Source organism: Hibiscus syriacus, unplaced genomic scaffold (genome assembly GCF_006381635.1).
Source record: "Hibiscus syriacus cultivar Baekdansim isolate YM2019G1 unplaced genomic scaffold, ASM638163v2 tig00111164_pilon, whole genome shotgun sequence".
NCBI lineage: Eukaryota > Viridiplantae > Streptophyta > Magnoliopsida > Malvales > Malvaceae > Hibiscus > Hibiscus syriacus.
In genome coordinates, this window is record NW_024063007.1 from 204,651 (window position 1) to 275,201 (window position 70,551).

The following is a 70,551-nucleotide window of genomic DNA, read 5'->3' on the forward strand; positions in this document are numbered from 1 at the left end:
CGTCGTATTACACCATGGACTGAAAAAAAGATAACGAAACGTGTTGTGAAGTCAACGTCCTGGAGAGTTGAACCATGTTCAAACACATTTTTTGAAGTATTGGATAATAATTTAAATGGGCTTGTCGATCTAAATGCAAAGACGTGTAGTTGTAAGAAACGGCAAACATCTGGTTATCCGTGTGACCATATTATAAAAGTTGCTATTCATCTAAACCAAGATGATTCAAGCGCATACGCTATGGATTGCTACACTACAGAAGTATATCGACAGACTTATGTCGAGATTGTCTACCCATGTCCATATCCTTCTGAGTGGGACATACCAAATGACTTACAAAGAGTTTTGCCACCAGTCATGGACAGCAGGCTACTTGGCCGACCAAAAAATCACGATCGTATACCGTCTAAGGGTGAAGAGAAGAGGATATCGACATGTAGTCGGTGCAAGGAGAGTGGTCATACAAGGTTGACATGTGGATCACCAGTGCCATCACAATCATCTTTTCCTCTACCAAAAAATGGATCCTCATCAAAATCCAAAGCTCATATGGTGCCAAGCAAAAGGAAATCAAAATCGTAATCAAAATCAAAATCCCAATCACAACCGGCTTCACATTTTGGGACTTATTAACTTAGGTGATTTTAAAATGCAAACGTTGTATTATATGTATTTTATGTGTGAATGCATACATTTTCAGTTAGACATTCATTAGTAACTTGAGTTTGAACATTGATATGATATGTTCAGTTGTTATCATGTTGGGATTTTCTCGTGTTTGATTGCTTGGATAGTTGTTCTCTTGCTTCTTCAAGTGTCCTTAGCTTGTATTTATAGCTTCGAATGTGTTTGATGTTGTATATACCTTGAAGTTGTATGTTGCGATCAAAGCGAAAGTCAAATTCGCAATGCGAAATAAGCGTTGCAAATTTGACTATCGCGTTGCGAATTTACCTTAAACATGTCTTTTTTACCTTCAACATAATTCAGATTGAAAATTAAACAACAAATCAATTAAACATTGTTGTGGGTACATCATTTGAACATTGTTATGGGTACATTATTTGGAAAAATAATGTTCCAGACTTTTAGAAATAACCCTTTTTCATCGGATTAATTTCATTTTTGTGGGTACATTATTTGAACATTGTTATGTATAAATTTGTTGTGTATGTATGTTTTGGTTTGATTATATTGTATGGATATTTTCATTCAGATGAGATGGGTTGTGTATAACAAAACAATCTATCTCTTCCATGTGAGTACTTTATTCCAACCATGTGACAAGTGTGACAACCCCATCAACTCACAACTCAGTTTTGAACTCAATCAATATTGTCTTTTAGCTTGATGGTTCATAAAGCATGTTACTTGAACAGTATAAATCAATTATATAATTTTCATGTTCAATTTAACACTGCATTTCAAATTCATTTCATATGTAATTGGAGTTTGAATTTAAATTTCAATTTGAGTTTGAATTTAAATATAAATTTCGGATCCACTATAAATATTAGCCCAAGCCAATATGCATGTTATCATTGATTATTCCTAATTTCTATTGTTTTTTTTCAACTTTAAATGCGAGGGAAATCCCAACCATCGTATTTTTTGGTCAACTTTAAAGCGTCAGAAACGTTTCGGGCATATGATCTGGGTGGTATACGAGAAATGCAACAAATGGCAACTAAAATCATAAGTCCGAAATGCTTCTGAGTACCACCCAAATCATAAGTCCGAAATGCTTCCGATGCTCATCAAAATCCAAAGCTCATATGGTGCCAAACAAAAGGAAATCAAAATCTAAATCTCATATGGTGCCAAGCAAAGGGAAATCAAAATCTACAACTTGAGTTTGAACATTGATATGATATGTTCAGTTGTTATCATGTTGGGATTTTCTCGTTTTTGATTGCTTGGATAGTTGTTCTCTTGCTTCTTCAAGTGTCTTTAGCTTGTAATTTATAGCTTGGAATGTGTTTGATGTTGTATATGTATATACCTTGATATTGTATGTTGCGATCAACGCGAAAGTCAAATTCGCAACGCGAAATAAGCGTTGCGATAGTCAAATTCGCAAACCGAAAATCGCGTTGCGAATTTGACTTTCGCATTGCGAATTTGTACCTTCAACAGGTCTTTTTTGCCTTCAAACATAATACAGATTGAAATTTTTAGAAACAGTAAATCAACTTTTACAAATCAATTAAACAAGCAAAAAAATAATTCTTATTTACAAATCAAATTAAACAAATCAACTTTTACAAATCAATTAATCAAAAAATAAATCTTATTTCCTCATCAATTGTAACAAATCAACTTTCAATGTAAAATTCAATTAAACAAAGAAAACAAGTGTACCCCAGACTGTTGTTTATGCACAAATACATTTCACGCAGCTCACTTCAGGATTAACCTGCAAAAACCAAACATTTGCTCAAACAACACTTTCTACACATCTAAAACCAACAAACAACAAATTACTGAATTATACGTACTTAACCAAATATTTTCAAACCAATTAAAGAGTATATATGTTAACAACACTTGCTCAAACTTACCAATTGTTTATGTACAACTTTCAGCATGCAGATGCAGGTAGGCAACGTCTCGAATATATCGATCTGGCCATATAATGCCAAAACCACAAGCCTACTGCAGCTCTATCTCTATCTGTGGGAGGTAGATATTGTATACTTCCTGTCGTCAAACGTTCCAAGCACAAGCATATGAGAGGACCATAATCCCCTCTGGCTCTCTTCGTTTGTTGTGGCGCAGTCTCATCTCTGATCATTGTAATTTTGAACTTCTTTGGCTTCTTGTTTCCAGATTTTGTCCAATAATCAATCGCATTCAAGAATTTAGCCAAATGATCGCTCCATCTCTTTGTAATAATATCTCTCAAATCAGATAATGGTATGTAATTCAACATGCTGTCATATACCACTGTCTTCAGGGATGGGAGCTGAAGCTCGACGAGAAGCCAATGACGCTTTTCTAAAACATGGATAAACACATGCAATCATAAATAATTGTGAAAAACCTTTAAAATATTTAAAAAAATAAATACTAACCTTATCGACCTCCCACCACGCAGGATAAAGTTTAGCTTTTCCATTAGCCAACTTATATGAAGCATCTCTCTGATCCTTCAAGTGAGCTGCGTGAAAAGACGTCGGCATAATAGCCCATCGAATACCTCTTTTCTTCAATTTCCTTATTATTAGAAGACGCGACACCCATACATCAATATGATATTTTATAAAATAAATAAATATATTAGTGAATTTATTAATAATTTAAAAAAAATAATCAAAATACAATATAAGAAGAATATAATACTTACCCCTTTTCGAGGTAGCCATTATCTTCAACCCCTAATAAAATACCCCATCAAGACCGATCAAGAAACAAATGAATAGCATCGTCGATTTGGCATAGTTCAAAATAACACCCCTTGCTCCGCTCATGTAGATAAAAATCAACTGCGGTCTTAGCCCAAAGGGTATTATCCGTAATTGTTTCCGGTAGTGTTTCCATCTCCTGCTGAGGAATGGTACTGGCCGGTAACTCATACGAAAGTCAACACACATCCATCATATCGGGCACAGAAGGTGGTTTATCAATATGTCAAAATATGACGCCAAATGAATCGGGCTCTTGAACGGCGGGCGAGACCACTTGAACGATGACAGTGGCCTCTTGAACGGTGAGAGGGGCTTCTTCGATGATGATAGGGGCCTCTTGAACGATATGAGGCGCCTCTTGAATGATGATAGGTGCATCGGGCTTATTCTTACAGAGTCTTGGCACTAGTGGGGTGAACGGAGACGTAATGACACGTGCACGACGTCTGATGCGTGAACCCCGTCGTACAAGAAAAACCCGACGTAAAACATCTACCTTAATGGGCTGCTGAAAATAAATTAATATATAAATCAGTAAAAAATAATGTCGAAAAAAAAATATTTGCATTTTTAGTATAGTATTAAACAAATTTACCTCATTGCGTAGAGTATTAACCTCATTCTGTAACAATGAAACAATCTCGCGTAGAGCGGAAACCTCATCACGTAAGGTAGATACCTCACCGCGTAGCGCACCATTGTCATCGCGTAAAAAATCCACCTCACCACGTAAAGATCGAACCTCATCATGCCATGCACCATTATCTTCACGTAAAGTACCGACCTCATGACGCAAAGCACCGACCTCATCACGTAATTCCCCTAACTTATTCCGTGGAGGTGGAGAACAGGGAGATGGAGATAGACGGAGCCTCTTTGCCGGTCGCCTATCATGAGGTGATGGTGGAGAAGAGGCTCGATGATGTGATGAAATATGTGATGGTGGAGGTGGAGAAGAGGCTCGACCAGGTGATGGCTCCGGGTGTCGAGCTATAGAATCGGCCCGATGGGGTGATGGCTCTCGAAGTGGGGGTGCTCATCATCCGTCCCATCAAAAAACCGCTTACTAGCTTGCCACCAATCAGTGGCAAGCTCAGCATCTGAGGGTGTCAGCCTCTGTAATGGGTAGTTGGCCTCCTAACAATATAAAAGCTCAAACAAAGTTAAACGTGTACTAGTAATAACTTGTTTATATATGGTAGTATTTGTGTGTTAACTTACATCATTAATCGTCGTATATGGGAGTAAGTCTTCCCAATCCAACATGTGTTTCCTCTTCCAGGTAATAGCCCTAGGAATATCATTTGATCTTTTTATCGCATATGTCCGCATACTGGGGAAAGCCTCAAATATCCAAATCTACAAACAATATAATACACAAACATTAGTAATTGTTAAATAATTAATTGTAATTTTGGAAACATTATATAGAAATTCTTACCTTAAAGGCCCAAGTAAAGCCTGTCAAAGTGTATTTAGAACCATTGCCCCGCAAACTTTTTCGGTCCTCGAAGGCAGATGACAACTTCTTCCAGGTAGCTTTCTATATATATGAACCCCACGGAAACAGGTTCCATGCATTTAGGTTCTCTACCAATAATATTAGGTCATCGGAGATTGGTTGTCTGCCCTCTTTGCCTAAAAAGTCAGCATGCAAAAGTAGTAAATGGCATACTCAAACAACATCAAGGTCATCCATCCGAGTAAAACCATCTTTATCAAATAATCTCTTCAAGTCATCGACATGTATACTCGGCTTCGACTTTGCCAGCTCAGGAAAAACCCGATATAACCATGATAGGCGAGCGATATGACTAGTGTACCGACCTACATCATCGTGTCTGAAGCATAGACCGGTGATTAAGCAAAACTCCTCCCGCCCAAAACAAGTATACGCCGGTGCCGGAGGAAAATGAAACCATATCTTTTCATCACCACGCTGTACCCCCTCGGGTAGATCGTTAGTCATGATCTGAAGAAACAAATGTGTCAACATAGCATCTCCACCCGGATGTTATACTTTCAGCCATGGCCCGAAGCAAGTATCCTCAAATAATTTTCTTTGTAGAGGTGTAAGCGTCGACGCAATTTTAGTGGCTATGCTTAATTTATTCCTTAAGGTCAATTGAGCCGAAATAAATTTCTACAAAAACAATAAACATACGAAGTTAGATATACCAAAAACTACAAATTATACACTACAAACAGACATGATATTAAACAGTGAAAATAAAGCTAAATATGTTTCAAACTAGCACGGTATTCACCCAAGTCATTATTCCATCATAGTTCACAAAATGCATCAGATAACATTCCAGAAGTAAGCACTTATATAAACATTTAAAAGGACAACATATAGGTTTAGTGCAGGTTCAAGGACAACATAAAGAGTAGTAGTTTATTCTTGAAACTTAAATTAGTAACACTGTGAAGTTAGTATTTGTCTTTGTTTTTTTGTTGAAGTAATACAATTCATTCAAGTTTCAATTTGGCGAATAAAAGAAATTTCTGAAACTTAAATTCGCAACGCGAAAATGAAAATCGCAACACGATTTTAGTTTCGCGTTGCGAATTTGGTGTTGCGATTTAGGGTTTATTCAACAAAAAGACAAAACAAAGACAAATACCAACTTCATATGGTTAAAGACTAAACAGTTTAGCAGTATTGGCAGCAACCGAATGAATTTAGCAATCTCAGTGAAATGGTTAATCTAGTAATAATACAAAAATTTCAAAATAAAAATAAGATATTAAAAAAACTAACCATCGGTGGTTGATTTTCTATTTCTGACTGTGAATGGTTGTGAGGGTTGATATGAGAGATGGAGATAGACGGATTTCGTCGAAAATGGAGACGGAATTCATCGGAGATGGAGACGGATTTCGTCGAAAATGGAGACGGAATTCATCGGAGATGGAGACGGATTTCGTCGGAGATGGGGACGGATGTCGCCGTAGAGAGTGAGAGATGGAGATGGGACTGAGTTGTACTTTAAGGTTTTAGGTTAGAGATGATTTGCGATAATATTGTTTACATTTGTGTTGCGAAATTAATATTGTGTTTCGCGTAAAAATATTTGACTATCGCGTTGCGAATTTGACTATCGCGTTGCGAATTTGGAATATCGCGTTGCGAATTTGGAAAATCGCAACGCGAATTTGAAAAATCACAATGCGATTTACATATTCGCGTTGCGAATTTGTTGGTCAGTTTGGCAAATCCAAAAAAAGTTGGTTAAATTCGTATATTATAAGACATTTTTTTGTCACTGAGGTTATTTTCTCTTATTATTATTATAATACATATTTCATTGATAAAGTATAGTTATATGAATTAAAATCATTAACTAAAACAAGTGAATAAAGAAAATATTTATAATTACTTCCAAATATATTTTAGTCACTTGATGACTTTTAAATCACATCCTTAATATTTTTATCTTTTATAAGTTTAAAAGATCTCACGTAATCTCCACCGTCCAACGTGAAGATCGCTGTCAAAATTGATTATCAGCCATCCGATTTAATAAGGAAGAATTGATGAGATTTGGTCCCACTTGATGAAAAATATATTTAGGGTTAGTGTTTTAGTATCTAATGAGTCATGGAGGAGCTGTGACTCTTTGTGAAAAGCAAAAGTTTGTTGAAAAAAATATATAAAAATATAAATAAACTTGAATTTTTTTCACTATAAATTCGGTCAAAATAAATAAGATTACAATAATAATTATTTTAAAAAATCAAGGTGAGCAAAATGGAGGGGCAAATGTAGCCTTTGGATAGGATGTGTTTGTTTTTCATGAAAAGATTTTGACACAAAACCAACTGACAATGAACTCAAAATTTCAAATCTAACGGCTGAAATTCAACAGCTTTTTTCAAAAATTAATTGAATATTGTATCCCTCAAAAAAGTAATTGAAAATTAATAAAAACATGTACTAAAAAGTTATATATAATAAATAAAATGTTATTTAGAAAATAAAAAGAATAATTAAATAATATTTATAGAAATAAAAAACAATAGTAAATGATTGAATGAAACATGTTGTAGCTGGTTTTAATCATTCAAAGCAATGCCAATATTTTTAGGATAAATTATATGTACAGTGACTAAATTATAGAGTAATTTTTTTAATAATTGAATTAAAAATTTTGTCAATTTGTAGTTGTTTTTTTAATTATTAAAACGGTTATTTAATTATTAAAATGTTATTAATTAAATCATTGAATATTAAATATGAATAGAAATATTGATGTGATAATTAAACAAATACATATAATTATATATTTAGTCCTTGTTATTTATGTATTCTATCAAATTGATCTTAATTTTAGTTTAATTCAATAACTTTAATTAGATGATGACAAATTGATCCTAATTTTAAGACTACTAATTGTTGGACTAAGTCTATCACTTGATTAAAGGTTGAGAACATGTTTTCTCAAAAGTTTATCTTATTGGTAAAAATTAAATAAAATAATAATGAAGATAAATGATTTGAATTTGAGTCTATTAAAGTAAAAGAATGGCTAATCATAAGTCTTTTTATTTTTCTAATGAAAATGGTGGATTTTTTTTTCCTGTTTTGTAGATTTTTTTAGGGTTGAATTTAATGTTGTCTCTCCCGCGAATATTTATTAGGTTATTTTATCGATTTACCTTTGTTTGAAATCTCACTCTGATTCTATTGTATTGATAGATATTCATAATCACCATGAATCGGTCGCGCTTAAATTGTGATAAAGTAGTTGTCAACATCTCGTCATCATTATATTTATTTTTATGTTAGCGTTGATAGTATTTATCATTTATCGTTGACAATAGTGATTGTTTGTATCTTATATTTTTTGAGTTTTGTAATTAAGAATTTTAACTTTTTTCATGCATGATCTTGTTTTTATTAGTCAGTGGTTAGTATGTGCTCTTCAACGGTTCCAGAAAAATGATCGATTAATGCACAGGTCCTCCGACTATAAGATATTGTTTTGTTAAGTCTCCCGATTATAGGAAGTTATTTGGTTGAGTCTTTCGATTATTAAAAGCTAGAAAATGATCACTTGACTATTCATTATGTTCCAAACTCGTCTTTTTCGTTAAAAAATTAACGGTCATCTGAGTTAGGCGTTAACATGCTGACTAAGATATGATAGTTGTTTGAGATTATGAGATCATATTTTAGTTAGTAAGTTAACGTCTAGCTCAAACTGTCATTAATTTTTTAACGGAAAATGACGAGTTTGGAATACAATGAATAGTAGGGTGACAATTTTGTAACTTTTAATAAAAGAGGGACTCAACAAAGTAACTCATATAGTCGGAGGATCATTTTGCAACTTTTTATAGTGGAAGGACTCGACAAAGCAATATCTTATAATTAGAGGATCATTTGTGTACTTTATTCCTTAATATATAATTCAAAAGAATTAGATGAAATTATATTCTCTTATTGCATTTATATTAATCCTTAACGGAAGTCAAAAAATAAAGATTTAAAATTCCTGGTTGACTGAAAAGTTTTGATCAATATTCAAAATCCAAATTGCATTTGGTTACCTCTCCTTCCCCAAGTTATATTCATACTAAACACTATTCTATAAGTTAATTTTAAAACTATTTTTGAAATTGATTACTTATTTCTAATAATTCAATTATATATTTTGAAATAAAATTGATTAAGATTCAAATCTCAATTAAGACCAATATTCACAAAACACCAGAAAATGAGACAATGGTAGAGGGCAGTTGGTGGGATCATTACTGGATTGTTCTGACCAAAATTATAAGTGAGAATCCTAGTTTTCTGCATCATAAATGTACAAAATGGTCTAGATTTTTGGGTAATGGAACATGGGGATTGTCTCCAATTTTTTTTTAGCCAGTAAAAAGTTAAAAACTATGTTTTAGTCTTTTAGATTCAAATTAATTATTAAGGGTAAACTACATATCTAGTCATCTAGTTATTCTCGTGGTTTTGTTTAGGTCACTTAACTATTTTTTTTAAATCATACCAATGTTACGTTTTGGTTCTATTTTAGTCACTCATTGTTAAAAAATTAACAGAACTGTTGATGTGATAATTTTTTCAATGATGACATTGTATTATCTTATGGTGACATGTCAACATCATCGTTAATCTGTTAACTATGGGTTACCAAAACGTAACGTTAGGTATGGTTTTAAAAAAAAATAGTTGGGTGACCAAAACGGAACCACGAGAATAGTTGAACGACTAAATATGTAGTTTACCCCAATTATAATCATCTACTAGTTAGCCAATTTAGATAAGATGGTAAGTCTTAAATAAGGTTAAGGGTTTAAATTTTGACGTTATAAATGAAATAAATTGGATTGAAAGAATCATGTTCATGATATACTTTTATAGTACTAGATCCAAATTAACTGACCGATAGATTAAATATCAATAATTATATATATATATATATATATAAGAAGTCATGAACATTGAAGTTCACTAAAAATTAATTGTAAATTATTGTTGAAAGGATTTAATTTTTGGTTACCAAAAACAATGATGGGGTGAATGGACAAAAAAAATCTTTGAATTATGTAGAAAAACTCTTTGGGTCAATGATTACTTGGTTCTTCATGAAAGGATGTCTCTTACCAATTCAAAACCATATGGTTAACTTTTTTGGGGGGTGGGGTGTGATGTCATATGTTTATGAAATAACAATGTTCGTGGACTATGCTTGAGCTTCAATGTCATTTCCTTTGGTGACGGTCCATCCAACCAAACTATTCTTTACTTGAAGAATCTTTGAAATTTGTACTGAAAATAATCAATAATTTCACCTTGGGGTTAATTGAAAAGGAAAACAAAAATAGTAAAACAATTTTTCACGTAAGCAAGGGGCAGTGGGCATCTACTGTCAAAGCAAATGATGGAATTGATGTAATTGTATTAATAAATACATGTGCCTAAAGCAAATGAACAAGTTCAAAATTGGCAAAAGACAAGATTAAGCCAACCAAACCACCAAACTAGGCCTTAATGGGTGTGATTAAAAAAAGTCAAGTAAGAGACACTTTGTTTATGTAAAAAATAATCCCAACAAAACATAGAGCATGGGGACCAAAGATGTCTTAGTTTAGACATAAAAGATATCCATAGATTTAAGCTTTAAGACGATGATTTAGTTTAGACATGGATTTGGGGTTTACTTGCCCCATTGGGATTCAACTTTTCTTGTAAACAATGAAAAGGAAAGGTTGTCCATAGTGCTAGAATTGAAAACAAAAGCCAAAACACCAAAGAAAAATTTGGAGACGGTAATGCCAACCCCGGAAGGTTTAGTAGATTCCCTTTGAAAATGGCCTTTAATAATCAAAATAGAACCATTTTTTAACATTTTTACGTGATAAATATGTATTATTAAAATATATTCAATGAACTATTTGAGTGTTTCCCCTAGAGAGATTCAAGTTCGAATAGGAACAGCTACATATGCAGAGTATATGTATTGTCAATAATTAAGAAAAACCCTGAATAGATACTACCTTGTAATCAAATAGAATCGGTGTAGGCTGGCCTTGAGGTTTGCATGATAATAATCATCAAATATATAAAATAAACGCCAGTGTTTATCGGCTAAATTTTCGTTCACTACTCAGTACCTATCCATCCAATGAGATCACCATTTATTAGTACAATATAAGCAAATAATAACTTTGTTAAATGACAAAACTCAGCCTTTAGACGGTTCGACTTTTCTCAGTAAGAGCCTTAATTTATTCAAACACCTCTCGAGTCGAACATACAACCCAACCCAAAGAGGGGAAACATAAAATATAAGCGTTCATGGAATCGATGTTGGTTAACTATCTCATTTGAGCATGTTGACTGCTGCTAAGAGTAGTAGCATCCTGGTTACTTTGGTTCACATCCTGTTGACATATGTTTGCCATTTTCTCGGCTTCCATTTTCTCAAGAAAGGCCTCTCTCTGCATTGTTGCCATCATCTGTTTCATTGTCTTCTCTTCTCCATCAAGCTGGATTTTCATTATCGTCTCAGCTTCCTTATCTATTGGTTTGAAGTACTCTTCGATGGCAGCTTCCTGAAAGTAAACAACAAATTTTTTTATGAAAGACAAAAAAAAATCATTCTGAAATAGGAACAGAAAGATGCCTTGGAATTCCCATCATGACTCGTGCCTTGAAAACGAAAAATGATTGTAAATGCAATTCGCTTATTTAGACAAAGTGACCATTAAACTTGTTATGGGAGGTTCCAATAGTTCGGGTCGATCAAAGTCTGAAAGCAGGTATCTGAACCTAGCAATGAAAGAGTACGTGAATAAGCAAGGAATTTGCCAATGATCGCACATAGTAACCTAATAAGTAATAACTTGATTCTTTTGTGAATTCCAACTTTGAATCAAAATCAACCAACATGGATAAACTCCTCAAAAACAGGACAAGACTTATCAGTGGATGTCTTCCCTTAAAAATTGTGCAAATATAAGACCACATAAGAGGACACTCTTTGGTTCATTTTTTCTCACGAATGAATCAAGGTTATAAATGACAGTGCCAACATTTAAAAACCAACTACATTAAAATATTAGGCAGCAAACGCTATAATTTCCAAGCACAAGTAAAAACTTACTGTTTCTTCAAGCCTTTTATTTAGAGCTTGCATATCCTCAACCATTCGGCGAACCTCTTGTAATACAGTCTGCTCAGGAATCTTTCTTAGGGCTGCTTTCCTTGCTTGCGCCTGAACAACCGAAGAATAGAGAAGGAAAACCAACATTAGGATTTTGGGGCAAGAAGTTCAACAGGTACTAAGATAATATAAACATATATAAGTTAAATTTTCCAAGTTGATATGCATATTAGAACATAACCTTTTCAACTACATACTGAATGCAGCCAACTCATTGCATAAATAATGCTTCTCACTTCGACACAATCCTAAACTTCTGAGAAGATGTTACTTAAATATTTTACAAAATAAACCATGCCATCAAATATGTTCAGGTCCACAAATCTATAGAAATTAAGAAAGTGAGAAAGACCTGTTGCAGGCGTTTCTCGAGCTCCAATCTGTAGTTCCGAATTCTACGTTCTTCATATCCAGAGAGAACCCTTACGTAGAACAAAGCTTTCTTCCCAAATTCCCTTAATTTGTCCATCTTCTATATTTCACCTTTAGCATCCACTAAACTCAAAACATGAATTTTTTTAAAAGAAATTCGATCACATGATTGATTATCTAATTCCAGCAATACAAATTAATAGACGAAGTTAGGAAACAAAAATCAAATAGAATCCCCAAAGTTGACTCTAACCCACGCTTAACCTTCGCTAAAAAGAAAAGTAAAAAAGAAAAATGACGTGCCTAAAAGAATCATAAAAAGAGAAAAGCCAACAGAAACAGGAAACGGCGGAGGAAACTAACCTGGGCGGCGAAAATTTCAAATAGTTTGGCTGAAGACAGGCGGCGGCTTAGGATTAGGAAGAAAGAGCGATTGAATCCGATGCCGAAAACTGGTTTGTCCCGATCCCGATCCCGATCGAGGTGGTGCGGACCAAATGAGGAGCAGAATGTTCTGTCACTATCATTTCATTTCAAGTCCACTCGATTCATTTTTGGGCTTAAAAAATGGACTGCGATCGGGCTTAAGCAACCGCACTCTTGCCATATATAATCTATCGCTATTTGCATAAATGAAAGAATTTGTAACCTTTTGCATTCCATAAAAGGCTATTTGAAGTTTGAAGTTACATTTCACAATAGGTATTTTACGAATGGGAAAATATAATTTTTTTCTACCTAACTTTCACATTTATGTGAAAGATGATATTCAACTTATTTTTCAGTGCAATTATGTATATAACTATTTTTAATGGTGTAATTAGGTTCCTAATTTTTTTGGTGTAATTAGGTATCAAACTTCTATTTTTTGAAGTAGTTGGCTACCTAATATTCTTTTTTCAATTACACGGCTTCATACTTAGAATCTTTTACCTCCTAACTTTAAAAAATATTAGGTACCTAATAGCACTAAATAGATAAAGTTGGACACCTAATTATACCATTAAAAAAAGTCAAGTACCTAATTGCACCATTAAAATGTTTAGATACATAATTACAACATTAAAAAATTAGGTACTTGAATGCACCAAAAAAATTATATATCATATTATACATAAATGTCAAAATTGGGTACCAAAAATTATTTTTTGATTCAAGGCAATGTAAGTAAATATATCCCATGATCAATTCTAGTGATGCATTAATAATGTTTTAGAATTAACTTGGTGGAATCAATTTGGGTTACCTAAATGATTAAATGGTTAAGAATGATTATTATCAAATATTACCATGATAATATAACCATCGTATAGATAGTCATTAAGGCTATTGTCAAAAATAGGTTAGCACCGAATTAACTGTAAAAGTTTATTCACACAATATCACCGGATACCATAGTTTAAATACAGCATCGAATTTCATTCTCTAGCATATGCAGAGAGCGAGATTAATAAATAGCAAATATCAAACGTGTCATTAGTTTAGAGGTTTCATATAAAAGCCACCAGGAGAAACAGAAACGGCAAGACCTACCCTTTCTGTATATCAACATACGATGTTTTTTAGTACAAAAATAAAAGGAAACAACTTGCATTAACAGCCGACTTCAGCTTTCCATGACAGGTTATATATTTGCAGCCTTTCCCATCTACTGCTTTATGATTTAGTCATTCCTCTTCTTCTTCCTCCTCCTCTCATCCTTCTCGGCTGAATTTTTCAACTGGGATGCAAGTATGTTTCATGTTAGTTCAAAATATTATTAACCAAGTCAGTAACTAAAAATAAAGGTTTATCACGAATTCTAGCTTCCCTCACCATGATTATCAGAATGCGAACAAATACAGCAACAAAATCAGTGAAAAGGGTCAAGGCATGCTTCACATAATCCAGGTCACCCAAGTGTGCCTTCTCAATTATGTCCTGTGTGTCCACTACCATGTAGCCGACAAACACCAAGAGTCCTAAGTAGATCTGTGAGAACCATCAAATCCCAAGTGGGATGTTAGTCACAGCCAACAGCATAGTTTCGAGTACTACAAGAACACAAAAAGTTTCAACATTCACCCACCTCAATCATAAAGAAGGCTGTCGAACCACCAAAGATAGTGGAAGCAAAATGCAACCACAGAAGCATGGACACACCAGATGAAAGCAAGCCCCCAAGGTAAAGGTACTCTCTGCGCCTTGCTAACATAGCAGCTCCTGAAAAGCATGCAAAGGCCAACGCTGTTCCCACAAATGCAGCTACCAGAACACTGTCCAAATAGAGGAAATGAGATTAATAAAATGTATACAAAACAATAGAGATTTATAACTGTAGATAACAGTAAAAATAAAACAAACATAAAGCATAATCATCCTCCACTAGGAATAAATGAGTCCAAGTAGATGCATTTCCACAGCATTTGATTTTAAAGCAAGCTGAATTGCAGCAGTGGCAAAGAAACTGAGGAGTCAGAAATAGAACAACACTAGCTTGAGGCAGAGTTCAACAACCAAATGAAGTACCCCTCCAGTGAAAATGCACAATGATGTGAATGAAGAAAGACCCAACATAATAAGGCTTCCAAGTCCATGATGATATTTAAATGGAGAGAGAAAATGGTCTTTTTATGGCATAACCACCGGTATCCAAATCATTGGCTAACTAAGCCCATCATGGGGCGACCCCCTCCCAATCTAATTTTCTCCATTCACAATGCCAGGATTCAAATCCTAATCTTGCTTAAGAGACATAGTATCTCTCATCCCACAACTGGTAGTTGGTAGAGAAAATGGTCTTCTAGTAAAGAAGAGAGGCCTCAAGATAAAGACAAACTATTCCTACTAGCAATTTTAGTCCACTAAAAATGGTGACAATCCACAAGCCAGTAAAATATTATATGAATTCAAAGCATATAACACACAAATACTACTATTACAGCAGACCCCAAGCAACCAGCGGCTGTAGCATAGAGCGAAAGCCAACTTGACACGTCTAGGAATTGACATCTTTGAAGGGTCATTCCAGTGAAGCCTCAGATCATTAGACCATGACAGAAGGTGTTGGAAGCAGTAGCAACGGTAATGGCAACAACAGTTAGAGAATTGGGAAGATCCATGCGACTTCGAAAACTCCAGCAGGTAGACAAAAGAAAGCTAAAAGCCAGTAAACTTTAAAATATTCAAGGGATTTTAATATCAATTGTCGAAATTCATTCAGATAAGCATAACATTACCCTCAAAAGGTGGCACAAAATGAATAAAATTATTGATTTAAAATCTGCGACTTTTCAAACACAAGTTACCCATTTAGTATTTATAACAGAAAATACCTTGGGTCAATCTGAATGGCCAAGTCAATCAAAGGGCCAACTGAAGCCCCTTCAAACACAGCTGATGCCATCAGAAGAGAAAACCTCTTTTGCTGCATCATTTACAACACCAGAACAAAAGATGAGTTCTACGCAAAAAATAATATTAATATTATTTTAGACATCAAGAAATATTGTTACCTCTTGATAAGGAGGGAGGGAGTGGAGCCAAATTATGGCTCCAAAGCATGCAAATGTCGTGAGGTAACCACCGATGTTCCATATTATATGAAGATAAGCCCCAAAGGCAGAGGCAATCAGAGCACAACATAGAGTCAAGTAAACCTGAAAATTAAAAGCACTAATTTAGATCATAAATAATAAAAATTTTGGAATCAAGGAAACCAGTTAATAGATAATTGCATCTTAAAATCGAAGATAAAATAACAATAAGCATTAGAGCCCCATAAAGATGAGAAAGTGTATTATTTTTCATCCTCAGAACGACATAAAGATCTAATCATATAGATCAACCAAAAATAAATAAATAAAAGTGCAAACCCTAGGTAATAAATTGGGGAAATATTTAAAAGAAAGCATATATACCTGCAAAGCAAATGCACAATACTCATATAGTCAAGAAAAAAATTGGAAACAATGGATAGTTAGATAAATAAATTTGTCTTGAAACGAAGATAAAATCCATAATACACATTAGAATCTAGGACCGCGTAAAGATGAGAACCTTAATCTTCTCAGAACTTGACAAAAATCCAATACAACTAGGGCTCGACCAATAAAATCATTGTGCAAAGGCCACGAAACAAATTTAGTTCAAACTTAACAAACAAAAAGTTAATAATTCGCAAGAGTTTAACATAGATTCCTAATTTGTCCTTCGCAAACCCTAATTGCAAGGTAAATTACCCTTTTGAGATGAGTCTGAACGATCGGAGAGATCTGGCGGAAATTCTTGAGGGTATCGTAATTCCAGCTGCTTCTCGATTGAGAATCGAAGAACGAAGAGAACGCGTCCATCGTTCGTTGAAATTAAAAACGACAGAAAATTGCAAGAAAACGAAAGAAATTGAATGATTGTTCATTCAATTTCGAGCTCGTGGTATTTATGGGGGCTTGCTTTGGATAATGTCTCGAAAATTTTCAGGATTCAAAATTACTAAAAAACCCTTAAACGAAAGGTTTGTTATTAGAGCAGAATGAGTAGTTATGGCAATCTTCTCTAAGGGTAATTGAGGAAATGTGAAAATGCAAAAACTGTTGGAAAGTTCACGGTTTCATTGGTTGACTAATGGCTCCCCGATGACAAGCAAATAAAAAATAAAAAATAAAAATTATGCTTTGCAAAAATCGCTTGGCCTCGAAGTAAGAAATCTTCGGCCGATGCTGCGTCACGTGAACCAATACAACATTGCCACGTCAATATGCACCCTAATTTCATTAATTTTAGGTTTAAATTGTAGACTTCCAAAAAAAAAGGCTTCAACTGTAAAAATGTTTTCCTCACAAATCACAGGTTTTTATTCGAAAAGCACGCTTGAAGTGATTGTCTATTTTTAAATTATATTAAATAAGTCACTTAGCTAATGAAATATATCCTTGAAAACCCTAATTGCAAGGTAAATCACCCTTTTGTGAATCTGAAACTCCATATGTCACGTGAGTCTCGTAATACTCCTCCACATGAAGCTGTACCATCATTTGGTCTTCTCGCTCCATTTGTATTTAGCTTGTACCAATCCTCTTGGGGTGGAGTCCGGCGCTTTGAAGTTTGAACCTTTCCATATATCTGATCTCTACATGGTTTGGTTGGGTCGCCCTACCTGAGCCTTGTATGTCAACTGTTGTAAATGCTTGCTCCTTTCTAGCACCGAGCGGGAGTCGTCTAATGGATTATTAAACGTCAATGAGTTGCGTTGAAGCCATGAATTCCAAGTTATTGCACCGAACAAAATATTTCAATAATGAAGTTTTTTTTGTTTTGAGTTAAATTTAATTAGGTCTTGACAATTTAATGGTCTAGTGTGGTTAAAAAATAGTTGCGTCTTAATTTTTAATACGTTTTAACTTAAAATATGTATTTAATATATATAATATATTAATTTATTTATTTCGAATCGAATTAACCGTTAAATGAATATTGAAAAAAATTAATTATTCTTCGACTGAACTAATTTCAATGACAACCATTTAATCGAACTAATTTAGTTTAGTCGATTAATTCGGTTAAAATCAATAAATAAACACATCTTAATGTTACTGTTGAAGCTAATGATGTAACCATTAATGCAGAGAGGTCTAAATTTTAAAATTTTAAAAATGTGAAATGGTAAAATTTCAAAAGACGCCAAATTATTATAAAATATAAAGGATATATATATAATATAAAAATTTAAAATTTTTAGGACGTGTAATTACTCTTAACACACTCTTAATCCATCCATGAATTCATGTGTGCACAATAATATAATAGAAATATTTAATTAATTATTACAAAAATAAATAAAATTTTATTAACGTTGAAGCAAAAGCATTATAAAGAAAAACCTAAAATTATCTAAGTTTAATAAACGATTTGTTAAAAAAAAGTTTAATAAACGTTATACATTTTGATTCATAAATTTAATAGTTGATATTATATGTTTAATTAATGACATAATTTTACTCACGTATCATAATTTATCATTATTTTTTTAGAAAAAAAATCATATATTCGTATGCACACCAATATCAGTACAATTTTTTCTCGATTAAGCAACGTGGCAATCAGTAACGTTTCGTAAAACCCGGCCTTGCACAGAAACCCCTGAAACGCTATCAGAACCTACGTGGTGGCTTATATGCATGGCTTTTCCCAGTCGAAGCGCCATTAAACTAGCACGTGTCTCCTTTCTCGATACAACCCTTTGTCTCCTCTGCCCCCCCCCCCCCACGACAACCTCGCACTCCCTCTTACCATTCTCCTACCTTCGCCTGAAAAAAATTAAACCTTCATCATTCTCTGTCCCTGTGAAAAACAACTTTGTATGCTTACATTATTACAAGGTTTGTTTTTGTGAGGTAAATTTTTTTTTTCTATGTCTATGTTTGCGTTTGAATGTTGAGTTTTGTTATTTTATGTCTTATCTTTTTTTTTCTTTTGGTTTTCAGTGGTTAAAGTTCGTGTCTTTGTGAAAGATGTCGACGAATTCAAATACGATAAGGCGAACCCCACCTGGGATTTTGCTTATCAGAAATATTAGAGGTAAAGATTGGAGCCTGAAATCATATAGATATATAATTTTATTGCTTACCTTCATCGCATACGCTACCTATCACGCCTCTAGGAAACCTAGCAGCATAGTCAAGAGCGTTTTGTATCCAGAATCCATGAAATCTTCTGATCCTCCATGGCCTGTTGGAAATGTCTTCATCGAGGAAGAATTTTCGGGTTTTGGTACAAATGGGGTGAACAATAAGGGTTGGTATCCTTTTAACGGAACCGATGGTACATCGAAATTGGGCGAAATCGATGTCGCTTTTCTGGCTTGTTACTCTTCTGGAATGTATGTTGCAGGGCATCTAGGGGATACTCTGGATCTTAGGTTGTTTTTGACAATTGGGATGATTGGGAGTGGCATTTTTGTGGGACTATTTGGGATGGGATACTATTGGAACATTCATGAGTTTTGGTTTTATCTTTTTATGCAAATGGTTGCCGGGTTGTTTCAAGCAACCGGTTGGCCTTCGGTTGTGGCCGTCATCGGGAATTGGTTTGGGAAAAGGAAGAGGGGTTTGATAATGGGAATTTGGAATGCACATACTTCGGTCGGTAATATTAGTGGATCTCTCCTTGCCGCTGCTGTTTTGGATTATGGTTGGGGATGGTCTTTTATTGTCCCGGGAGCATTGATTGCTTCGGCAGGGGTACTAGTTTATTTGTTCCTGCCTGCTTATCCTGAGGATATTGGTTTTAGTGGCGCAAATGCTTCCTCTTCTGAAGAGGAGGATCGGATTCAGAAGGCTTCGGAGCAGAAGGGATCTGCGGTGAATGTAGAAAAAAGTTCTGATCTCAAAGCAGGGTCGGGGAGTAGGAAAGGTATTGGAATTTTCGAAGCTTGTTCCATACCAGGCGTGATTCCCTTTGCATTATGCCTCTTCTTCTCAAAGCTCGTCGCCTATACATTTTTATACTGGTTACCATTTTATTTAAGCCAAACAGGTAATTTTCCTGTTCCCATGCTTTCTGTTTTGTTCGATTGATAAATGTGACTTTGTGTGAAATATCAGAAATGAGAACCAATCTAGAAATCAGATGCTTGTTTAGGGTATTTGGAAATTCATAATGAGCTTTCATAAACTTCCCTTAGTCGAGATCGCCGTGCATAGGATTGATTTGATGTCATAATTTGTTTAATTGACTCTCAAAGTAAGTTTTTCTTTTCAATTTTGTGGGACAAACACATTCTAGGAAGCTGGTTTACTTAAGATTCGTCCTCGAGTATAACTCGTGAATTTGAACTAGGTTTTCCGTTCTTTGTTAGGAATCTGCAAAGTGCTTTCGGTTTTCCTGTCTGTTTGATTCCATTGTTTTACAGAAATTGGTGGGGAGTACATGTCTGTGAAGTCTGCCGGAAACCTCTCAACCTTATTTGATGTAGGGGGTATTGTTGGGGGGGTCCTAGCTGGTTACATATCCGATAAACTTATAGCCCGGGCTACTACAGCAGCCACCTTCATGTTTGCTGCAATACCTTCAATGATCTTATACCGTTTATATGGAAATATCTCACGTGCCACCAACATTTTACTGATGATGATAGCTGGCTTGTTTGTAAACGGGCCATATGCCCTTATCACGACTGCAGTTTCAGCAGACCTTGGTACTCACAGTTCCCTCAGAGGGGATTCTCGGGCACTAGCAACAGTGACAGCCATAATTGATGGCACTGGCTCAGTTGGTGCTGCTCTCGGCCCTCTTATCACTGGGTTTCTTTCATCAAAGGGATGGGACACGGTTTTCATGATGCTAAACGCCGGTGCTCTTATTGCATCACTTCTTTTATCGCATTTGGTCATAGCTGAATTCAGAGAGAGAACTAGCAAACCATTGCCACCATCTCATGGACAGCAAAACCATGAAGGTAATATGGCTCCGATTTCATTGCCACAAAATTTCTTTTTTACGATCAACATGCGAGAGAATTTTATCTTTATCTTGTTTTAAACCTGTCTGATCTATGCCTTTTTGGTGCAGCTACCGGATCACAACCCCTTCTAGGTAATCAAAGGTGAGAGAATTCAGGTATTCTGTGAAGGAACTACAAAATTCAATGGAGCTTAGAGTATATAGTAGAGAGAAAAGTGATATCATTCATATCAAAGTGAGCTTTACATTTGGCCTCCATTAATGTTTTCAGACAAGAAAAAACAAACCTTGGAAACAAGGAGAAAAGTTGGTCCATTTTGCATGCAAGCATTAATAAAAACAGAGGTCTAAGAGATATTCATTACTGCAATATTTCAGACAAGACCAACCAAAACTTATGACCCACATTCACATGTGTTCTATTCTTAACACGAGAAAAAGAAAATTAAAAATGGTAAAAGGAGGTATGTCTGTATATCAATGGGCAAATTATCTAAAATTTACACTAAAAAGACATTGAAATGGTTTCTATTGAAAATAGGAGTTTCAAATATCCAGAATAATCTTTGCTCTCTTTGTGGTAAAGTTCCTGAAACAGTTCGTCATCTTCTCTTTCATTGTGAATTTTCTTGGAAATTGTGGATGCGTTTTGCGGATTGTTGGAATATTTCATTTGTTCTCCCTCATGACCCTTCATCATTTTGCTCGGCTTGGATTGAAGCTTTAATTTCTCATTCTGCAAGTTCTATTTGGTAACTCATTCCGTTTGCAACCATCTGGTCGATCTGGCTTTTTATGAATGAGATAGTGTTCAAAGGAAAATCGATGGACGCCATCCAACTCTTTCTTTTAATTATGTTTCGATTAGCTTTCTGGTTCAAAGCTAAATTTCCCAACATTTCGATACCCCTGGAAAGAATTGTAATGGATCCGTCGATAGCTGATTCTCTTATGTTGGTGTCCCCCTCCGAGTGGTTCTCTTAAGTTGAATGTTGACGGTGCCATAAGAAGTGATGCCAGTTGTGGTGGAATTGGAGGTTTATTGAGGAATGCCGAGGGGTGCTCATTGGCTTCATTTTCTAAGAAGTTTGGTCCTGGCCTCCTGATTTCAGCGGAATTACTGGCCATAAAATACGGGATCGAGATGTTCCTCTCTTCCCAGTGGTTTGGCTCATATAGTCTGATTGTCGAAAGTGATCGTAAGAATGCGATAGACTTGCTTCTTAATCCCTCGGCATCACCATCTTTCCTCTTCTGTCTGGTTCGTGAAATTTCGGATAGCTTTTGCGGTAAAGATGTGTCCATTCGTCATATTTCAAGAAACGGCAACATTGTAGCTGACTTGCTCGCCAAAGCTGGTATTGGCTGATGATTTCTAATCTCTGGATATGCGCCACTTTTGTGTTTTGACCTCAACTGGCCTCCAATGGAATTCATAGAATTTGGATTTTCTTTTGAGTTTTGGATTGGGAAGTCGGTCTCTAGTTAGTCTTTGAAACATTAGCTGCTTGTGTTGCAATTGAAGATCTGAATGTAAAGAACTTCTTTGTGTGGCAGCTGGTAGACCTTTGTTTTGAAGCTGTGGTCTCCTCATTAAAGCTACTCTTATTCTGGATTCAAAGGTGAGAGAGGTTACCTTTAGCCTCCATTAATGTTTTCAGACAAGAAAAACCAGACCTTGGAAACAAGGAGAGAAGTTGGTCCATTTTGCATGCAAGCATTAATAAAAACAGAGATCCAAGAGATATTCATTACTGCAATATTTCAGACAGGACCAACCAAAACTTATGACTCACATTCACATGAGCTCTATTCTTAACACGTGAAAAAGAAAATTAAAAGAGAGAGAGAGAGGGGGATAGAGAGAGAGAGGAGGTATGCATGCATGTCAGGAAAAGACCATAAATCTGTATATCAATGGGTAAATTATCTAAAATTTACACTAAGAAGACATTAAACTGGTTTCTACAAAAGGAAGTCATTGTTCTCTTGAAAAAACTCTTTTTGACTCCTAAACATTGGATAGGATCACAATGAATTTCCGACACCCACAGCAAGTGAAAGACAATAGACATTGTGTGGATGACAATGGTGGATCTCTTACTTCCCACCCAATGAAGGGAAGTGCCCAGGATCTTCGATTGAGGGGGCTGGTACATTGCTAGCTGTGTTGCCTCCATATCCACCTCTAGGACCACGTCCACGTCCTCGACCACGCCCAGGGTCATAGTGTCTCTCTCCTTCAGCTGGCTTCAAAAACTCATTGATGTTGACAGCCTACACCAAGACAACAGTCAGGCAGAATTTCGGCAGGGGCTGAATATAATATGAAAACCAAATCACAAGTACCAATAACACTTAATAAGGCTGTAATATTCAAATAATTATGCAAATTATGTGCCCATAAGAAGCATTAGGTGAAGAAAATATACAATGACCAGCAAATGCTTAAGTTCAGAACTTCAAATGTTTGCTTAAAAGGGCAAACTGTTCGGGTTGTAACCAATAAAAATACAAACTTAGAGAAGTAGCTGGAAGACCACTATTGAATTTGATCCTCTAACGATTTTGCAGATTCATTTCCATTACAGCTGAACAGCCACTATCGGCCAAAGGCGATCTAGCAATGGTTCAACCAGTTATCAATAATGACCAAAGTGCTTGCCGCTTTTGGTAAAAGAACCATATTCCCTAAGCAAATGATACTAATATTCTTTAAGAGAAAAAACACATTCTAAACAAGAGGAATCACTAAGTCAAACTAGAATGAAATCTTGATTCCAATGCAAACCATATAACAACCTAATACGATCGTTAGGAAGACAGGATTACATCCATGAAAAAGATAAATGTCAAATGCAAGATCCACATCCTTCCGAAAGAAGTTAATCAACAGTATCATGTGGGCAAACCTTTTTGATTTTTTCTTCTTTCTCAGCATCTTTGCGCCTGTCCTTTTCAGAACCCTGACAATCAAAGGCCAATTCAATATATCAGCATAAATTGAATAAATGAATGAAACCATGCGTAACAAAAGAACAAAGTTTAGAGATCTTACGAGTTTTATAAAGATATCATCATTGCTCTTCTTGTTTGAAAGTTGTTGCATGGACTCGAACTCTTTGACATCAACCTTCCTTTCTTCAGTCTTGAGGGCAAGCAAAGCTTTCCTCTTCTCCTCGAGAATCTTCTCGTATTCTTCCAATGTCATCTCCTAATATAGATGGAAGAAACCAGCAAAATTAGAAGACTAACATCAAACCAGGCAAATTCAAACTAAGTCGATCGTTTGGTCGGCCTAAATCAACCAAAGAGGAAGTGTGGCTAGTGTCACCACTCATAATTATTGAAACATGAAATTCACCCAGTTTATCAGAAACAACATCAATCCACCTAAGAAATATACCAAGTTAGAGTGTACTTAGGCATAAATAGGCTACTGCTTAGCCACTGATGCTATGTACTTTGAAACTATTAGAACTAGTAATGAATAAAATGATTATTGCCTAGCATCAAAAATGATTTAAAAGACAAATAATCAGTTCAAGAAGTATCAAAGCACGTTCTATTTACTCCCTTATCACTAATTAAACTAGTAACAAAATGGGAAAACCACAAAAAGTAGTTTTGCTATCAGAGACCCTAATCGTGATAAAAAGACTACCTTAGTTTCAGGCTCCTTCTCCTCAGCTTCATTTGCAGCATTCTCCTTGCCAGCATCTGCAGCATCTTCCTCGCCAGGCTGCTTTTCAGAGCTCACATTCTTTTCATCCTTGGGGACATTTTCTTCAGTTTCTCTTATTTTTGCCAAAATAAAAGATGCATCAAGAGATGAGCTTGCTTAGGGCAATACACACACATATGCATATGCATACAATCTAAGGAACTTTGTAGTGAATACAGCACGAGAGATTTGAAAAGATATATATATATATATATATATATATATATATATATATATATATATATATATATATATATATATATACTCACGGAGCAACTTCATCAGTAGGGCTACCCCAATTACCATGTCCAGCGCCATCTCGCTTGAACTCATTCCTGGTAGTAAAAATAGATGGATTAATGATGCAATAAATAGTTAACGAAGGCAGAAATCAATAGTGAGATTTATAACAAATTGAGACCAAAAATGGAAATTCAAATAAGCAAAATACCAACCCGCGTCCAGTGCCACTACGGCGATCATACAGCCTGCGTGGGCGCTCCCCTTCTCCAGATTCTCCAGAATTGAAACCACCACGACGGCCCCCACGGAAAGAACCTCGAGGCCCACTATAGCCACGCCTTTCAGTTTGCTTCCCTCCTTCTCCCTCTTCAGAGAGTCTGTGCAGCCCTGAAAATCCATTGGAATTGTCACTAAAATTGGAGTCACTGTTGAACCCACTGCCACCACGCCCACGACCACGTCCAGTACCACGGCCTCCTCCACGCCCAGGCTCATTCTTTGCCTCTCTCACTACATATTAACAAACACAAATTAATGCGCAAGCACACCACACTTCAATATCAGATTAATTCTCAAAATGTCATTAAAATCTAAACAAAGTTCAAGGGTTCAGAAACTAAAACCAGAACACTGGCATCATTAAAGTGAAGACCCAAATAAAGTTTAAACTTCACATGAGAAATGCATGAAGTTGATAAACACAGATTGAAACAAAAGTCCACCATTTTCTCACTTTTTGTCGAACTTTGAGTAATGCCAAGTAACAAAAATCACACAGAATGTCAGAACACACTTATCCATATAAAAAATGAATAACCCAAAGAAACATACTTGAAGAAAATACTTGTTCCGATGACAGATAGAACTAATAAATTTCACAAATTGCTGTTCTTTCATTGCCGGGAAAAATAAGTACTCGTAAGACTTGAAAAAGAAGTTTCCACGAGACAAAATTGATAAATTTCACATATATCTTCTAGTCTACTTCATTTCCAATCCAATGAACAGCCAAAACATAAAATATAACCAAAACCAACAATGATAGTCCAGCAAACTACTGTAACAACAAACCCAAAATTTTACTTTCTTTATGCCTTCTCCAAAACAAAAAGAAAATCAAGAACCCGTTCAAAGAAGAAGAAATAAAACTACCAGCTTGAGCAGGAGGAGGCGGCTTGGTGGGGAGCTTGGAAGCCTTACCCGGCTGAGCCGGAACCGCGGCAGGAGCTTTCTTAGGCTTTTCAAGCTTTTGCTGCTCAACAGCAGCAATAAGCAAACTTGGGTCTTCAGTATCATCATCCAAGAGATCAAAAGGGTTCTTGGTTGCCATTTTGTCAACTCAAAGAAGTTATATTGAATATTTTAGCTTTTCTTTTTTAATTTAGAGGAAAAATTAGCAACCAAGAGAGCCCTAGTGTATGACTAAAGCCATGGAAATGAAAACAAGTAGGAAAATATCGAAAAGAGAGCGACAAGGATGCTAGACCTAATCTTCAAAACCCTAGTGTGGGCGAGTTCATTCTAAGACTTGATGGTCTTATTTCTCAAATCTAATATGAAATTATTAGGGTGATCATTAAATTACGGTCATTAATTGATCTTCTTATCGAATTATTTTTTATTTTCGATTATCGAACTTTTTAATTGATTTAATCATATATTTGGTCTTTAATATTTAAACATTCTATCAATTTAATCATTATTTTAATTCAATTAAATAAATTTAACTATCTAATTAGAACATAACACGTGTCAATACATGATTAGAAGGTTTTATTTATGAATTTTAAATTATTTAATTAAATAATTTTTTAACCAATCAGGTAGTTACACGTGTCACCACTCAATTGAAATGAAAAATTAAAGAACAAATTTGCGCTCCAAAGGATCCAAACATGCGTCCAAGGGGTGGGGGAGAATAGTTAGACGCCCAAACCGTTAGGCCAAAGCTCCACAATGATTCTAACTTACAACCGTTTGTATTTGTCTTGTATCATTAAACAAATTATTTGGTTAAATAAATTTCAGTTCAATTAATGGTTACAGAAAAAAAATTCGGTTAATTCGATTCGGTTAATAATTTTCAAATAAATTTTGGTTCGATTAACGATTAAGGAAAAATAATTTATTTTATTTAGTTAATTCGGTTAATAATTTTCAAATAAATTTCGATTCGATTAATGGTCAAATAATTTCAGTTCAATTAATAGTTAAAGAAAATAATCAGTTGATTTGGTTCGGTTAATAATTTTCAAATAAATTTTGGTTCGATTAACGGTTAAGGAAAAAATAATTTATTTTATTCGGTTAATAATTTTCAAATAAATTTGAGTTCGATTAACGGTCAAATAATTTCGGTTCGATTAATGGTTAAAGAAAAAAAAATCGGTTACTAATTTTCAAATAAATTTCAGTTCGATTAACGGTCAATAATTTCGGTTAAATTAATGTTAAAGAAAAAAAATTCGGTTAATTTGGTTCGGTTAATAATTTTCAAATAAATTATTTTTCCTTAACTGTTAATCGAACCAAAATTTATTTGAAAATTATTAATCGAATTGAATTAACCGAATTTTTTTCTGTAACCATTAATCGAACTAAAATTTCTTTAACCAAATAATTCGTTTAACGATACAAGTCAAATATAAACTGTTGTAAGTTAGAATCATTGGAGAGCTTTGGCCCAACGGTTTGGGCGTCTAGTTATTCTCCCCTCCCCCTTGGATGCAGGTTCGAATCCCTTGGAGCGAAAATTTGTTCTTTAGTTTTCCATTTCAATTGGGTGGTTAAAATTCATAAATAAAACCTTCCAATCATATATTGACACGTGTTATGTTCTAATTGGATAGTTAAATTTATTTAATTAAAATAGTGACTAAATTGATAGAATGTGTAAATATTAAGGACCAAATATATAATTATGCCAATTTTATTAACGGACTCGTCAACAAGTTCTTTTTTTAACGGAGAGTGGTCTGATTGAGTCAATTAAAAAGTTCAGTGGTCGAATTTAGACAAAAAATGATTCGGTGGCAAGATCGATTAATGACCATAGTTTGGTAGTCACCTGTGTAGTTTGCCCAAATTATTATATTTTTGTTAATCACAATAACAAGATGCTTAGACTTAAACAAAGTAGACTTTGGAAAAATTATAGAGTTTAATTGATTCAAAAAATTGAGTTTACGAACAAATCTGATGAGTTCGGTGATAAAAGAATTGATGATATTCCTTGAGGTTCTGGATACGAGCATCAGGAATGTTAGGGATACGAATGTTCAATGTCAAATGATTTAGTGTTATCTTTGAATAGATTTTACCTTAAATTTACCACAGCTATTTGCTCCAGATTAATAAAAATAATTGAGTTTATTAATCTTATTTTATAACTTAAATTTTATTTTAAAATAGTTTTGAGTCAAGTAGAGTTAAGTTGTTCGAGTTTATGTTTAAATTTGAGGATAAACTACGTATGTGGTAACCCGTCATTAAAAATTAATAATGATCACCATAAGGTAATGTCACATCCTCATTGGGGGAAAAAAGTCACATTAATAGTTTTGTTTATTTTTAACGACTTATGACCAAAACATAATCAAAAAGTAATTTTAGGTATGATTTTGAAAAAAAAAATGGTGACCAAACGAAACCATTAAAATAGTTAAGTGACTAAATATGTAATTATCCTAAATAAAAACCTAAAAAAGAGTAAACTACACGTTTAGTACCTAAAATATTAGTTTTATTTCGTTTTAGTACCTAAACTTTCATTTGTTTCAAAGTCATACCTAATGTTTACTTTTTGTTTTATTTTAGTACCCGCCATTAAAACTTAACTAAATTGTTGCATGCAACACTTTTATGGGTAAATTACACCAATCATCATTTAACTATCTTCTCACTCCTATTTTGGTTATTAAATTTTAAAAAAATTCAATTTAACTACTCAACTTCTAAATTGTTCATGTTTTAATTACTCTAATTTATTTTATTAATAATTTTTGTGATATGAAAATTTTTATTATTATTTTATTAATATATAACTAAAATAAAAAAATTTAAAAGTTAGACTGATTAAATTAGGAGGAATTTGAAAGTTAAGTAATTAAATTAAAAAAATTAAACTTCAGTAACCAAAATAAAAGTGAGAAGATAGTTGAATGATGTAATTTACACATAAAAAGTGTCATGTTATAACAGTTCCGCTAAGTTTTAACGACGAGATACTAAAAAGAAATAAAAAATAAACGTTAGGTATGTTTATGAAATAAATGAAAGTTTTGGTACTAAAACGAAATAAAACCAATAGTTTAGGTTAAAAAAAACTAGCGAGGAATCACGTCTCGTCGTAAAAGAGACGACTAATGAACTATATTCCTTTGACATTCATAATATCTCCCAAGGTAGTTAGAACCACAGATGCAACAAAAACACCATCCATGACACAATCATGCCAATTTTACAAAGGAATATGATTTTGTTTGTTTTGGAGATAATTTCACTGATCTTATCTTTCAAACTCATATTCTCTATCCTCAAACTTCTATTTTCTTTCAATAACATGTTTTCAAATATTAAATCTTCCATCACATTTCCTTCTTCTCCAGATATTCGTCGTTGTTCATGTTCATCATCCTGTTAACACAATTGCAATACACAAATTACACACTAAATTAAAAGCAAAGTACAAGTCATTTAACTTAACACTACAGTCGGTGTATTTAACATTACATAAACCCTCTCTACGATATGAACAAGTTGCTTACCTCACATTTTCCAAAAACAACATCATTCTGATCCACCACAGGCACAGCACTAGGTGCCACTTGAGATATAGAAGCTATAACACTACTATAATCATCCCAAAAATTGCCCCAGTTCTCCATTAGATAAGGTTTCAGCTTTGACTCACAGTTCTCAAGCACCCTCTTTGCCAACTCCCTAGACACAGAAACAACTTCCTGAGAGGAAATAGTAGACGTTCAGGGATGGACCGAGGGGTAGAGGGCAACCGCCTACTGGAATTTTTAAATTTTTATATAATTTAGTTATCTTCTTTATATTTTCTATTGGAAATCTATTTTTGTGTCCTCACATCAAATCTTATGTCGGTCAGAGAGACATGAGTATTAAACACAATAGTAATATGAAAGTAAGTAGGGACTCATGTGCCAACACACCTTGTCGTAACCGGTTTTCGTCCGGGCACGAATTTTTTACTTGACGGGAAACAACAACAACAACAACAACAAAACCCAATTCCCATATGTATGGGGTAAGGGGGAGGTAGGGTAGTAGGCTACCCCCAACGCCAGGTTGAGAATAGCTTCCGTGAAAGACCTCCGGCAGTTAAAAAATTAAAAATATAGATAAAATGCAATGCATGTATAAATAATTACATAAATACATAGCTAAACAGTATTCATATGTAGTCATTAATACCATATGTGCTTCTGTAATGGGGAGTAATCCCTGCAAAATAATCCCTGCGAAAGAATCTCTGTATATAGACAGAAACATAAGACCCGGCTAAATTTATACAGAGGAAACATGACGAGAATGATACACAGAAGACAACGATATCAAGCCCAGTTCTAATCATTCATAAATACCAATAACAGAAAAGTATAAAAAGTAAAAGTCATGGAAATTACTACAAATGCCTTTAAAAGAAGACAAAGATGATACACCCTATAGATTGGACCCACACTACTCGACTACCCTAGTCTTAAGCCTCCATAATTTCCTATCATAGGTCATGTCTTCGGTAAGGCCTAAATCCATCAAATCAGATCTCAAGCAGTCATCCCACTTCCGCCTTGGTCGTCTTTTCCTTCTGGCACCGTCGACTGTAATCGACTCTACCCTCCTGACCGCATCCGACGGTAGTCGCCTAAGGACGTGCCCAAACCACCGTAGTCTTCCCTCCCTCAATTTTTCGGAAACAGACACCACCCCTAAGGACATCCTAATAGCAGAGTTTGTCGTCATATCCCACAGAGTCCTACCACATGTCCATCGAAGCATTCTCATTTCTGCGGCCTCTATCCTCCTTACGTGATCCTTCTTGGGTGCCCAACATTCTGATCCATACAACAGCGCTGGTCTTATTGCCATTCTATAAAATTTTCCCTTAAGTTTTAGAGGCACCTTCTTGTCACACAAAACTCCACTAGCGGCCCTCCACTTTTGCCATCCCGCCTTTATACGGTGTGTAACGTCATCATCTACACCCCCATCTTTATGTATCATAGACCCTAAGTACTTGAAACAATCCTTTGAGGGAAGAACGTGTCCTTCTACGCATACTTCTACATCTTCATCGTTTTGGTTCCCATTGAAGTTTGAACATAAATACTCTGTCTTTTCAATATTGATCCTTAAACCTTTTTCTTCCAAAGCAGTCTTCCAGGTAGCCAGTCTACTATTCAACTCAGATTTTGTTTCAGCAACGAGGACAATGTCGTCAGCGAAAAGCATACACCAAGGTACACCGTCTGGTGTCGCACAATAGATATCGTCCATAATCAAGGCGAAGATGTAAGGGCTAAGAGCCGACCCCTGGTGGAGTCCGATTTCCACCGGGAATGCCTCGGTGTCACCAACTGTAGTCCTGACGTAAGTAGTAGATCTACAGTACATATCACGAATCGCCCGGATATAAGCAGTTGGTATCCGTCTCGTTTCCAAAGTCTTCCAGATCGTATCGTGAGGAACGCTATCATAAGCCTTCTCAAGGTCAATGAACGCCATGTGAAGATCTCTAGACTTTTCCCTATATTTCTCCATAAGCCGTCGAAGTAGATGAATCGCCTCCGTGGTAGACCTGTTTGGCATAAAGCCAAATTGGTTTTCCGAAACCCTAGTAACTTGTCTCAACCTAGCCTCTATCACCCTTTCCCATAGCTTCATGGTATGGCTGAGTAGTTTAATACCTCTGTAGTTACCACAACGTTGGGGATCTCCTTTATTTTTATAGATTGGTATCACCGTAGACTCTCTCCACTCCTCTGGCATCTTGGCAGTCTCTAAAATAATATTAAAGATATTGGTCAACCACTTAACTCCCTCATCTCCTAGGGCTAACCACACAGTGATAGGAATTTACTTGACGGGAAAAGTGATGGGAATAAATGGTTTTTTTTAATAATTTGGGAGTCGCCATCGGCCTTTTGGGTCAGGTAGGTCGAATACCTAAAAATCATCCTTTAAAAGAGTTTTTAAGAAAACATCGATTAAAAGATAAACTGATCTGTGTTTTAACCAACAATTCTTTCTTTTTAATAGTAAAAAGGGATTCGTGGTCGGTTACGTTTAGGGAAGGATTAGCACCCCTACAACGCCCAAAATTGGTACTTTTTAATTATAAATTGTCTCTTATTATTAGAAATTTAAAAATTCAAAATATATTTAATTTATAATCCTATTATTTCAAAATTATAATTATGAAAAAAATATTAATTTATATATATTTATAAATAAAATATTTATTTATTTAGAAATATCAAAAAATGACTTCTAGGTGCCTTAAGACAGCTCTTTTCTTCGATATTAAAAAATAAATAAATAATTAAAACATTTATTTAAAAATAGATATAATTTATAAAAGTAAGATATTTATTTATTTAAGAATATTAGAAAATGACTTCTAGGTGCTTTAAGACAGCCCATTTTTTAATATTAAAAAATATATAAATATATAAATATGATTACTTTTCTAAGAAAATAATTTAAATAAAACAATATGTATTTTCTGATTTTTATAAGTAAGATATTTATTTATTTAAAATACCAGAATAGGACATCTAGTTACTTTAAGACTACCATTTTCTTTGATATTAAAAATAAATACATATTATTATTTAAACAAATATATATATATATATATATATATATATATATATATATAAGACTAAGATAAAAAATAATAATAAAATAATAATTAAAGTAATAATTAAAATATATTAAAAATACTAATAAAATAATATTACAAATAAATAATGAAATAAAATAACTAAATAAAATTAAAACTACAATATAAATACACTTAACGTTATATTAATAATAAAATACCATGGATAAGTATAAATAAAGTAAACGAATTAATAAAATAAATAAAAGAGATTTATATTAATTAAACACACTTAACGTTATATTAATAATAAAATACCATGTATAAGTATAATAAAAGTAAACGAATTAATAAAATAAATAAAAGAGATTTATATTTAATTAATATCTATATAATAAATTCAAATAATATTAATTTATATTATGATTAAAAATGGATAGAATGGAAAGTAAATTTAAGATATCAATTATAAATAAATGAAAAGAAAATTAAAGTATGGAAAAAATAAAGTCAAAGACACAAACATTAAGATTACAACTAATTAAGGAAAATGAAACATTAAAGGCAAATTTATAGTGAATAGCTAATTGACAACGATTTTAAGAAAGTTTTTAAATAACAAATAATTGAAATTAAAACAATTAAATTATAAATATGTAAAATTCATAGTAAAAAAAAATTAGTGATTAATTTATAAAAGAGCAAAATTAAGAGACATTATTCGAAATACCATAAAACCTAAATATTATCAGTGTAATTTAACCTATATAATTATACGGGATTAAAATTATTTTTTTAATTAAAAGGATTAATCATGGTATTTTACCTTAAGCATATAAATATACAGATAAGGACTAAAATGGAATAAAATAAAATTTGAATATAATATTAATATGTTCATAAATTGATTTCAGTGGCTAAAATGAAAGTTTATAAACTTCAGGTGACTGTACGTGTAGTTTAACTATTTTGAAATTACACCCAGACCCCTCATCAAAACAACGCCGTTTTGATGAGGGTATAAATAGCCTAAAAACCGACTCCCTTGAGCCATTTCTTTCATTTTTCCATTTCAGCTTCTCTCTCTAAAAGAGAGAAAAAAATTTCTCTCCTCCTCCTCTCTAGAGCCTCCGGCCGAAGGGAGCTATGGCTCCGGTCACCACCGTCGGCCACCGCATACAGTGGCCGGAAAATACAAAATCTTCTCAAAATATAGATCGGACCATTCTAAAACCGATTCCGATTCCGACCACGTTCTCCCTACAAACCTTTAATTTACGTAGATCTAAAAAATACCTTCGGGTATTTTGATTCTTTTCGCGGTGTAGGGAGGCTCCGACGAGGTAAGTTCCCTCTATCTCTTCTCTTCTTTTCGTTGTTGGTCGTCATTGCTTGCTCTCGTTGCTTGCTCGTGGTTTTGGTGGTTGTTTTTCTTTTTTTTTGATTTTGCAAATTTGGTGGCTTTATAGCCACCACCAAGGCTCGCTATGGACCAGTTAATAGGGCGATTTTCCAGTGAGTCACCAAACTATGGTGGTGACTCACCCTATAGCTTCAACGTGGAAGGGCAGCTGGCTTCTGGAAGCTGCTGGAAAGGGTGTTGTAGTAGAGCTGAAACGTGGAGGGGCTGCTGCAGTTGGAAGCTACTAGAATTTGCAACGTGGAGGGGCTGCTGCAGCTAAAAATTTAGTGTCTACAGCTGCCCCTCTTTGCTCATTCTTGTGTTAACAAGAATAGGGCAAAGACGAAAAGGCAATAAATTTGTGCTCATTTAACTTCTCTTGATTAGGACATAAATGTTGAACAAATTCTTCTCATTATGAACTTCTTCCACTGTAAATGACAATTCATCCCCTTCTATGATGAAATCTAGCAAAAGGTTGAACATTGATGTTGCTCTATATCCTTCTACGATAGAGTCGAACAAAATGTTGAATAAGTTCTTCTCATTACGAACTTCTTCTTCTTCAGATGAGTTCTTCTCATTATGAACTTTTTCTGGCAAAGTTGATGTTGATCTACCTTATGTGATAGAATCAAGCAAAAGGTTGAACAAGTTCTCCTCCTTCTTCAGATGAGTTCTTCTTATTATGAACTTTTTCGCTGGGGATGACAATTTATCTTCTTCTGTGATGTAATCTAGCAAAAAGTTGAACAAATTCTCTTCCTTCTTCAGATGAGTTCTTCTTATTATGAACTTTTTATGGAAATGTTGATACTGATCTATCTCATTCTGTGATAGAATCAAACAAAGGTTGAACAAGCTCTTCTCATTATGAACTTCTTCTTCCTTCTTCAGATGAGTTCTTCTCATTATGAACTTCTTCTTCCTTCTTCAGATGAGTTCTTCTCATTATGAACTTTCTCTGGCAAAGCTGATCCATCAAGTGATGGATTTGAGCAAAAGGTTGAACAAATTCTTATCATTATGAATTCTTCTTCTTCAGATGACGAGTTCTTCTCATTATGAACTCTACCTGGCAATGTTGATCCATCAAATGATGAATTCAAACAAAAGGTTGAACAAATTCTTCTCATTATGAACTTCTTCTTCCTTCTTCAGATGAGTTCTTCTCATTATGAACTTTCTCTGGAAAATCTGATCCATCAAGTGATGGATTCAAGCGAAAAGTTGAACAAGTTCTTCTCATTATGAACTTCTTCTTTCTTCTTCAGATGAGTTCTTCTCATTATGAACTCGACCTGGCAATGCTGATCCATTGAATGATGGATTTAAATCTTTGCTAAAATCTTTGAAATTCCTGTCAAAATTCAACATGGATAAAATGAATGAAAATGCACCTATTTTTGCAAATGCCTAAATATGATGCATGAATGTTGATGCAATCTTCATTTGACTTCAAAATGGTGAACTTGGTTTTCCTCCACTTCATCATTTATTGTCAGGGTCACCTCTGGATATCAGTGTAGCAACTTATGCTATCAAGCTTGCATTTCTGAAGAACCATCTGATCAACTTGTATCTTTATGTCTTCTTTGCTTCATAAAAGTCTCAGAAGAATTGTTTCATTTGTGGAACTCTTGTCGTAGTCAGAACTATGACTTTGATGCCCCATTTTGTCTTGGATAAAACCAACTTTCTTTGCTTGGAGTTGTGCAGAAATCTGATAAAGCTTTCATCTTTGAAAAGAGAATCTGTCATCTTTAAAAAGGGAATCTATCATCTTTGAAGAGAGAATCTGTCATCTTTGAAGAATGTAGATGTAGATATGTTTGACTCAGTAGGGATTAATTAGGAGAGTAGAGTCTGTTCTGATTTGACTCTTGAAACATATCACAAGGAGGATTTATCTTAATTCATTTCATATCTCCACATCTAATCCAATCTCGAATACGGTAACTTGGACCATATCATGTCGAGATGTTTAACAACAACCTGTCGTTCAACCTTAGTTGGTGCCACTAGTTTCTTGTTGTTAAGATTTCTGCTTCCCTTCTGTGGAAAGAAATCTTCATTATATCTCACTTCTAATCTTGGGGTGGAAGAAGACAGACTTGATCAATAAATGGAAACCATATGATCGTAACATTGGTTCAACATCAGAATAGCAGGTTCGTAAAACATTTGTCGGCGCATTCATCCTTTCCTGTGGCTTCTGCTCAGATGTTCGTAAAACATTTGACAACACATTCATCCTTTCCTGTAGTTTCTGCTCAGATGTTCGTAAAACATTTGACAACACATTCATCTTTTCCTGTGGTTTCTGCTCAGATGTTCTCAATCATTGAAGTTCTTTGCCTAGTGTTCAAAGCTTTTGAATGACGTCACAAGACCACTTGAGAACAAAACTTAATAAGAATACAAATGAGATGCTGGTATGACCAAAAAGTTGATCAAATTCTCAAGATATGCTAGTGATGAATTGAATAAGAGATCCCAATTGATCTTGATATTGTCTCAGGCAAGGGTATGTGTGATATTGATCACGTTTTCTTCTATAATGAGCGTTGTAGGAATTAGAAACACACCCACTATAAGAGCCATGTATGGAAAGATATCCGTAGAATTCTTGATGCTGGGGATGAAACGCACATGATAAACCAAATAGATGAAAACTCGGTTCAGTCTAGCTGGCAATGATAACCCCAGTAACATCGGGAAAGAGCAATATACATGAGCTTCTCTCTTCAATGTCATCAAGTAAACAAAACTGATGTGAAAACAGCTTCGTAACCTCAACAGTATGGTTGAAACTAACTGACAGAAATCTCAAAGAAATATTTTCAATTATCACCGACACACAAAAGGCCAAATTCCAATTTCAAGGTCTCGAGGAACTGATCCTTGGATCGAATGGTTTACAAAGGGACCATCTTTATTCATGCAACCATGATGTAGCTTAACAAAGAACACACTATCATGTGACACATGGTTTAAGAAGATTGGGTATTTGAAACCATACTTGCTGAATAAATATTTGTTCAACAACAGGACCATAATGCAACTGCCTGATGAACGAAGCAATTATGTGTAGTCAGATTGACTGTTATTGTTTCATCATTTTCATTCTTCATATTTTTCTGTCTTATTGGAAATATCTGCTCAAGTCAATGATTTTTAACACATGATGATGTGGGCCTTCAGCATGCCCCAACATTAGCTAATACAAGTGTTCAAAATGCATCAACAGTCCTGATTCTGATTGAAGGGGTTTTCATCATGCCATAACCTTCGCTTCTTGTTAATTTGAGCCTTCAAAAATGCCCCATATGGATCTGTCTGAAAGAACCTTTAAAATGCCCCAACATTTGCTGATACAGATGTTAAAAGTGTGCTCAACATTACTTTTTTGTTAAGATGAGCCTTCAAAAATGCCCAAATATTCATACTGATGTGAGCCTTCAAAATGCCCCAATATTCTATTTCCGTTTGAAATGGGCTTTCAAGATGCCTCAATATTCTGCTTCTGATTTACTCTCAATGTCTGCTTAACTGAAATGTCATGATCCCCACGAGGTCCAATTTTGACAATGCATTGTTATGGGTACATGTGGATTTATTCGTGCCCCAAATCTGTTTATCTTGAATGCTCTCATTCTAGTGTCACTGAACATCAGTGTTGTCAAGTAACTGGAGGAATTTCCTTCATGTTGTCACAAACTTAAGAAGTGCTCAATCATTCTGACAGAAACATCTGAGATATGTACCTCTTATAAATGAGGTGCCCATTTTTGAATCTGGAGAGATCTTAATCGGATAGAGTAGTATAAATAGCTTGGTAATCCGTTCCAGGCTGACATAGTGAACCTTGTTTTCAATGAAGGCTATTTCTGGAATATACTTTTCTGAGGTCGAGAAACCAATTTATGTGAACAGTAATCTGATACAACAGCAAGACTACATATACAATGGTACAAGCTTTTGAAAAATCTGCATCCATGCAACATGTTGATTCTGATAACAACTCATCTGATTATGAAGTGATCTTTCAGGATGATTTCACAGATATTGATAGTTCTTCTGATATCGAGGAAATCCTGAATTCTGATTCTGATGAGGAGAATAAACTATTATACTTGACAAAAATGGGATTCTCAGAGGCTGAGGCTTCAATAGCCATGGAGAGATGTGGTCCATATTCATCAATTGCAGAGTTGACAGATTTTATATGTGCTGATCAAATGGCTAAGGCTGCTGACGTACTTCTTCCAGTAGAAGGTAGGAATTCATTATACAATGACCCCAATTACAAGCAAAGACGAAACTTGGGCTATGATTTTTGAAAAGGAAGAAGCAGAGGAAGCTTGAAAAGAAGCTTCTTAATGAAGACGATTATGCAGTTCATCTTTTAATTCCAATGATTGGTTTTGGGGTTCCTACCGAACCAGATCAGATAACTCAAAGAACACTTCCAGGAGATGCTATTGGGTCTCCTTATTTCTACTATGAGCAAATTCATCTTTCAAATCCAATGATTGGTTTTGGGGTTCATACCAAATCAGATCAGATAACTCAAAGAACACTTCCAGAAGATGATATTGGGTCTTCTTATTTCTACTATGAGCACATGGCACTTGCTCCAGTTAATGTTTGGACTGGAATATCATAGTACTTATTCGATGTAGAGCCAGAATTTGTAGATTCGAAGCATTTTCATGCTACTACACTGAAAATGGCTATATTCATAATTCTGTCAATTGAGAATAGATTTTCTCTTATTCTGCTTCCTCCATGTGCTGATGCTTTTCCATTGACAAAGAAATGATGGCCTTCCTGGGATCCAAGAACAAAGTTGAACTGTTTATAAATATGTACAAGAAGTGCCAAATTGACAAAAAGGATCTGTAAGGCTCTTGAAGCTTATGACAATGAGCCACCTTCGAGTGTCCAGAAGTATGTTCTTGATGAGTGCTGAAAATGGAATCTGGTATGGGTTGAAAAGAATAAAATTGTTCCACTTGAATCTGATGAGGTGGAAATGCTTCTAGGTTTCCCTAAAAACCATACACAAGGATCTGTATAGAGACATGTTCCATGGTGGTATCAATGTCCTGTCTCTTTTCTCTGGGATAAATGATGCAGAAGTTGCCTTTTACTGTCTTGGCATACTTTTGAAAATAGATGTGCAAGAACTGAATGATGATCAGTTGGAGCAATTGATGAGTAGATTTGTCGAATTCGACCTTGTTGTCGATGGCATCCAGTGTAATAACCTTACTAGAAGAAATAAACATCATCAGGATGAAATAGAAGATTTTTTGTTGGTGCATTTTCTTGCAATGACTACTATAACGACTGTCTTTCTAATGCTCCAAATATGTACTCTTTTCGCATCATGGAACGATTTAGTTGACAGTAAAACTGGTTATCTTCAACTTTTGGAATCATATAACCAATGTTACCCTATAAAAGGCCTATAAGGGTAGATTATGTTCCAATGTCTTATTCTGTGCCATAAGTCCTCAAATTCAAATTCAGCAATCTTCTGAAGGACATAATGGATATCATCTTGACAAAGAAAGTGATTGACATAGAAGAAGTAGCAATGATGTATCAAGACTTGAGCCAGCATCACGGTATAACCAGAGTGCAGGTAGTGACTTGTTCATAGTTCTATGATATAATCTTCTAGAGAACATGAATTGATGGTTGGGGAAAATAATCTGTCTGGTGATGCTTATCGCCCTCAGCATGAGATAAACGATAATCTTTCTTGATGGATTGCTAATAATATCATAGGAGAGTGTCACAAGTTTAATTCTCCAGACTTTCTGGCTTTTTGGACCACTTGCCTTCAAAAATGTGAAGTGCTTCATTATTATGGCCTCGTTCATTCTTTTTCTATAACAGAGATAGAACAGGCATCGACTTGCTTCAAGGACCTTTCTCATTTGAGACTGCCCTGTTTGAAAATGTTTTTTCCTCCTTTGTTTATTGAAGAATGAAAGAATTTTACAAAGTATTGCCCTTCTCAGGTTCACAATAGAATCAGATCATAAACAATGAGTTTAATAAATATCAAATAAATCAACTACACTTTTAAATCATTCAAAAATCATAGTCATATGGCAAGTGTCAAATTTATTGACTGATTTGAGGTGTAGGTTGATTCTGGTAAAGTAAGGTCTCTTAGGTTCTCAGGTTAGTCCAGCATATATGTCTCTTTGGGCTTCCATTAATTTGAAGAAATGGTTGTTATACTCATATTGTAAAGATGCTTATCGTTTCCAGACTCTCATGAACGTCTTTGGGATGTGCGGTGTTTCATTAAGATCGTCTCTTATGTCATTGTTGCACCATTCATTATTCGAGCCGCCTTTTTTAGGTTTTCAACTCGAATCCTCCTTTGGTTTCAAGATGTTATTTAAAAATTTACATCTTGAACCCCCCCTTTATCATTTTTCATATCATGCATTAAAGATTTTAAAAACCAATTTTTACAAATAAAAATCAATCTTGGAAGGCGGAATGAATTCTAAAAATATCATCTTTTACTTAGAAATCCATGTATGATTAGAATGGACTTTTCAGGTACGTAACGTAGGCCATGGCTTATGGTTACGAAAGAAAGGGATAAAAAGGCCCAAATAAGTGTTTAAGGGTAATCAAACCAATGATCAATTCATTCTGATGCCATCAATCTTGCCTTGCTTAACTTGGATCTGCTTTGTTGGGGATTTTTCCATCATTTGGATCCCTCTAGACTGCCAAATTTTGGATTCATTTCCAATTTCTTATATCTTCAGCATTTCTTGCTCTTCTTGTTCGTACTTGATCAACCTTGTAACTTGAGGCTCAATAAGTTACCCATCTTGATTCAATTTTCCTTTTTCGTCTTTTTTTTTTCTTCTTTCTTTGTTGGATGAGTATAATACTTCAATTGCTTTGAGCACCTCCTTTTCCTTTTGCATTTTGGAGGTTTTCCATTATTCTTGATTGGATTGATCATGGTATTTTACCTTAAGCATATAAATATACAGATAAGGACTAAAATGGAATAAAATAAAATTCGAATATAATATTAATATGTTCATAAATTGATTTCAGTGGCTAAAATGAAAGTTTATAAACTTCAGGTGACTGTGCGTGTAGTTTAACTATTTTGAAATTACACCCAGACCCCTCATTAAAACGACGCCGTTTTGATGAGGGTATAAATAGCCTAAAAACTGGCTCCCTTGAGCCATTTCTTTCATTTTTCCATTTTAGCTTCTCTCTCTAAAAGAGAAAAAAAAAAATTCTCTCCCTTCCTCTCTAGAGCCTCCGGCCGAAGGGAGCTATGGCTCCGGTCACCACCGCCGGCCATCGCATACGGTGGCCGGAAAATACAAAATCTCCTCAAAATATAGATCGGACCATTCTAAAACCGATTCCGACCCCGTTCTCCCTACAAACCTTTAATTTACGTAGATCTAAAAAATACCTTCCGGTATTTTGATTCTTTTCGCGGTGTAGGGAGGCTCCGACGAGGTAAGTTCCCTCTATCTCTTCTCTTCTTTTCGTTGTTGGTCGTTGTTGCTTGCTCTCGTTGCTTGCTCGTTGTTTTGGTGGTTGTTTTTCTTTTTTTTGATTTTGCAGATTTGGTGGCTTTATAGCCACCACCAAGGCTCGCTATGGACCAATTAATAGGGCGATTTTCCGGTGAGTCACCAAATTATGGTGGTGACTCACCCTATAGCTTCAACGTGGAAGGGCAGCTGGCTTCTGGAAGCTGCTGGAAAGGGTGCTGTAGTAGAGCTGAAACATGGAGGGGCTGCTGCAGTTAGAAGCTGCTGGAATTTACAACGTGGAGGGGCTGCTGCAGCTAAAAATTTAGTGTCTACACACCTCATTATCCCTCTTTACACAAGCTAAAATTGGAAAGAGCATCTCCACAGAGATGTCTTCACTTTCTTCCAGTACAAGGGTCATGATAGTCGCCGTCGATGCAAAGATGGTCTCTGGTTGATGATCCCTGAATAAACAAGAAGAATCATGAGGACAATAATGGTTTAGAATGCATGCTCTGCATAGCATAGTAAGCCACACAAGCAGTTAGAAAATTAACCTTATTAACTTAAGGAAATGCTGGAATATTTCGATGATTAGGGCGTTGCATTCGAGATCCAACATCACCACACATAATCGGACTTCGGCAACAGTTTCAAGAACCAAGATCCTCTTATTGAATGATCGGCTGGACTTGTCGGACAAGCTTTCAAACGTTGATACAATCAGTTGAAAGACCTCCTGCATACATGTCAATAGAGGTCAATACTTCAAGTGCAGAAAACTATTCAAAAAAATGATCAGTATCTGCAGAAGCATCCAGGAACAAGGATATTAAATACCCTCATCTGGTCATCATCATAAGGGGCATCAGGTGCAGTTATCCTTGTTATCTCGACGATGCAAGCCGCAACTGCAACTTTGACATCATTATCAGGATGTTTCAAAAGTTGCTCTGCCACCAAGGCTTTGAGTGCTAGATACTGTGCATTTTGCATTGATTGGCTTGGTGATTGTTCCACCATTGAAAGACAACTCTCAACTTTCTAGAAGTACAGAGGAGAGGAAACACTCATCATCGACATAAAATGTATCCAATAACTAGAACTAGTACAAGGTATAATGAAATATCATAAATCAAAGCCTAATAATAAGAAAAGGCATTAAAGCCTAAAGGGAAAGAGTAATTAGGGCAGACATCAAGATAAAAAGTAGCCATTAACAAGCACTAGTATAAGGCATAATGAAATATCATAAATCAAAGTTTAATAATAAGAAAAGGGAAAGAGTAATTAGGGCATAAGTCAAGGAGAGAATGAGCTCATCAACTGATGAAGGAGGCTCAAAGAGCCGAGTCCCAGCCTCCATTAATTGAAGCTCAAGCTTGTTATCAGATGCTTCCATAGCTTTATCAATAAGCAATCAAGAACAGTTTTAAAGAAGTACCTGATATTTTATTCAAAGATATAAAAATTGTCTTACTCAGATAGAAAAGGGTACCTCCTTATAAGATAAAGGTTTAGATATGTGAAAGCACAACAAATGAAGAAGGGAAGCTTTTTCAACTAGCCGCTCTTCAGTCTCCCACTCCCCCTCCCCCTCCCCAAACCCAACAGCCCCACCAAAAAAAAGAAAAAGAAAAAAAAGAGTTTATTGCGTTTTCTATATATAAGTTTAACTTTTTCTTCTATGGTTTTGCATCATCGACTTTAATAGTGATTTTCGATCGTCGATTTTCTTTTTTTTAATTTATTTTTTAATTTTTTAAGAATAAAAATTTTACATTTGTGACATGTTTATTTATGTTTTTATAATACATTTTAAGTCTTTGTTACGCGTTTTTTTATCTTTTTTATCGTTTGATCGTTTTTCTATTTTCTATTTTCTCATTGTTAGATTTTATGACATCAATATTGATCAAGATGTCGTTTTATTTGTAATTCAGTTGATCTTCCCTGCTATAGATCATCGGATTGAATTTCGATGCATGATTTTGATATCGTGAATAATTTTTCACGACGCTAGACTCTGATTTGCGATTCTCAATGGTCTTTCAATAACTTAATATCCTCTTGTGGTTCGTTTATCGATGTAGTCAGATTTACTTGTATCTATTTTTTTGAGTTTTTGAGTTAGGTTTTTAATCTTTTCCATGTATGTCATTATATGATCTATTGTGACCAATTCAATGTTATAGGAAAATGTCTAAATTATGTATTTATTTTACGGTGATAATGTAAATTCTTATTGTAATTTTAGATATTCTATTTTTAATAAAAAAATAAAGAAAGAAAGAAAATATATTTTAACAACTTCAAATTTTAAAAATTAAATATTTGTTGATATTAATAAAGAACAAATGGATTACTAAAAAAATATTTGTTGATGTTAATAAGAACAAATGAATTACGATCATTATAAGCGATTTATCTTTATTGTATAGAAAAAAATATATTAATTGGGTTAAATTAGCGTGTGTGGTTTAAAAAAGAAATGAATTATAAACAACCACCTAAGTTAAACTAGTAGCATATCCAAGCACAATCTTATATAGGGGTGAGCAACATCGGGTACCCGCTTATTTTTTTGGGAACCGTAACTTGTTGCATTGGTTCCTAAAAAATGGGAACCGAAATCAGAACTTGTTCAACCGGTTCCTAAAAATTGGGATCCAGAACCGGAACCTGTAGATATTGATATTGGTTCCGGGTACCCTGTTATTTTGACAGTTTTCTCATTCAACCTGTTGATTGTTACACATTAAGTGGGATGATATGTCGCCTCCAAGTTAAAATTGGCCCTTTTATAACCTGTTAATATTTTAAACTAAAATGCTACTACTTATCACAAGTAGAACTCTTTTCTATACAAAATTTATCCACCATTTCATACTTAAATAGTAATAAAAACACTAACCCAAAGTACATATTACGAAAACGCAAAGTTAGAAATCAATTACAACAAGTTTAATCCAAATTCAAAAGTATAGGTCACAAAATGCATAAAGTCGCAAAAAGTCCAAACCAAGTACGTTTACAACTAAAAGATATTACACAATATTTGCAATTTCATCACAATTTTTGCTCCATTCTCAAACTTTGATGCGGTGATGTCCTTGATGCTCTCCTGACTCCTAGCACAATATTAGATATATATTTTGAAATACATGACTATATTCTAGAATATGCAGTGACGTATGTATGTTCTGTTGATGTGAGCGTTGTGTGTGTGAGTGAGTTGTTATAGCTGTTAAGAAATATTAGATTCTGTTATGAGTTTGTTATAGAGGTTGAGTACACTTGAAGTTACAGCTTCTATATAAGCTGGTTGTAACGTAGTTAACAATGAGCTTAACTTAATGAATGTTATAAGAGGTTATTCATTCAATTATATCTTCTCAACATGGTATCTTTTGCCAAAGTCCTGAGAATTTTGGTTTCACGCTTCTAAACTTTCTTTCTCTCAGTTACTTCAAGAAAAGAAAATGACGAAGTGTTACACAACTGTGACCGAGGAATGCCAGAAGGCAGTTGAAAAGGCTAAGAGGAAGCTCAGAGGTCTAATCACTGAGAAGAACTGTGCTCCGCTCATGCTCCGTCTGGCGTGGCACTCAGTTGGGACTTTCAATGTTAAGATCAAGACTGGAGGTCCATTCGGAACCATTAAACAGCCTGCTGAGCTTGCACACGGTGCTAACAACGACCTTGATATCACCGTCAGACTTCTCGAGCCGATTAAAGAGCAGTTCCCCATCCTTTTCTACGCTGACTTCTATCAGCTTACTGGTGTTACCAAACTCTCCAGTCAGATGCCTCTTCAAGAATGTAGTCTTTCCAGTGCCTCTATCGCCAATGATGACGGGCTTGAAGCTAGGATAATCAACAGTCTGTTGGTTAGGTAAAGCCATTGATTACGAAACTCGAAATGTGGTATGAGAAAAATAATAAATTTCTGCGTTTGTTTGGCATTGTTGTTATATAATAGTTTTTTTTAGAATTTTTGTTGAATGTTCATTCACATCAAAAGTTTGCATCGATTCAAGTCGAACGGAAGGAAGCATCGACACTTCCGATTCAAGTTTGTTAGGATTTTTGGAAGCTCGAATCGACAATCGGAACGGTTTACAAAGAGGGGTCGTAACGGTTTTGTGTTTAGGGAGTAAGGAGATTGAAAGATAGAGAATTACACAACGATTTATAGTGGTTCGACTTTCTCAACCAAAGCCTACGTCCACTACCTTAGCTCCTCACCAAGGATTTTCCAACAAATTCACTAATTTGTTCTTTCTTTTGATGATAAAGAGTAACCTTACAAACTCCCTAGTTTTTCTGGGCTAAATTTGAACCTTTCCCTAGCTTTTACACGAGAGCTAGAACCTTTCCCCTTTACAAAATGATAAGAAATGTAAACAAGAAAACCTCTCTAATGTAGGTGTTTACAAGATTGAGCTCACAAGAACAAAATATATACAAGAGAAAGATGAAATAAGAATGAAAAACTCTTCTCTTGTGTTTGATTGCTTGGATAGTTGTTCTCTTACTTCTTCAAGTGTCCTTAGCTTGTATTTATAGCTTGGAATGTGTTTGAAGTCATATCTAGCCGTTGGGGATGTTTTGGAGCCGATTGAGAATGATTTTTCTACAAAAATAGGCTGCCCAGAATGGGGGGAATCGGTACCCCTTCATAGGGAATCGATACCCCTTCATAATATTCAAATATTATGACCGTTGGGCTGATGAACAGTGATGGAATCGGTACCCTCAAGGGGGAATCGGTTCCCTTCGAGTAATCTATTATTTCTCGGAGCCAAACCATGTAGGGGGAATCTGTACCCCCTGGACAATCTGATTTTTCTTGAAACCCTTTAAAAAAAGAATATTTTTAGCTCGATTAAGGCTCGAAATACTTTGTAAAATTGTTTTAAAATAGTTTAAGTATAAAACACAATTTTACACTTTAGTAAGGATTAAAATGAACTTTGAAAGACTTGGAGTAATATTTTGATATTCGAATAATTACATCGAATATACTTAGAAAGTCTTTTGTAAAATCTTAAAATTCATTTAACTTAATTTGTTATATCGAAAAATCAAAATATTTTCAACAATCTCCCCCTTTTTGATATAACAAAACATTTGAGTAATTTTAAGATTTTTAAATAAAGTTTGAAATTACTCCCTCTTACTTTAACACTTTTCCCCTTTAACATCAAAGCTATGACGGATAGATTTTCTGTGATTGTCAAAGGTCTCAAGGGATATGGAGAAATAATACCTAATGAGAAGCTTGTGAGGAAGATGATCTACTCTCTTCCGAAGGAGTGGCAATCGAAGAAGACGACCATTATCGAAGCAAGAAACTTAAAGTCTCTCACTCTCGACGAGCTAATTGGTTCCCTTCTCACTCATGAGATGATAGTGATGAGGTGGATGAAGACGATGATGAACAAGAAGAAGAAGTTTGGTTGTTTTAAAAAAATTCAATTTCTTAATGATTAAACAATTGGCATCAGAGCCTAACTCGTTAAGAAGGTTTAACCACCTTGAGACGATCCTAGAAGAAGCTCTACCAATTCCCTACACAACCGAGAAGATGGCTTCCACATCCGGCTCGTTCCACATGGAAGACTCCCTACCAACCGACAAACCTCCATACTTCAATGGAGTCAACTATCATCATTGGAAGAAATTAATGAAGGTATTCATCCAATCCAATGTTCTTGATGTATGGGAGATAATCGAGAATGGCTACTTTTCTCCAAAGAAGAAGGAGAAGAAGCGGAGTGACAAAGAACGGAAGAAAGCTCAACTTAATGCCAAGGCCATGCACATGTTGTTTTGTGCATTTGGTCCTGAAATCTATGAAGGGGTTTCTTCATGTTCAAGTGCCAAGGAGCTTTGGAATAAGCTCGAGGAAATCCATGGAAACAAGAAAGAAGAACCAACAAAGGTGGTGTCTCTAATGGCTAATGAAGAGCCCGAGGTATCTTCTAACTCAAATGAATTTAATTCATATACGTTTGATGAGTTACAAGATACTTTTAATAGGTTAAATTCGGAGTTTGAGACCATGAACTCCAAATATAAGAAAATGATTTCAAAATTTAAATTTGAAAACGATTTTCTTTTGAAAACAAAAATAAATTTTGAAAGCCAAAATGAAATTTTGAAAAAGGATTTAGAGCTTTCAAAAATAAAAATTGATAGTTTTGAAAAACAAATTTTTGATTTAAAAGTTAAGCTTGAATGCTTAACAAAAGAAAAAGAAATCATTTTAAATAATTTATTTAGTTCAATAATGACAATATGCTCACATTGTCATTATCATGGTCATTTGGAACATACTTGTCCTTTGAAGAAAGGAAAACGTTTTAAAATTAGGCAAGTATGGGTTCCGAAAGGAACAAGGGGCATTGAAACTAACGTCCAAGGATCCAAAGCAATTTGGATACCAACATCTACTTAAATGTCTCTTGTAGGTGTGTGGGAGCAATGGTGATGAGAGTGATGATATTCAATATGCTCTAGCCACACATGAAAAAGGAATGGGTAACTTCTAAGCTTAATGCTTTTAATTTTGGTTATTTGGTTGCTCATTTGATTTTAAGCATGCATGAGTTTTGTTTTTAAATGATTATGCATCATTTTTTTAATCTCATGTATGTTGAAAAGATGATTATGATGAACATTTTAAAGTTATATTAATTTTTAAGAATTTTTAGTTCATCATAATAAAATTTTGGTCAAAATTGGTTTTAATGCAATTGATATCTCTCTAACAATTGATATCAAATTTTCAAATACTTTGATTTTACAAATTTAAATTTTTTTAACCTAAATTTGAATGTTTATGCATGTGGTTTAAATGAAAATTATATCTCTCTAACAATTGATATCAAAATTTTCAAATGAATAACATTTTTGGAAAACTTTATGCATATGTACTTAATTTTAACAATTGATATTGATATCAAATTTCAACAATTGGTATTGCATAAAGTATTTTAGTCTTGGATATATTGAATTTCATGTGCTACTAACATGTTTGTTATTCTTTGTTGAAATTCAATTTTGTTTAAGTGTCTTGTTCTTAAAGCTAAATTTTATTTGGAATGCATTTATTGAGGGGGAGCTTTGATTTTTTCAAATGATTTTTAAAATGTCAAATTTACTACTTACTCTCCAAAGTTATTTTGAACTTTAAAGATTAGAGTCTTTTTGATTTAACAAAAAGGGGGAGAAGTGTTAAGGTGTTAAAGGGAAGAAGTGTTAAAGTAAGAGGGAGTAATTTCAAAATTTCATTTTGATTTTCAAAATCAACTTTTGCTTTCAAAATCAAATTATCTTTATTTTTGAGTTTTGAAATTAATTTCGTATATTTGGAATTCATGGTCTAAAATCCCAAATACAACCTATTATAAGCATCTTGTAACTCATCAAACGTATATGAATTAAATTCATTTGAGTTAGAAGATACCTCGGGCTCTTCATAAGCCATTAGAGACACCACCTTTGTTGGTTCTTCTTTCTTGTTTCCATGGATTTCCTCGAGCTTATTCCAAATCTCCTTGGCACTTGAACATGAAGAAACCCCTTCATAGATTTCAGGACCAAATGCACAAAACAACATGTACATGGCCTTGGCATTAAGTTGAGCTTTCTTCCGTTCATTGTCACTCCGCTTCTTCTCATTCTTCTTTGGAGAAGAATAACCATTCTCAATTATCTCCCATACATCAAGATCATTGGATTAGATGAATACCTTCATTAATTTCTTCCAATGATGATAGTTGACTCCATTGAAGTATGGAGGTTTGTCGGTTGGTAGGGAGTCTTCCATGTGGAACGAGCCAGAGGTGGAAACCATCTTCTCGGTTATGTAGGGAATTGGTAGAGCTTCTTTTAGGATCGTCTCAAGGTGGTTAAACTTTCTTAACGAGTTAGGCTCTGATACCAATTGTTAGGATTTTTGAAAGCTCGAATCGACAATCGGAACGGTTTGTAAAGAGGGGTCAGAACGGTTTTGTGTTTAGGGAGTAAGGAGATTGAAAGATAGAGAATTGCATAGCGATTTATAGTGGTTCGACTTTCTCAAACAAAGTCTACATCCACTACTTTAGCTCCCCACCAAGGATTTTCCAACAAATTCACTAATTTGTTCTTTCTTTTGAGGATAAAGAGTAACCTTACAAACTCCTTAGTTTTTCCGGGCTAAACTAGAACCTTTCCCTAACTTTTACACGGGATTAGCTAGAACATTTCCCCTTTACAAAATGATAAGAAACGTAAACAAGAAAACCTCTCTAAGGTAGGTGTTTACAAGATTGAGCTCACAAGAACAAAATATATACAAGAGAAAGATAAAATAAGAATGAAAAACTCTTTTCTTGTGTTTGATTGCTTGGATAGTTGTTCTCTTACTTCTTCAAGTGTCCTTAGCTTGTATTTATAGCTTGGAATGTGTTTGAAGTCATATCTAGCCGTTGGGGATGTTTTGGAGCCGTTTGGGAATGATTTTTATGCAAAAATAGGCTGCCCAGAATGGGAGGAATCGGTACCCCTTCATAGGGAATCGATACCCCTTCATAATATTCAAATATTATGACCGTTGGGCTGATGAACAGTGAGGGAATCGGTACCCTCAAGGGGGGAATCGGTTCCCTTCGAGTAATCTGTTATTTCTCGGAGTAAACCCATGCAGGGGGAATCTGTACCCTCTGGGGGGGGAATCTGTTCCCGGGGAATCGATACCCCCTGGGGGGGAATCTGTACCCCCTGGACAATCTGATTTTTCTTGAAACCCTTTAAAAAAAGAATATTTTTGGCTCGATTAAGGCTCGAAATACTTTCTAAAATTGTTTTAAAATAGTTTAAGTGTAAAACACAATTTTACACTTTAGTAAGGATTAAAATGAACTTTGAAAGACTTGGAGTAATATTTTGATATTCGAATAATTACATCGAATATACTTAGAAAGTCTTTTGTAAAATCTTAAAATTCATTTAACTTAATTTGTTATATCGAAACATCAAAATGTTTTCAACAAAGTTGAACGGAGGGAAGCATCAGCACTTCTGATTCAAGTTGAACGAAGGGAAGCATCGGCACTTCCGATTCAAGTTGAACGGAAGGAAGCATCGGCACTTCCGGTTCAAGTCGAACGGAATGAAACATCGGCACTTCCGATTCAAATCGAATGGAATGATGCATCTGCACTTCTGATTCAACTAGAACGGATGGTTTACTAAATCATTGTACAAATCTTCGTTTGAGCAATTTCGACCCTGTCATTTTCTCAAGGAGAAGGAAAAAAGTAGGGAGAATATTGGAATATATTCTGAAATACATGACTGCATTCTAGAATATGCAGTGACGTGTGTATGTTCTGTTGATGTGAGCGTTGTGTGAGTGAGTGAATTGTTATAGCTGTTAAGAAATATTAGATTCTGTTATGAGTTTGTTATAGAGGTTGAGTACACTTGAAGTTACAACTTCTATATAAGCTTGTTGTAACGTAGTTAACAATGAGCTTAATGAATGTTATCAGAGGTTATTCATTCAATTCTATCTTCTCAACACACAAAGACAAATAAGTTATTACAATATGCCCCAATTTGTAATAAAAATGTATTAAACTTACATGTAAGAAAACAATAGATGACAATATGAATTGTAATTTACCTTGAATGAGATTCCTTAGTAGTTTTTACCAATGACATCATTAATTTGTGTCATGCAACTATCACTTAATTCTGAAAACAAAAAATGCATTGACTAAGTTATAATATACATATAATTTTATAATTTGATAAATGAATAAAAAAAGTAAAAGTATTACCTTCTTCATATTTCTGAACATCCTCCAATAGTTGCTCAATATCCATACATATGTTAGATGCTCTCAACCAATCTTGAGCACATATTAAAACTTCCATAGTTTTTGGACCCAAACTACTTCGAAACTGATAAAGCACCCGACCCGATGTACTAAAATCATACTCACTTAAAACTGTCAAAATCGATATAACAAGAATATCTTTTGCCATTAATGCCAAAACCTTATATGTATCACTCTTAAGACTCCATCATTTCAAAGTATCAAAAACCTCATCATCTCTTTTTTCACGAGATGCTTCAAGATACATATCTAACTCATATTTCCCCCAGCATCATCAATCTCTTCTTCATCAAATTCATCATAAAGCTTTTTCATATTCTCATTATTCACGGTACCAACTTGATTATTACCATCAATATTCATGGAAGAGGTGGAACAATGATGCGAAGTAGAAGAAGCAGCATAAAAGGCAAATAAACGTCGTAGCACATCAGATATATGATTATACATCTCATTCACCTTTTCAGGTTCACGAGGATAAAGTTTCTTAACTGAGAAACTCACAAACCTCAATTTGTAACGCGAATAAAAAATAACAACAATTAATACCATGTCATTTGCTTTGCCTAAATCTCCATAATATTTGTCAATTTTTTATCTCATTTGAGAACTCATCAAAGAAAGTTCAATATCATCATCATTTTTCCACTTTAACAAATAAGTAAGTATGGCTAATACCTCATGAAAATGCATATTTTTAGTCACATACAAAGTACCAGACATTTTCTTAGTAGCTTCATAAAACCGCTTCAAACAAATTACTAAAACTTTGGTTTTCGCCCAATCACCTCTACTAGGAACACCATCCTTAACCTCCTTTTTAAACTCATTATCATCTTCTTTGTATCTATCAAATACTTTTTCAAATTTCAATGCATTTTCTAATATAAGGTAAGTAGAATTCCACCTTGTGGTCACATCAAGACAAACTAAACCTTTATGAAGAACTTTCACACGTTTAGCACATTCATCAAATAATTTCGCTCTAGAAGGAGAGCTCCTGACATATCTCACAGCACCACGAATACTACTAATTGAGTTCTTCACCTTAGACAAACCATCTCACACAATTAAATTAAGAACATGAGCAGCACATCTCGTATGAAAAAATTCACCTCCAAGAACAAGTTTATCACACAGATTCTTTTTTAGATGACCAATGGTCACGTCATTAGAACTAGCATTATCAACTGTGACACATGAAATCTTATCTTTACCTTTATGACTATCCATCAATTGGAAATTCATAATTCTTTTATGCAACTTCCAATTGTCATCAATAAAATGTGCAGTTAAACACAAATAATTAAAATTCTGAATAGAAATCCAACAATCAGTTGTGAGAGCAATTCTTGATTTTAAACCTTTCAAAGTATTCGTAATTGATCTCTCTCACAAATATAAAGCTTTTTGCAATCTCTAGCAACCGTAAAACGTGAAGAAATGAGAAACTGTGGACAAACAACACTACAAAAATATCTAAATCCTTCACATTCAATACAAGAAAATGGTTATTCATCAACAATAACCATTTTAGCAATAGCAAATCTAGAAGTATTTTGGTCAAATTCTCAGTTTGAAATTATTGTTGTATCACTTTGAGAACTCCTAAAAACAGAGATAAATTTCTATTTTTTTATTAACATTGAGTGGATACTTTGCACATGAGTTCAAATGTTTCCTCATAGATGAAGTTCCATTATTTGCCTTATAGGTCAGAAGGTTATCACAATATTTGCACTTAGCTTGTACAACTTTACCCGTGTTTGGATCTCTGACATCCCAAAAGTGATTCCAGCATTCTGACTTCCTTTTATCACTATCTTTGGAGGTTTCCTTTGTCTTGCTTGAAGCTCCATCTACATTGCTTTCTCCATCCAAATCAATTGGATCTCCCATTAGTAAGAGTTGTGTACCAAAAAAAGAGCATTATAACAATGGTATACAATTGAAAAAAAATGAACTAATTATGTATATAAGACAACAACTTAATATCATTATTCAACCACTTTTCTAGTCACCAAAACAAGCATACAAAAGCTTAAAACCTTGGTTTACCACCCACTATATCAGGACACCAAATGTTAGACAATTATAATAAGTAAACTAGTATATTCATCAATTTAGAACTTGGGCTTTAATAGATACAACAAAAATCAACCTGCATCAATTCTATATATAGTTGTGAAGAACAACAAAAAGCCTAAAATATTCTAGAGTTTGCAGTATATGTATTACCTCAATATAAAAATGTCATGGCTAATTCTAACGACATTTGTTGCTATTCTACATTGTAGAAAGGAGATAGCATAATTTTTTGGTAGTTTTCATATATTTAAAGTTTGTCCTTATTAACAAAAAAAAAAAGGTAGAAGAAACCACTATTGACAAAACACTTAATATATCATATATTTTAGCAACATCAAATGAAATCAATATTAAATTTATACTCTTTCACAATACATACAAACTTCATACTAATTAAATTAGTTCACCTCAAATTTAAGAGTATACAACTACTTGAGCAATCTACTAATTTCTCAAAATTTTCTTCTAAATGACATGCAAAGTAAGTATGTCTACAGATTATACTTCTTTGATATAAGAATACCTAATTTCTCATAATTTTCATCCTAAAAACATTTTTGAAGTTAAGAAGAAATGAAATAATCACCTGTGAGTAGGTTGAATACCGAATAACATCAAGCAATCATCAATATTCAATAATAACGCTGCAAATTAGAGATAGATACAAAGTGAGAGAAGAAATAATACGGAAAAAATACGTGAATTTCAGGAAAAATTAATCAACAAGCAAACCTTAAAAACAAAATTTCTAATTATAATATAAATTATATGATAAGATTTAAGAAGGAAAAGAGAAAGAGAAAGAAATAATGAAAGGAAAAATAATATACCTGACTTTGTTGAATAAAATCCAAGAGAGATTGATGTAGTGATTGAGTGCTTCATCAATGAAGATGTGTGACAAGGAGAAAGAGAGACAATGAGTGACTGCAGTTGCTAGGTGCGTGAGTTACGGTTTCTAATTTTTGGCTCTATGTTTTTAACATTTTACATTCAAAGTATTTTTATAGTATAGGCTCAATTTATTTGGGCTCTTGGACAATATAATGTTATGAGGTTCCGGTTCCGGTTTCAGGTTACCCGATATTGAAACTGCTTTTAGTCGGGTACCCAACCGGTTCCAGTTTCAAAATTTTGGGAACCAAAACCGGAAGCGATGTCAACAGGGTCCTTATTTTGCTACCCGAAATTGAAACCGACAGTTTTTAATCGATTTGGTTCCAGAACAGGGTTCCCCGTTCTTTTACTCACCCTTAATCTTATATACATGCAAGCTTCTTATTTTATGGTTATTACACTTAGCTAGATGGACTAGGCGAACAACTAGGAATAGGGACCCTAAGCCTATCCCTCTCGAGTTTCAAACTCAAGACCTTATGAGTATACAATTGTTTCATATTTGATCTTTGTCCATGATTCAATTTCACTAAGTTTTTTTTTTTTGCGTTTGACCTAAATGGAATATTCGATGACAAGTATCCATTTCACTAAGGTAGTACTATTCAATGACAAGTATCCATCTGACAAATGAAAAAAAAAGAAAAGAAAGATATATATATATCTTTATTTTCTGTTTTTTCATTTTCCCTTTTTGAATGGAGCCATGAAAAACTAGAGTTCATTGGTGGGAGGGGACCATAAAATACTGGCACGAAAGATCATCAACATTATCATATCCTTGGCACACAATCTATGAATTTCATAAAGAATTTATGGGAAAAAATGATTGTTCTAATGCTATGGCGGAGAGGGAAAGCCGTCAAGAAATTTATGAGGAAACGACCATATCTCCCAAAAAAAGTCATGGCTGCCTGAAGATTAAGGGTGTACAATTTTGGATACGGGATATTATATGATATGAAATTACGAGTATCCAAAATTTTGGATCATTAAAATTGAGATTTGTATTTGATTCGTAAAAAATCAAATATATGATGTTTTAGATATTCTATTTCTTATATCAGATATTTGAATCCAAACATAAAATTTAATTTGACAAAAAATCATATTTAAATTTTAGAAGTTATACAACAATTTCTATACCTCTATTATATTCTACACACAAGATTATTCACATATAATAAATAATTAAACATCTTACTTTTTATTGGGCTGAAGTTTTAATAGGTCTATGAGTTAATTATTTAGGCTAAAGGTTGTCGAAACTCTAAAATCTCAATTTTTATCATATTTTCTAAGAATTTAAAATTAAAATTTAGACAATCCATTTTCGATCTAAATTATCTAAAAATAAAAAATTAATCAAAATTTTAAATTTTTAAAACAAATAAACCGGAACCAATTGAATCAAATTTTTTTTACACTCCGCTACTATAGGCTAGCAACGGATTTGGATTACGGGCTAGGGCTAGGGCTCGACACATCATCTCATTGTCAATCCTTTATTATTATTTTCTTTGTTGGTCTTTTATATTCTTCGGGTATAGAAATAAATAATAAATATAAAACAAGTGTATATAACTATATATACATGGATATAAATATATTTTTCTTTTAATTTTTTTAATTGATAAAATGCAAAGAGCGCCCACCGTGGGGTATTTTATTTGTTGTACTTCCAATTTTAATATTTCGTTTTAATTAACTTAAACTAATAAATGTCGTATATTTGACTTTGTTAAATGAATCTCACAGCATAAATTTTACCCATTTGTCAAAAATATAGGACGGATGCTACAATAAAATTAACGGATCTTAAGTAATTTCTATCATTTTTTTTACTAAATTTTGTGAATTACCTTTTGTTCAATTACTATATATATTTGTATTGAACTGGTGGAACTGGTTCGATCTTTGATTTATTTATTTATTTAATAATATTTCCAGAGATGATACTAGTTTAGTTCGATTTTGACGAAATTATTATTAATGTACGGTATCTTAATTTTTAAAATATGAATTGAACATCAAAGACACGTTATTGTTTTCTAAATCATATACAAAATTTTCAAAAAAATATATAGCACGTATTTAAAAATAGGGTGAACATTTAATTGAATCGAGTTAAAATATTTCGAGTTATTTGAGTTAACGAGTCTTATTTCATAATTTAAATTTTATTTAAAATTATTTCGAGTTAAGTTGTTTTCACAATTTGGAGGTCTCTCGCGGAAGCTGCTCTCAACCTGGCGTTGGGGCAGCTTACTATCTTACCTCCTCCTTACCCCATGGGTCAGCTAATTTTAATTTTTTTATTTAATTCCAATTTAAATAGTTTTTTTTATAATCATACACAATGCATATATATATTACTTCATATTCTTTCATATATAATATACATATATGTATATAATAGATAGTTGAGAGATTCTACTAAAACTTGAAAATCAATTTACTAATTAATAAACATTTCAAATTATTCGAGTTTTTATTATTATTCAACTCGAATTTAAATTTTTTTAGTTGAGTAGAAATGTAGAATTCGTAAGATTACGAGTAAAATCAATTTAAATCGAGTCGATTTTTATTTACCATTATCTATGTTACATATTAATACAATGAGGGGATGACAGCACACGTGTGTTGAATCTTATCTCACTATTCAAATAAAAAGGAAAAGCTATCTTTTTATAAAGCATTTTCCCATTGACATGGTACTGTTATGTAGCTGATTTTACTTTTGCTTGGATAGTGAAATACACCAATTATCAAAACAATAGTAGTAAAGTGTTTGAACAGGTTGCGTTTCATTAGTGAAGCGTTGCGTTTCATTAGTGAAGCGTTGCGTTTCAAGTCCACGAGGACAAGACGTGAAGACTCTTCAATTGACCATTGTTGCTACTCTAATTAATTGCCGAGACTCTAATTGGCGAAAGCTCCCCCTCTCTTCCTCCGCTCGACACTGCAAATTTTACTGCTGATAAAGAATTAAAGCAGAAAAGGAGCAAACAAAAAATGGCTGTATTAACCGCACTAGCAAGATCGCTTGGCCAACACTGCGCCAAAAGATCCAAAATTTCAATCGTTTCGCAAAATATCCGTTCTCACAACTCTCGCTTCCAAACACTGAGAACTCTGATTTTGGAACCCTCTTTATCCCAATCCGTCAAGCTCCACCGTCTCTCCGACTGGGATTCTGGTATTTATTTTCCTTTTAAGAAATTTCCCCCTCATGTATTGTTTAAGTTATGTTTAAAAGCTCATTATTTTTACAGGTATTGTGGAGGTCCGTTTGAATCGGCCTGAAGCAAAAAATGCAATTGGGAATGAAATGTTAAGTGGCTTACGCCATGCCTTCGAAGCTATCGGTCAAGATTCCTCGGCTAGTGTAGTTATGATCTCTAGCTCAGTTCCTAAGGTTTTCTGCGCTGGCGCTGATTTAAAGGTGGATTTTGCTTTCTTTTAGTTGTTACTTTCACTACTGTTTGTTCTTTTGGCTTTTGAGAGTTAATATTTTATTTATTTTTTGAAAAGTGACGTCAGTTTAACTGATAGTTTGGTTATTAGAAGGAACGAGGAGAAAGTTTCCTGCTTGGAAATGTGATAATTTTATAATTAATGATACATCTTGTGTTAAGTGATATATTTTGAGTTTCATATGTTTTCAGTTAGATGTTAATCTTGTGGTTTACCCGGACTTTGATTGCTAGGAACGAAAGAAGATGAGTGCGGCTGAGGTTCATTCTTATGTCAACTACTTGCGGTCCACTTTCTCATTAATAGAGGTTATTCCTTATTCTCTAACATTTATATGATCATTGTATTTTTGAAACAATTATTACTGACTATAGATATATGTACATTTTCAAGCATTGAAATGCCTTGCTCTTAAAACAACATTACTTTTCCAATATTGTTCTTCCTAATGCAGGGTCCAGGTTTCAATCTTTTAAAATTGTGTTGCATTGAGACCTCGCACTTTTTTTTTTTTTGGATAATTGGGCTTTTATTATCCAGAAAAGCAGGAATCCCTGGTACATGAGACAGAACATTACTTGTTACATATCTCTTAGCTATTTACAACTCAAAACCCCAATCTGTACAAAATTTCTTATTTAATGTGCATTCCTACTTCCCCCCAATCCTAACTTGTACAGTTTCTTTAACTTCTGCAATTATCTCTTCTGCTGTGCGTTGTTGCCCTCTAAACTTTCGTTTATTCCTCTCGCACCAGACCAAATAAAGAACAACATTCCAAGCAACTTTCAACACAAAGGTAATGAGTGACTTTCCTTTCAGTCAAGTAACAGCCCATTCCAACTTGTGACTCCAGCTTCCAATACTCCTATGAATCTGACAAAATCTAAGGACTGAATCCCACACCTTCCTTGAGAACTCACACTCAAAAAACAGATGATCACGAGATTCATCACTTTGAAAAAAAGTATACATTGAGCATCAATGGTCATTTCCCTCGAGATTAATCTATCACAAGTAGACAGTCTATTTAAAATAACAAGCCAGGAGATGAGAGTGTGTTTTGGTATGTGAAAAGAAAAGTAGAAAACCATACCAGTATGTGCCAGGTTACCTTGTCCCCTTTTAATCTTAACTCATTCCACACCTTCTTAGCTGAGATCTTTACATTTTCAATAGGAAATTTAGTGACTAAAGCAGCAACCTCTGATTTGAGTTTTAAGAGCTTCTTCAAAATCCAACTCATTGCTCCTGAAAGTGCAACCTGCCAGAAGGTCCTTTGGTTCAGTACATAACCCAAGCTATCCAAAGGGAACCCTCCCAAGCAAGCAAATCCCTCACATGTTGCAATAAACATGCCTTATTCCACTCTTCCTACTTTTTCATACCTGGACCTCCCTTTGATTTAGACAAACAAAGGGAATTCCAACTCACTCTAGTACCTGTCACAGCATGATCCTTACTTTTCCAAAGATATCATTCACAGATTTGATTAATCCTCTTGACCACAGCCTTAGGCAACAAAAATTGACGACCCCAGTAATTTGGAATATTAAAAATCACTGATGGAATTAATTGCATACGACCAGCATAGCTTAAATTCCTTGCTGATCAACAACTAATTCTCTCAATGATCTTCTTCACCAAAGTCTCACAATCCTTAATCTTTTACCCACCAGAGGGACCCCCAAGTATCTAACAGGGAGCTGACCTCTTTTAAAATCACTGGTTTGCTGAATAAGATCCATATCAGTTTCAGAAATACCCCCACTGAATACTTCACTCTTAATAGCGTTTAACTTCAACCCCAAGAGATGATAGAAAGCTTGTAAAATATGCTAAATGCCAACCACTGAATCCACATTACCCTTTGAAAAAATCAGTAGGCCGTCAGCAAATGGAAAAGAAGTGAGCATGATCTTTTTGCCTTTAGGGTGGTATGTAAAATTTCCAGTATTAGCTGCAATATCCAAAAGACTTGACAAAACACTCATCGCAATTACAAATAAGTAGGGGAGACAATGGAATACCTTGGAGTAGTAGTGCAGGCTCTAATCCATGTAATCATTTGCTTAGGAAATCCCAATGCTACAAAAAAAAAAGTAAGCACAAGTCCAGCTTAGGGAATCAAAGGCTTTATGAAGATCTATCTTAATAGCACATTGAGGAGAGATTCTCTTCCTATTGTAGCCTTTCACCAGCTCATGACCAAGAAGAGTGTTGTCATGAATACTACTACCTTGAATGAACGCACTTTGGTTTGGGAGGATGATTGTAGAAAGCCACTTAGCAATCCTCCTCACCATTACTTTAGTGATACATTTGTAGACAATGGAACAACTTGAAATGTGACGAAAGCATTTAACCTGGCTAGGATTATGACATTTAGGCACTAACACTATTGTAGTGGAATTAAATACTGGAAGGGTCTCTGAGGACTGGAAGAAAAAATTGCACAGCATCCACAAAATCATCCCCAACTATTTTCCAGGCGCCCTTAAAAAAATAAGCAATGAAACCATCTGTCTCGGGAGCCTTTCATTCTCCTGCTCAAACAAAGAATCCTGAATCTCCTCCCTAGAGACTATTCTAGCCATATCCTCTTGTGCCTCAAGTGACAAAGTACATTACAGCAGCTCTTTAAGAAAGTTTTCTGAACAGCCAGTGACATTCCTATCTGCTGTGCCAATTAGTCTCATTAAGATCTAACACTTAACAGTTAACTGAGTGATTCCCTTACTGATGTTGTTATAATTGTTGCTGCATGCTTTCGGATGGTCTTATTTTTTATCAAGTGCTTACATAGACTACTATTTATTTAGTTCAGGAACTCCAAATTCCTACAATTGCAGTTATTGAAGGTGCAGCGTTGGGTGGAGGACTTGAAATGGCTCTCTCATGCGATCTTAGGATTTGCGGTAGACTTATATTTAAAACATTTCATAAGTACCTTTATTTGCTTCTAAAGTGTCTGGTTTCATGGTCTTCTTTTTTACTTAAAATTGTTTTAAATGGATTGTCTTCGAATATATTTAGGAGAAAATGCATTATTGGGCTTGCCAGAAACAGGACTTGCTATAATACCCGGGTATGTGCTAAATCTTGTTTCAGTATTTTGCACTATATCTATTTTGATCAATTCTTTTGAGTAAAATCTGAAGCTGGAAGCACATTGAGCCTATAATTAACAGTGCAGGTGGGACTCAAAGGCTTCCTAGATTGGTCGGAAAATCAATTGCAAAGGAGCTTATTTTTACAGGTCGAAGAATTGGTGGCAGGGATGCAATGTCCATTGGTACATACACCTACAAGCTGCTTTTTTCCCCTACTATGTTTTGTACCTATCCCACTCCGGTACTGAACAATGTCTGATATTGCAGGTCTTGCCAATTACTGTGTTCCTGCCGGTGAAGCCCATCCGAAAGCTTTAGAAATTGCTCGGGAAATAAACCAGAAGGTAATAATTATGCATCTTCAAAACTTTCTTGGCAGTTCATGTGTTATTTTCTTTTTCTAAGTTCATCCATTTAACTTCCATGACTGTTTATTCTGAAATGCAAAGGTTTCAGGTCTGATGCTGACCCTTCATTTTATTGGTAAAAATAACTTTATTACTCTACAAATTATTGAATATTCTTGTGAACATATTCTTAACAGGGTCCAATAGCAATAAGAATGGCAAAAAGGGCTATAAACGAGGGGATTGAGAGGGATATGGTTTCAGCTTTGGATTTAGAAGAAGAATGCTACGAACAGCTTTTGGATACGAAGGATCGCTTGGAAGGCTTAGCCGCATTTGCTGAGAAGCGTAACCCTAGCTACACTGGTGAATAAGAAAGGCCTGACTCTTGCTAGAAAATAGCTTCTTGATAAACTTATTTACTGATAAAAGTTTTCTCTTTGTTTTATTTGGATCTTTGAGAAGTCCTTATGTTGGATGAACTATCTTTAGCAATTAAAATGAAGAAATAATAAATTACATCAACCTTGTTTTCCAATGTCACATCTATGGTGGTTTGAATTTTATAAGGAACATTGTTCTTTATGGTAGTTGTTTCAAAGATCTAAATCCCCACGTTCCAAAACCCAATATGTATTCATTTAAAACTAGATTCGTGTGGTCATTCTTTATAGTCTATATCTAACAGGCTTGGAATTAGTTAAGAGCTGATATCTAGCAGGCTTGGAATTAGTTAAGAGCCGATATCTAGCAGTCTTGGAATTAGCTAAGAGCCCATATCTAGCCTGCTTAGAACTAGTTAAGAGCCAATATCTAGCCAGCTTAGAATTAGTTAAGAGCCGATATCTAGCAGGTTTAGAATTCCAGTTCTACTGATATGTCCCATTATGCCAAGTATGGTATTTTTACCTTTCATCATAAATGTGATATACAAAATTGTCATGTTTATAGTCCACTACCAACTACGGCTTTACGAATTAAAAGGTAAGGATTTTTAAATGGTAACTTTGTCCTTCATTATCTGGTTGAGAAATTTGATAAGTATATACATTAATGAACTGATTCAGAGGAAAAAAGGGTAATTCTTTAATTAGCTTGTCAATACTGAGAAAAAAGGCCTAGGACAGCTCAGTGACAACCCTGCAATAGCTCTTCTTTGTTACCAATTACAATGCCTGAGTCCTGAAATAGAGTATGGTCTCAACAATACTTGTACTTTCCATTCTTGTTAATATCTGCAAGTTCATGATAGGTAAGTCAGTTATAGTTACCATTACTGGGTCTCCTTTGATGAATTTTCCAGTCTATGGTTACCATAACTGTCCCATCGTGCGTTGTAATGATTTCTCCTTATAAACGGAAAAATCCCCATTATTTTTTCACCGCCATCGACGCATATCTCTCAAACAAGAAGCTATGGTAGGACGTTCAATCTCGAACAACAAAATGATCCCATATCCGAATATTAGAGGCAGCAGCACAAGCACTGGCATTAGGAAGTCACCCTCGAGATTCAGAGGGGTACTTCCACTTGCAAATCATAAATGGGGCTCAAGGATTTTCTATGATTACAAGGCATACTGGCTCGGAACATATGAAATAGAGGAGGAATCTGCCCTTGCTTATGATCGAGCAGCCCTCAAGTTGCAGAAAGCCAACACTAGCCTCAACTTACCCCACAAAATCAACACACCTCAGGAGAAATCATTCCAGAGCTGGTACTCGGATGACGAGATTCTGAATATGATCAAGTACAAAACGTACTCACCAAGTTTCACCTGTTTTCTTGCACATCAATCTCTGGCAAGGAGAACCATACCAGGCAACTTACTCAACGCGAGGGGGCTCTCATATGAACTGTTATTTCACCAGGAGCTGACACAACCAGATGTGACCAACACCAAAGGGTTCCAAATCCCAAAGGAATACGCCCTGCGATACCTGCCCCCACTTGGAAACAGTTCAGGGAATGGAGCTCAAATGGGAAGTGGCTCCATTGACATAACTTTCTATGACAAATACTATGCTCCCTGGACTTTCCGATACTCTTATTCGGGCCGTATCCAGGCCTTTTGTTTCACAACAGGATGGAGACAGTTTGTTACTATTAATAACTTGAATTCTGGAGCACTGTCGTCTTCTATGGATGTTATCATGTGGATCAAGCAGGACAAAGGGGGATGTTTTATATGATAGATATACTTCGAAATACCTCAGGAAACTACATTGTTGGCATTTGTGGAGAGCAACGATTTGGTTCGGATGCTGATGGTACTGAAGGAGTGAATGGAAATAATGGGGTCAAGCTTTTTGGAGTCATAATAGGTTAAAAACCCATAAAAGAATCTACTTTTTTCCTCGTTTCTTTTTCTAAGTTCTCTCGACTCTGAATAACGGCGGGCCCAACAAGAACCCATGAAACAAAGTTTATGTTTTTGTTGTCTGTTTAACCAGATTTAATAGTGAAAACGCAGAATTTAAATTTCCAATCGACTCATTGTTCAATTTTCCTTCAATCTCCAATCTGAAACCCTGTATATCAAAAGTATAAAAATCCCATTTTTATCAAGAGAGAAGGAAAACAAAGCAATATGGCGACTCCAGCTGGAAGTTCTAGGAAGAGGTGGCTTCCTCTAGAAGCTAACCCTGATGTCATGAACCAGGTGCTTTTCATTTTTCCTTTTTCTCACCCCCAAATTTCTCTGTGTTTAGTTGCATGGAAAATATCAGAATAAAACAGTGACAAATATCAGAATAAAATATTTTTTTCAATTCCTTGAAATTGGTAATATGGGTATTTTGCAGTTTCTTTGGGGGCTGGGTCTTCCAGTGGATGAAGCAGAGTGTTGCGATGTTTACGGCTTGGATGATGAACTCTTAGCAATGGTTCCCCAGCCTGTTCTTGCTGTGCTTTTTCTTTTCCCAATAACTTCTCAGGTGTGTTCATTTTTAAACTTCAGTTCTTTCCGGCATTAGCAGTCGCCTATTGGGTCATTTTGATTAACTTCATTGATACGCCTAAATCAAAATAAGTTTGTCGTTTCTACGCCTTTGAATGTTTTCAGACTGAAGAAGAGAGATTGCAGCAAGACAAGGAGAAAAGAGTAAGTGCAATTATGTATTCTAGCTCTTTGTGTTTTATTGTCGGATTTATCGGAAATGTTTAAACCGTAACACTGCTGTAACTGAAATTGTGCAAATTTGTGTAGTTATGCCTTGTGTTTGTAGATGATTATGTTCCGGCCCGTTCTATTGATATTCATCTTGCCAACCACATATTTGTGTATTTGTGTGGATAGTATTCTGATTTTTGAATTTATTTAATTGATGGGAGTGAACACTCTATTTTATGATGAAGTTCATTAAATAACCAAGAACAAGGAATGGAGTTGAAAAGGGGAAAGGAAAAGCACCATTAAGAGAGCACTTAAATTAGAGGAGAATTTTCAGTTCTCCCTTGAAATCTTTCCCGAAACTAAGTGATTAAATGCAGTAGTTTCTGATGGTAACTATAAATGGGAATTCTTTGTATGATCCAATTGGAAGTTCTTTTTTTGTTTTGAATGCAGGATGTTAGCAGTAAAGTTTATTTCATGAAACAAACTGTGGGAAATGCATGTGGAACAATTGGGATTCTTCACGGTGTTGGAAATATCACTTCTGAAATCAAGCTTCGTATGTTTGTTCTAAATATTTCATCATTTATCGACCAATAATGCTTATTTTGACATTCATCTCGAACGTATCATATGTTACAATGTATGTTAACGTTTACGCATGTCTGTCAATTTAATCATCACATTTCATCTTGCTTGTTGTCAGACATATGATTTATCCATGAGTTGTCTTTTCTTACGTCTCCCTTTTCCTGATTTTAATGAGGAACTGCGTATCATGGCATTGTTCTCGAACCAACCGACAGCCATGCAGTACTAAGAGCAGGCATCCTTTTAGCATTGAACTGAAAGGGTATTAGGTAGCTATTAGCCTATTTTCTGAAAAACATCCAGTAACAAATTTTTTCGTCTTTTTTTCAGAAGAGGGATCATATTTAGATAGATTTTTTAAATCTACTGCAAGCATGGATCCATTGGAGGTTTAACTTCTTACCTTTCTGTCTCTCTCTGTGTCTGCATGCACATGTGTGCGAGCATTTTTGCCTTTTGTGATCTGTCATTGCTGACATCAAATTGTTGTATACTTTAAAGCGTGCAGTGTTTCTTGAGAAAGATGATGAAATGGAAGTTGCTCACGCTGTAGCAGCTACAGCTGGAGAAACAGAGGTAAATCCATTTTTAAGTAATTCTTTTCTTCATGATTCCGTTAACTTGAAACCGGAAAATCGTGAAGTTAGGGTAGGATACAAATATGTATAGCACTTCAAGTTTTTATTCTGCAATATTTTAGAACAAAGCTGAGCTACTTTATTGATGAATCTTTGCAATACTTACTACTGAAGGCTAATAAATTTTTATTTGGTCGAATACCATTTCTCTTGTTTTGTCTTAACAATTTTCATTGTCAGGCGTCAGACAACGTCAACACACATTTTATCTGCTTCACATGTGTTAATGGTACCTGCTCTTGTTCTCTGTCGTCTTTCAGAATATAACGAAATAAAAAATGAAAGGAAAACACAATCTCTATCTCATTGGTCATTGGTCATTAGAGATGCTTTTGGTCTTATTAATGTAGGGGAACTTTATGAGCTTGATGGAAGAAAGTCGGGACCAATTTCGCATGGGGCTTCCTCACCGAGTAGCATTTTGCAGGTTTGTTCTGGCCAGTTAAAACTTTATTTTGTGTGTTTTCCCTTTTAACTATGCATTCGGCTGTCAGAAAAACGTTTTATGAGAAATGTTTTAGCTTTTAAGAGATGGAATTTTTTTTAACAGTTCATTTTAGTATTTGACTATCACGCCTTGATCAAGGTGAAAGTGGAAGAAGTGAGCTGCCTTAATTTTCCATAATTTTCAGCATTAAGCAGATCGTTTTGCATTAGACGAGTGTTACTGTATTCGTCTGGTTTCAGCATTCTTATACAAGTTTTCCTTAATTTTCGGCGATAAATATTCTCATTATGTGCTAATATACGACGATAATGATTAATTGCGATTATTTCGTCGTACAACAACAGGATGCAGCAAAAGTCATAAAGGGCATGATCCATAAAAATCCGGAGTCACTCAACTTCAACGTCATTGCCCTTCATAAGAAAGCCGGAGTGGCAGGTACATCTTAATATGGCCAATCGTTGTTATCAATTTCCTACAAACAACTACAGATTAGAATCCAAATGTTCAGTTACTGCAACATACTCGAGCATATCATATGATCTTTCCCAATGCATGCTTTTCATCTTTTTATGTAGGAAAACCAATGGTCGGTACCGACCGAATCGGCTTTAAGCATTGTTAATCATTACTTATTTCATAAAGTCTTTACTATAGTTCATCAAATTTCATGTTAAAACCTCTTGTTCCACCCTATAACGTATGTTTTTTTTTACATTAGAAGTATAGTTATATTTCATACTATACATGTATGAATAACTATATGTACGGAATTTTGTGTATTAATACCTTATAATATATATATATATATAGGGTTTTTAAATTAGGAATTTGTGTTAGGGTTCTAGATAAGATTATAAAATTTTGAGTCACTGAAAGTGATTAAATTGATTAATAATGTTTTGGAGGGGGTCTGGAATATAAATTTTCCTTAATAAAAAAGTTAAAATGGTTTAAACTGAACTTCTATTTTTTGTATGAATTAGTACCACAATTGTTTCATTTAACCATGGGTGGCTAAAGCTCCGACTCATCTATATTAAATTAAGATTGATAATAATAAAATGTTGATATTAATGATATAATCCAAACATATGATACATTGATAAAAAAATATTATGTCATATTAGATTTTGAATTTAATATTAAATAATTTCTCATGATAAAAGCATATTAATGTGATAGTTAAAAGATATTGAATTCTTTATAGACCGAAATTTTATCTTTAAATCACATTATTAACCTTTTTTTGAAGTAATGTGGACAATATTTTTAATTTTAAGAATAAAAGAAAAGAAATATCCCAATTAAACAAAATTCCTATGATGAGGGCTTGTCCTCGGGCTTTACTACTGCTCACATTAAACTATTAACACATCAGCTTCAACTGACCAATAACTGTTCGCCACATGTACAATATCCGACTCAATACTTGACTTATGCTCCATAACCCATATCTGGCCCGGCTTGAGCTACGACCGGAGTAGAGGTAGCTACTTTTCTCCTCCTTTTCGGCGACCCGTTGTCCAAACCCGAGGACGAAGAACTAGCCGGCTCCGGTGATGCCCTCTTTGAAGTTATTCTTACTGGGTCGGGTTCCCCGGAATTGACCCTCAATGGGAAATTCAACAAAGCCCTTGAGCCACGCATCCTGTAAGCCGCTCTGTCATAAGCCAAAGCCGCATCCTCGGCCGTCTCAAATGTACCTAACCAAACCCGAGCCCCATTTTTAGCCGGGTCCCTAATCTCAGCCGCGAACTTCCCCCACGGCCGTTGCCTTACTCCCCTGTAATGCTTCCCTTTGGGAGGGACCGCAGCGGGAGAAGCCGTATTCACCGCCTTTGTCGCAGCCTGTTTCACCGCTGTCTCCATTGAAATATCTTGAGTTTCGGGTTTAACCGTCGGGGAAGAATTCTCGGACGGCGCCCAGCCGGCGGTTAAAGCATCTCGAAGGAAACCGAAGACAAGCATGTCTTCGGAATCATTCTCTTTGAGTGGGAGGTCACCCCAGGTATCGGTCAAGCAAGGGTACAATCGGCTAAAACTGGAGCTCCTGCAAAACATGGGGGGAGACGTGTTGGCACAGTCATTTGGAGCAGCGAGTCGAAAATCTTGTGACTCGCCGAGCAAGTGTCGCCGAATTGAGTCCAGCATCATCAAATCGGAGTCGATCGTACTTGGGTACATTTCCATTGCAGAAAATTCAAATTTCAGATAAACAATTTCGTAAATTTCAGCTCTCGGGATACTTTTGTTTTAAAAGAAAGGATAAAGAAGATGAATTAAGCTCTCTGAATCTTTACTCAAGGAAGGAGAAGTGGGTATATATATACACACACACATTGGAAAATTAGATGCATGAACTTGAGTGGCGGATTTTTCAAATTCCTTTTAAATTTCTTTATTAGGTAGGTAGTGGCAATTGGGGGTTTAGCTTCTTGGAAAGTTCATTTGATACACGTGACTAATATTTCAGATTGGTTGGGTGCTCACGTCATCCTATGACACTAGCAAATTGTTGTCTCACTTGTTTGGAGAAAATCAACTAAATATTATTTTTAAGATATATTTTTTTATTTTTAACATAAAAGTGATTTATCTTAGTTATATTTTACCACTTATTTCACTATTTATTTGTGCCACAAATCTATTTAATAATAATTTTCAAACAAATATTTCTTTAGAAATGACGTAGAAAATGTAAATAAAATTCAGTGATTAAAAAATTTGCAAAGAAAACGATGTAATGATTTATATGAATTGAGATCATGAATTACGTAATGAGAAAGAGTTCATGGTATAGTATTTACACTTGTAAAATTTAAACACAAAACACCAATGTCACGACCTATCTTTTACTTTCCTTGTCTTTTAATTTTCTTCAAGATAATATATCGTTTTCCCCTTTTCTTTTAATTTTCCAAAGTATCATCTGTCTTTTTCTTGATGCAATTAAATTCTTACCTTTGTTTTTCCTTGGTTGCTCTTAGCTTGACTTATAAAATCAATTACATTGCACTATGGGCCGTAATGAAACATACATTCTTCCCAAATTATTTTTTTATGTTTACGTATATATATTAGGGATTGGCACGAGACTCAAATTCGTCGAGTTCTGATCTGATTTTATTGAGTCGATCTTTTTTTTAAAAAAAATAGTTTGGGGTTGGATCTTTTAGAAGATAAGTTCGGGTTGATTTAAAGTGAAAAATATCTAAACCATACCCGACCCAAAAAAATGTAAATATACTTTATATATTAGAGATAATTACAATAATATTCTCTATATATTAATTTTTTCAATTATATTCTTATTTTATTGAATAAAGTTAATATTTTTATAAATATATTTATTTTGGTTGGATTCGAGTTCGGATGAAGTCACCCTAGACTCTGGTCGGGTCAAATTTCAGGTGAAAGGTATATATTTTTTGAATTAGATCGGGTTGGCTGAAAACTCGAACCAACTTGAAAATGTCCATTCCTAAGACATATCCCCACGTTTCACTGTAGAAACAAGAAAATATTATGAAATTTAAGATCTCGGATTCGAGTACGACATATATAGGGATATAAACATTTATTATAAAATGATTGAAAATGATGCTATCTTGTACTAACATCACAGAACACGTGTAGTACATAAATATAGCATAAAATACGAATGTACTAACATTTATATAAAAATAATTATTAATATATCAAAATTAAAATTATTATAAAATAATAAGATTGAACCAACATAAATTCTTGATTCTAAAATGTCAATAGATTCGACAATTTTAACTACAAAATGATTATATGACATAAAGAAAATTAAAAAAATGACAAAATTGTATAAACATATATTTTTAAAAGTTTGAGGCAATTACAATATTGTATATGTTTAAATATATTTTTAGTCTATTTATAACGCAAAACTATACCTTGCAGACGTAGTTTGAATCCGAAACTTTTAAATAAAACAATATTTTTCTGTTCATCAATTATACCACTCAATAGGTTCAAAATATAAATATATTTTTATTATATAAAAATATATACTTTAACATCTTAATTTTTAAGTTAGAAAAATATTAAAAGTTTAAAGGCTTAATATCTACTTTAATCATTGTATTATAGAGGAATTTTTACATTCATCTTTTTACTGTTCTTTTAGTTAATTTGACCTTTAGGGGTTGTTTGGTTCAAGATATATTTTATTATCGAGGGAATGTAATACTCATTCTCTCGTTTGGTTGGCCAACATTCCCAGCCC

At 34.5% G+C, this 70,551-nt stretch overlaps 7 protein-coding genes and 1 pseudogene across 13 annotated transcripts; 3 read left to right on the forward strand and 5 right to left on the reverse strand.

Moving 5' to 3' along the window:
* Positions 1–11,086: 11,086 nt before the first annotated feature.
* Positions 11,087–13,042, reverse strand: LOC120155084. Of its 3 annotated transcripts, none has more exons than XM_039166657.1 (4): positions 12,833–13,042; positions 12,450–12,592; positions 12,038–12,148; positions 11,087–11,486 (listed from the first exon to the last, which is right to left on the reverse strand). In XM_039166657.1, the coding sequence occupies exons 2-4, from the start codon at positions 12,564–12,566 to the stop codon at positions 11,250–11,252; spliced, it is 465 nt and encodes a 154-aa protein (XP_039022588.1). In that variant the 5' UTR covers positions 12,567–12,592; positions 12,833–13,042; the 3' UTR covers positions 11,087–11,249. The 3 variants fall into 3 exon arrangements, with proteins under 3 accessions (XP_039022588.1, XP_039022589.1, XP_039022590.1); XM_039166658.1 differs by having other exon boundaries at positions 12,450–12,594; positions 12,828–13,042; XM_039166659.1 differs by lacking the exons at positions 12,450–12,592; positions 12,833–13,042 and adding an exon at positions 12,273–12,407 and having other exon boundaries at positions 12,038–12,224.
* Positions 13,043–13,922: 880 nt separating this feature from the next.
* LOC120155083 (bax inhibitor 1-like) lies at positions 13,923–16,865 on the reverse strand. The gene is made up of 6 exons (XM_039166656.1): positions 16,690–16,865; positions 15,964–16,107; positions 15,784–15,875; positions 14,538–14,724; positions 14,285–14,440; positions 13,923–14,189 (listed from the first exon to the last, which is right to left on the reverse strand). The coding sequence occupies exons 1-6, from the start codon at positions 16,798–16,800 to the stop codon at positions 14,133–14,135; spliced, it is 747 nt and encodes a 248-aa protein (XP_039022587.1). The 5' UTR covers positions 16,801–16,865; the 3' UTR covers positions 13,923–14,132.
* On the reverse strand, positions 16,314–26,356 carry LOC120155082 (RGG repeats nuclear RNA binding protein A-like). Of its 2 annotated transcripts, XM_039166654.1 has the most exons (8): positions 26,028–26,356; positions 25,088–25,385; positions 24,902–24,967; positions 24,573–24,705; positions 23,967–24,122; positions 23,821–23,874; positions 22,982–23,185; positions 16,314–16,324 (listed from the first exon to the last, which is right to left on the reverse strand). In XM_039166654.1, the coding sequence occupies exons 1-7, from the start codon at positions 26,203–26,205 to the stop codon at positions 23,009–23,011; spliced, it is 1,062 nt and encodes a 353-aa protein (XP_039022585.1). In that variant the 5' UTR covers positions 26,206–26,356; the 3' UTR covers positions 16,314–16,324; positions 22,982–23,008. The 2 variants fall into 2 exon arrangements, with proteins under 2 accessions (XP_039022585.1, XP_039022586.1); XM_039166655.1 differs by lacking the exon at positions 16,314–16,324 and having other exon boundaries at positions 22,797–23,185.
* Positions 18,737–21,129, forward strand: LOC120155081 (putative glycerol-3-phosphate transporter 4). Of its 4 annotated transcripts, none has more exons than XM_039166653.1 (4): positions 18,737–18,840; positions 18,931–19,981; positions 20,421–20,903; positions 21,017–21,129. In XM_039166653.1, the coding sequence occupies exons 2-4, from the start codon at positions 18,958–18,960 to the stop codon at positions 21,052–21,054; spliced, it is 1,545 nt and encodes a 514-aa protein (XP_039022584.1). In that variant the 5' UTR covers positions 18,737–18,840; positions 18,931–18,957; the 3' UTR covers positions 21,055–21,129. The 4 variants fall into 4 exon arrangements, with proteins under 4 accessions (XP_039022584.1, XP_039022580.1, XP_039022581.1 ...); XM_039166649.1 differs by having other exon boundaries at positions 18,738–18,840; positions 20,358–20,903; XM_039166650.1 differs by having other exon boundaries at positions 18,794–18,840; positions 18,940–19,981; positions 20,358–20,903.
* Positions 26,357–29,282: 2,926 nt separating the features above from the next.
* On the reverse strand, positions 29,283–43,090 carry LOC120155102 (sister chromatid cohesion protein PDS5 homolog B-B-like). Its single transcript, XM_039166673.1, has 6 exons — positions 42,981–43,090; positions 42,520–42,723; positions 42,237–42,418; positions 42,017–42,143; positions 29,642–29,836; positions 29,283–29,510 (listed from the first exon to the last, which is right to left on the reverse strand). Exons 2-6 carry the CDS (start codon positions 42,700–42,702, stop codon positions 29,283–29,285), a joined length of 915 nt encoding a protein of 304 aa, XP_039022604.1. The 5' UTR covers positions 42,703–42,723; positions 42,981–43,090.
* Positions 43,091–57,428: 14,338 nt separating this feature from the next.
* LOC120155115 lies at positions 57,429–63,845 on the forward strand (annotated as a pseudogene).
* Positions 63,846–64,021: 176 nt separating this feature from the next.
* Positions 64,022–66,841, forward strand: LOC120155117 (ubiquitin carboxyl-terminal hydrolase 3-like). The gene is made up of 9 exons (XM_039166681.1): positions 64,022–64,163; positions 64,306–64,437; positions 64,566–64,604; positions 65,070–65,175; positions 65,538–65,596; positions 65,709–65,783; positions 66,026–66,074; positions 66,196–66,272; positions 66,638–66,841. The coding sequence occupies exons 1-9, from the start codon at positions 64,092–64,094 to the stop codon at positions 66,740–66,742; spliced, it is 714 nt and encodes a 237-aa protein (XP_039022612.1). The 5' UTR covers positions 64,022–64,091; the 3' UTR covers positions 66,743–66,841.
* Positions 66,842–67,562: 721 nt separating this feature from the next.
* LOC120155116 (ethylene-responsive transcription factor 2-like) lies at positions 67,563–68,595 on the reverse strand. The gene is made up of 2 exons (XM_039166680.1): positions 68,543–68,595; positions 67,563–68,511 (listed from the first exon to the last, which is right to left on the reverse strand). The coding sequence occupies exon 2, from the start codon at positions 68,484–68,486 to the stop codon at positions 67,731–67,733; it is 756 nt and encodes a 251-aa protein (XP_039022611.1). The 5' UTR covers positions 68,487–68,511; positions 68,543–68,595; the 3' UTR covers positions 67,563–67,730.
* Positions 68,596–70,551: the final 1,956 nt, after the last annotated feature.

Coding starts and splice junctions, on each gene's coding strand:
- LOC120155084 (XM_039166657.1), bottom strand. CDS start 12,566: ATGGACAAATTAAGGGAATTTGGGAAGAAAGCTTTGTTCTACGTAAGG. Junction 12,149..12,449: donor TCGAGAAACGCCTGCAACAG/GTCTTTCTCACT, acceptor TCGGTTGTTCAG/GCGCAAGCAAGGAAAGCAGC. Junction 11,487..12,037: donor ATAAAAGGCTTGAAGAAACA/GTAAGTTTTTAC, acceptor GTTTACTTTCAG/GAAGCTGCCATCGAAGAGTA.
- LOC120155083 (XM_039166656.1), bottom strand. CDS start 16,800: ATGGACGCGTTCTCTTCGTTCTTCGATTCTCAATCGAGAAGCAGCTGG. Junction 14,725..15,783: donor GCCATTCAGATTGACCCAAG/GTATTTTCTGTT, acceptor CTATTTGGACAG/TGTTCTGGTAGCTGCATTTG. Junction 14,190..14,284: donor TTCGCATTCTGATAATCATG/GTGAGGGAAGCT, acceptor CTTGCATCCCAG/TTGAAAAATTCAGCCGAGAA.
- LOC120155081 (XM_039166649.1), top strand. CDS start 18,958: ATGTCGACGAATTCAAATACGATAAGGCGAACCCCACCTGGGATTTTG. Junction 19,982..20,357: donor ATTTTATTTAAGCCAAACAG/GTAATTTTCCTG, acceptor ATTGTTTTACAG/AAATTGGTGGGGAGTACATG. Junction 20,904..21,016: donor TGGACAGCAAAACCATGAAG/GTAATATGGCTC, acceptor TTTTTGGTGCAG/CTACCGGATCACAACCCCTT.
- LOC120155082 (XM_039166654.1), bottom strand. CDS start 26,205: ATGGCAACCAAGAACCCTTTTGATCTCTTGGATGATGATACTGAAGAC. Junction 23,875..23,966: donor ATGATATCTTTATAAAACTC/GTAAGATCTCTA, acceptor TTTGATTGTCAG/GGTTCTGAAAAGGACAGGCG. Junction 23,186..23,820: donor AAGAAGAAAAAATCAAAAAG/GTTTGCCCACAT, acceptor GTCTTGGTGTAG/GCTGTCAACATCAATGAGTT.
- LOC120155102 (XM_039166673.1), bottom strand. CDS start 42,702: ATGGTGGAACAATCACCAAGCCAATCAATGCAAAATGCACAGTATCTA. Junction 42,419..42,519: donor ATGATGATGACCAGATGAGG/GTATTTAATATC, acceptor ACATGTATGCAG/GAGGTCTTTCAACTGATTGT. Junction 29,837..42,016: donor GTGTAAAGAGGGATAATGAG/GTGTGTAGACAC, acceptor ATTTCCTCTCAG/GAAGTTGTTTCTGTGTCTAG.
- LOC120155117 (XM_039166681.1), top strand. CDS start 64,092: ATGGCGACTCCAGCTGGAAGTTCTAGGAAGAGGTGGCTTCCTCTAGAA. Junction 64,438..64,565: donor TTTTCCCAATAACTTCTCAG/GTGTGTTCATTT, acceptor GAATGTTTTCAG/ACTGAAGAAGAGAGATTGCA. Junction 65,597..65,708: donor CAAGCATGGATCCATTGGAG/GTTTAACTTCTT, acceptor TATACTTTAAAG/CGTGCAGTGTTTCTTGAGAA.
- LOC120155116 (XM_039166680.1), bottom strand. CDS start 68,486: ATGGAAATGTACCCAAGTACGATCGACTCCGATTTGATGATGCTGGAC.